This window comes from Maniola hyperantus, chromosome 17 (assembly GCF_902806685.2).
Source record: "Maniola hyperantus chromosome 17, iAphHyp1.2, whole genome shotgun sequence".
NCBI lineage: Eukaryota > Metazoa > Arthropoda > Insecta > Lepidoptera > Nymphalidae > Maniola > Maniola hyperantus.
In genome coordinates, this window is record NC_048552.1 from 3,061,479 (window position 1) to 3,133,567 (window position 72,089).

Consider the following 72,089-nt stretch of genomic DNA (forward strand, 5'->3'; position numbering starts at 1 on the left):
TCATCGAGACCACCGCAGCGAGGCATTGTACCCAAGATGCTGGCAGCATTACCCCTTTGGATGGCCAAACTAATTCTTTGACCAAGGTAGCTGCCAGCTCTCGGGTCCCCGGTTGACTCGATAACTCTTTTCGCAATTTCTTCAAAAAGAGCTCGAGCACCCGGGCCCCACGGCCCGTGGACAGCTCGAATTTCATCTTTGGCAGCACCGCAGTCCCGTCGTGACCACGACCCGTGCTATTGGGTTGAAATATCGACGAATAAAAACATTAAAGTTTAATTGAATAAAAAATATTTTTATTCAATTTCAAACCCCTATTTTACCCCCTTAGGGGTTGAGTTTTCAAAAATTCTTTCTTAGCGGAGGTCTACGTCATAATAGCAATCTGCGTGCCAAGTTTCAGCCCGATCCGTCCAGTAGTTTGAGCTGTGCGTTGATAGATCAATCAGTCAGTCAGTCAGTCACCTTTTCCTTTTATATATTGACACATTGGCATGCATTGGTAGACCTTATCTGGGTCGAATTACCGCCATTACATAAACAGTTTATTGTGCGTATGACCTGACCATGGCTTATGCTAGTTAGCATATAAAAATAATAAAGAGGACGCATTATAATAGATAATATAATAAAATAATGGGCCTGCCGAGGTCGCATGAGCTGTCCAGATCTATGACATATAAACAAAAGAATTGCAAGCAGGTCCATGATTGCAAGGGTCTTGATGACGTGATGTTGTGACAAAGAAGTACAGGAAAGAACCAATTTCGTATGAATGAATTTTGTAAAACTGAGCCTACTAAACCTTGAGTAATTCTGGTGTCATGTCTCAAGTCTGCGATCCAAGGGGGGATTAGAACTTAGAAGCCACTGTGGATTCTAGTGGAGGTTTTGACTGGAACGAAAACAGCCGAAGCCTTAATAAAAATCAGTACCTACTCAGACTTTCCTTAAAGTTAGTAATGTTATCGACAGGTCGAGATTGCAATCGGGGTATGAGGCGGGGGGAACGCCCCGCGCACTCTCTATGTCACCCATGTGCGGGTGTGCGGGGTGCCCCCTCCTACGGTACACCCTAATACTACCATAATATCCCGCACAATTATTGTTTTTCAGAAAATAATTGGGTACCTACCTACTTAACGTCTGATTGGGTGATCCTGAGATCTTGCTCTAATAAATTAAATCAAAAAATATAAGTAATATAATTAATCCTACGATAAAAAATAATTACTGACTTTGATTACTCAAAAAGCCTGTCCAGCAGTAGACGATGAAACTGATTATCATAGAAAAGTGTTTGAATCTTTATAGCATCGATATTTTATACCGTGTGAAGAATTAAATAAATGGCCAGACGATCAAACCGCGATTTACAAGACAAGTATGCATTCTAAAGTGGCTCATGTTGTCATAGATTAAGACGTAGAAATATTATATTGCAAGAAGGTGCTTGAAAAATTTAAAATGTGAATCATACAAATATCTACCTAGGTATCTATAGGTTATAGCTAAAATATAGTTTTATCTTTACTTGTTATTTATTCATGTTTTTTTATTCTAAATAAAATAGAACACTTGTATATGATTCTTGTTATTTAATCAGACTTATAATATTAGATTAGCGAAACTCGAAAAACATGCGCATCTGCTGGACAACAACAAAAGTATATTATATTGCCATCTTCAATTTTTTTATTTTGATTATTTAACTGGTTTTACGGCTCTGGGTTCTAACCTTTTTATTTAGATTTTAGTTACATTATTTCAACATACAACAGAATTAGCACCATTACTAAATAAACAAACAACACAACTACCTAAAATTATTATTTTTTACCCTGTCTGTTTCATTTAGTTACCTATCTAAGTCAATGTTTTAATGTATGGTTTTTTAAATCTACCTTACCTTCACTGAGCCTATCGATAACGTTTTTATGTTTCTTTATGCCCAAATTTCCTAACCTTTCTTAAAGAAGATAATATGTCTAAATGAAAATAAATTAAAGACAACAACAAACGTTTTTATTTTTATTTTACCTACTTCGTTTCTCTAACCCCGCATACAGTATACTATAGTGTTACCTATATGGGCATAGGGCCTGTAGATCTTTTTCTTCTAAAGTACATATTTTAATTTGAGGTAGGGTGTAGGGGTGTTTTATATCTATTTGTGTTTAATAATCTATGGCAAAGCCCGTCGTTTTCGAAGCGGAACACGTCGTATAAAATGCATTCAATTCAAATTCGAGGCATACGGAAGTCGAGTTCATTGTTTCTTCGTCTGTACGACAAGGACGATTTGTAATACGTATTTATATTTATCAAAGTATTTAATGTACAAAAAATAACCTTCTAATAAAGTTTTCTCTATCAATTAGCGAGTCAGTATAAATAATTGTAATTTACGGTTTTTATGTGCAGGGTGGAAAGCGGCAGATCTAGGTTCTCTATTTCTTATTAGCAGTGGCGTGCAAATCATAGAGGCATAAAAGCGCTGCTTACCCAAGAAATAGTTAACTCGGTTGAAATTGCTGAATGCTCATTATTCTTTGACTTGCTTACCTAACTACTACTTACCCTGGCTTTAAACCCTATGCACGCCACTGCTTATTAGATACTTTTAAAGATACAGTATTTTTATCGAGAATATTAGGTATCATTTACCATTCAACTCAGATGTTATGAAACATGTAATAAATAAAAAAGGTGAGCAAAAACGCGTTCAGATGAAAATATAATACGAAAAAAGTATATCTACTTATTTACAATATTACCTACCTATTCAAATGTAATCTCGTTCACTCACGCGATATGTCGCATCCAGGTGTGTCAAAAACATTGAAGTAGGTATGCGGAGTTTTGTACTTTGGAAAAATAAAAATTAATATTCCGTAAAAAATTAATATATAATGTCCCGTAAATTAATATTAAATAAATAAATAAAATAAATAAAAAGAGCCTTTATTGCAGTGTTAAGTATTTACAGGTTTTTCTTATTACTAGGTAAATAATGCATTGAATACTTAAAAATTATTGCATTAAGGATTATTTACATTAACATTTTTTGTTGTTTTTTTATTTTTTCTTTATTTTATGTTCTGCGTGTCCATCGACATAGGCCTCCTCTAAACTTTTCCAAATGGTTCTATTTCTGGCTAACCTTGTCCACATACCACCAACCAAGTTTCTTATGTCATCCTCCCACCTTTTAAATTGTCTCCCCCTTCTTCTCTTTTTGTTTTAATATTACCTACATTTAAATGTTGTTCAGATCCTAAAGAGTACTTTTTCTGCTTGATAACTGATAACTGAATTATTATTGAATAGATAAGATTACAAAATGAAAACACATTGCAAATTATAATGATAGACTAACGAGTTTCTTGTTGGTTCTTTTCGGTAGGAACGGCATTACAAACCAGTGGTAAATTAAACTATCTGACGATTCAAAAGCACTTGTAAAAGTTTACTTGAATAAAAATTTATTCTATTAGAATTATATTCTATAGTACGTAATGTACCTACACCTATATTCTAGAGCCTCCAATAGGAGAAGACAAAGAAAAAGAGACAAAGAACGAAGAAAGACCTTTCCTTTTTATTAATTTATATTTTCGGGATTATTTATCGGGACAAGCCTCCCGGAAAATGCGGGACGAGTGGCAACCCTAATGTAGGTACCAACTTATTACATGAGTCATGTTAACTTAGTCAAGTTGTCATTACTCCTGATTTGTGAAGGCTACATGTTAACGACCTGATGGTCAAGGTTATACCACAGTATAAGGAGAGACACAGTAGTCCGACGCCTTTGTGATCTACTAGCTTATGCTCGCGACTTCGTCCGCGTGGACTATACAAATTTCAAACCCCTATTTCACCCCCTTAGGGGTTGAATTTTCAAAAACCCTTTCTTAGCGGATGCCTACGTCATAATAGCTATTTGCATGCCAAATTTCAGCCCATCGCCTTCGAAACGTATATATCTCAAATCTGTACAATGTTATGTATCCTCCTCGGAAGGGTCATCAGTACCCAAGTTGCAGCCGCCGAATCGGCACTCTTGGGACTATGTAGCCATCCTTCGTCCGCAAGAAACAAGTTGCAGCCGCCGAGTCGGCACTCTTGGGACTATGTAGCCATCCTTCGTCCGCAAGAAACAAGTTGCAGCCGCCGAGTCGGCACTCTTGGGACTATGTAGCCATCCTTCGTCCGCAAGAAACAAGTTGCAGCCGCCGAGTCGGCACTCTTGGGACTATGTAGCCATCCTTCGTCCGCAAGAAACAAGTTGCAGCCGCCGAGTCGGCACTCTTGGGACTATGTAGCCATCCTTCGTCCGCAAGAAACAAGTTGCAGCCGCCGAGTCGGCACTCTTGGGACTATGTAGCCATCCTTCGTCCGCAAGAAACAAGTTGCAGCCGCCGAGTCGGCACTCTTGGGACTATGTAGCCATCCTTCGTCCGCAAGAAACAAGTTGCAGCCGCCGAGTCGGCACTCTTGGGACTATGTAGCCATCCTTCGTCCGCAAGAAACAAGTTGCAGCCGCCGAGTCGGCACTCTTGGGACTATGTAGCCATCCTTCGTCCGCAAGAAACAAGTTGCAGCCGCCGAGTCGGCACTCTTGAGACTTGCCTAATATACCAGTATTACGGTTTACCCTTGGTTTGCAGCCGCCGAGCCGGCACTGCCCTTGGTGTCCTAATACTGGTCACGCGGAACATGTAATAGTCTGTAGTATCGAATATACGCTATTACTATACTCGCAGCGTTTCTTTGGCCGCAGCAGCCCTTCCCCTACGTAACAAGCGCTACACTACTTACTACTTACTAAACGATCTAAGTAGGTAGGTACCTACCTATAGGTACATGATTTGATGACTAGATAAGGTATAAAATTTGCGCGGAACGTAAGGATTAATAACAATAAATATCGGTCAAGTGCGAGTCGCACTCGAACACGAAGGGTTTTGTACCGTCGTACATGAAAAAACACTTTTTAGGGTTCCGTACCTCAAAAGGAAAAACGGAACCCTTATAGGATCACTTTGTTGTCTGTCTGTCTGTCTGTCAAGAAACCTACAGGGTACTTCCCGTTGACCTAGAATCATGAAATTTGGCAGGTAGGTAGATCTTATAGCTGACATTTGGGGAAAAATCTGAAAACCATGAATTTAGGGTTAGATCACACAAAAAAAAATTAAATTGTGGTCATGAACTAATAATTAGTATTTTCAATTTTCGAAGTAAGTAACTATATCAAATGGGGTATGATATGAAAGGTCTTCGCATTCTAACCTGTGCATTCTAAAGCAGATTTTTATTTATTTTTATGCATCATAGTTTTTGAATTATCGTGCAAAATGTCGAAAAAATACGACTGTAGTACGGAACCCTCAATGCGCGAGCCTGACTCGCACTTAGCCGGTTTTTAATTTATTGAAATTATCACAGCGGTTAATTTTTAGTGCCTACCTATATGTTGTTATAGCGGCAATAGAAATACACATTTTGTGAAAATTTCAACACTCTATCTATTACGGCTCACGTCACGATATACAACATGCTGACAGACTGACGGACGGCTGGACAGATGGACAGCGGAGTCTAAGGGTCCCGATAGCACCCTTCGGGTACGGGATTCTAAAAACTCAAACACCTATCAAACGGTATTTATCTTTATCTGACAACAGAAACAGACTACCGTCTTGTAGTCATAAAGTTTTTACTACCCAATACCTACTGATTGTGGTGATAATTTATTAACTTTTTACGATTATTTAAGTAGGTACCTAACTGCTATACTCTATTAACGGATAGAAGTTAGTATAGCGCTCTCTCTGTTACGTAAACCGATACAAATGATCGAGACAAAAATCTCAGTAGGCGCTAACCATTTTGAGTCACCAACCAATCACAAACATGTTTTCAAAAAACATTCGAAATTCAATTAGGTACGGTCGCTTAGTATAACGTGTTTGTCAATTCCCTTCGATGTCATTATAAACGGATTCCACTGTATTTAACCATTTTGGCATTAATAACCATTTTGAGTCAAATCACATGTTGGTAACTCAAAAGGGTTAACTCCCACTGAATTTTTTGTCTCTATCACCTTTTTTACGAGACCACGTAACAGAGAAAGTGCTATTCTAACTTCTTCTGTGGATATCATCGACATAACCACATCACTGGTGGATATAGAGTAGGTATAGCTTTTTGCGTCGTATAGGTACATACCTACTCAATAATAATATTATATACGAGAGAACGAGTTTTCGACTCTTGATTAATAAAAGGCAGAGAAAATATTTTAAAATCACTTTATTTAGCTTACAATAAATAATATAACTACCACAGCCCATAGCTATCACATAATGTAAAATAAGTGGTGGTGGTGGTAAGTTAACTGCATCTTAAATGAAGCATTAAAAACAACAACTGCACTAGTTTGCAAAGTTACAATTTTCGGGATAGAAGCTCTTCTTACCTACAGATTGACAAGTATGATTGCGTCAATTGTTTCACTAGTATAATACTGTCAATACTCAATAGGGCAGGATGACCAGTGCCAGGCCAAAACTCAGCTATTAGTTAGCAGCCATAGACAGAAGCAGGGCCGTCTTTACCCGGGGATTCAAGGGGTGCGGTGCACCCGGGCGCAGAGTCCTAGGGGGCGCAACGCAACCGCCATAAATTTTAATAGGTACCTACCAGACTGACACCACGCGAGTGGAGCCGCGGGCACAGCCAGTGGCGTAACAATAGGGTGACAAGCCGGGCGAAATGGCCCAACGTACCAAGGGAGTACGTACCAAGGGAGGGGCCGAAATCACGGGGCCCAGGGGGTGCATCTTAGTGCCTATATTTAATTTTTAGGGTGCCTTAGGGGGCGCAGGCTAACTTTCCCACCCCGGCGCCGAATATGCTTAAGCCGGCCCTGGACAGAAGAATTCGTCTGACTGTGCATTTTACAGTCTTGATATACACTAGTGGTGTCAAATACTGTTAAACTTACATAATATAATATCAATAATTGTTATTAAAATTTATTGATAAATAAACACGTTAAAAATATAACACTGACTAAAAAAAAAAAAAAAACACGATACCTACCCCACTTGATTTCATCTTACTTTGAAAATTGAAAACACTACTTTCATGAATACATTTCAATTTATTTTTGGTGATGTAACCAAACGAGTCGCAGGGAGCCGCTGGATTCAGGCGCCGCAAGACCGTGACGTGTGGAGTGGAAGTCACTTCAAGAGACTTATGTCCAGCAGTGGACGTCTATCGGTTGATGATGATGATGATGATGATGATGACGTGACCAGAAATTACGGTTTTCAAATTTTCCCCCTTGCGTGTGCTATAAAACCTAGGTACCTACCTACCTGATAAATTCATGATTCAAGGTCCATGGGAAGTACCCTGTAGGTTTCTTGACAGACAGACAGACAGACGGACGGACGGACGCACAGACAGACGGACGGATGGACGCACAGACAGACGGACGGACGGACGCACAGACAGACGGACGGACGGACGCACAGACAGACAGACGGACGGACAGACAACGAAGTGAGCAAAATAAACTACACCATCAAATTACCCGAAAAAATAAACTAGCAAAAAGTCTATGAACGCGCACTATCGTTAATCGAACAGTATCGGTAATAAACAGAAATAACAAAAATTTCGACTATTGTATTATTTATGTATCAAATCAAAGCATCAACAAAAATAACAAAATTATTTAACTTATTTATTAACACTTCGTAGGTATTCGATGGGAACAACAAAATCATTTGATATGCTAAATTTATCATCATATCGATGTGGTCCTATTTAACATTAGTTGACTTGCTATTTTTAACCATATTCAATGCATCGGTATTTTTAGCGCATGACGTAATCGGTCGCAATCGGTAGGTATAATGTCGTCGCGCGCGCGTTTTGCACCGCGCGCCCCCTTCGAAATTTAATTTCCTGGAATCTTCGCGCTACCTACTTAAGTACCTACTGCAGCTACTTAGAACGTAGGTATAGGTCCTAACTATAATAATTTGTATTTTTTGATTTAATAATATTTTTTTATTTAAAATTGTTAAGTTTTAGTATCGCAGTTAATCAACAAACTTTAATATGTGTTAAATTAACAGGTTAATAAATAAATTGGTCACCTCTAATATACACGTGATGATGTCACGTGATAATCTTAATGCTAGCAATAATTTAAATATATTTATTAAAAAAATCCATTTTATGATTGCATTCCAAATCATTCCTTTTGCTTCATACATTACAGACGTAGAGCGTAGCGAAACCAATAATTAATCTATGATACAGACTAAATAAATAAATCAATTATTAATGAATGTGTTTCTAAAAGAGAAGTATTTTTGATGTATTTTGTATCCGAAATTAGTTTCCAATATGCGTTCATTGTTCAAATTGTTCATTTAAATTTATTCAAAATTATATTGAAAATGCTAGGTACCATATAACTTAAACTAGCCTATCTAATTACTGTACAAATCATGCCCGCGCAGAATGGTGCCAAGATGGTACTGGCTGTATAATTCACGTGCTGGACAGCCAGGCTGATCCTTTGCGCAAAAAATGAGCCACCCCTTATGCCACCAGATGAGGCTATTAAATCGGCTTTTAAAGGTTATATAAGTAGGTTCACAAATTTTGACTCATTTTCTGTAAACCGTAGTTAATGCCTTACACCTCAAATCGATTGGCATTTCTGACCCGAGGAATAATAGCCTGTGGTGGTATCTCTTCATCAATTATAAAGTTAGTGCCATCTCCCTGAGCTCTGATTTTTCCACAATAATACGCTGAGACGGCAGTAACTGACAACGCTACGAAAGATCCAACGGCAACTAACGTTATAGTTAGTGGATTCCAGAAATTATTTTGTTGTTGTGTTGAGGAATCCGAATCTTTAATAGTCGTTGAGCTGTCATCTGCTTCTGACTCAGTGGACACAGTAGTAGGTGTTGAGCTTCCGCTTGGATCAGTCTCGGTGGTCACAGTAGTAGGTGTTGAGCTTCCGCTTGGATCAGTCTCGGTGGTCACAGTAGTAGGTGTTGAGCTTCCGCTTGGATCAGTCTCGGTGGTCACAGTAGTAGGTGTTGAGCTTCCGCTTGGATCAGTCTCGGTGGTCACAGTAGTAGGTGTTGAGCTTCCGCTTGGATCAGTCTCGGTGGTCACAGTAGTAGGTGTTGGGCTTCCGCTCGGATCAGACTCGGTGGTCACAGTAGTAGGTGTTGAGCTTCCGCTCGGATCAGTCTCGGTGGTCACAGTAGTAGGTGTTGGGCTTCCGCTTGGATCAGTCTCGGTGGTCACAGTAGTAGGTGTTGAGCTTCCGCTTGGATCAGTCTCGGTGGTCACAGTAGTAGGTGTTGAGCTTCCGCTTGGATCAGTCTCGGTGGTCACAGTAGTAGGTGTTGGGCTTCCGCTTGGATCAGACTCGGTGGTCACAGTAGTAGGTGTTGAGCTTCCGCTCGGATCAGTCTCGGTGGTCACAGTAGTAGGTGTTGAGCTTCCGCTCGGATCAGTCTCGGTGGTCACAGTAGTAGGTGTTGAGCTTCCGCTCGGATCAGTCTCGGTGGTCACTGTAGTAGGTGTTGAGCTTCCGCTTGGATCAGTCTCGGTGGTCACAGTAGTAGGTGTTGGGCTTCCGCTCGGATCAGTCTCGGTGGTCACAGTAGTAGGTGTTGAGCTTCCGCTTGGATCAGTCTCGGTGGTCACAGTAGTAGGTGTTGAGCTTCCGCTTGGATCAGTCTCGGTGGTCACAGTAGTAGGTGTTGAGCTTCCGCTTGGATCAGTCTCGGTGGTCACAGTAGTAGGTGTTGGGCTTCCGCTCGGATCAGACTCGGTGGTCACAGTAGTAGGTGTTGGGCTTCCGCTCGGATCAGACTCGGTGGTCACAGTAGTAGGTGTTGAGCTTCCGCTCGGATCAGTCTCGGTGGTCACAGTAGTAGGTGTTGAGCTTCCGCTCGGATCAGTCTCGGTGGTCACAGTAGTAGGTGTTGAGCTTCCGCTTGGATCAGTCTCGGTGGTCACAGTAGTAGGTGTTGAGCTTCCGCTTGGATCAGTCTCGGTGGTCACAGTAGTAGGTGTTGAGCTTCCGCTTGGATCAGTCTCGGTGGTCACAGTAGTAGGTGTTGAGCTTCCGCTTGGATCAGTCTCGGTGGTCACAGTAGTAGGTGTTGGGCTTCCGCTCGGATCAGACTCGGTGGTCACAGTAGTAGGTGTTGAGCTTCCGCTCGGATCAGTCTCGGTGGTCACAGTAGTAGGTGTTGAGCTTCCGCTCGGATCAGTCTCGGTGGTCACTGTAGTAGGTGTTGAGCTTCCGCTTGGATCAGTCTCGGTGGTCACAGTAGTAGGTGTTGAGCTTCCGCTTGGATCAGACTCGGTGGTCACAGTAGTAGGTGTTGGGCTTCCGCTCGGATCAGACTCGGTGGTCACAGTAGTAGGTGTTGAGCTTCCGCTCGGATCAGTCTCGGTGGTCACAGTAGTAGGTGTTGAGCTTCCGCTGGGATCAGTCTCGGTGGTCACAGTAGTAGGTGTTGAGCTTCCGCTTGGATCAGTCTCGGTGGTCACAGTAGTAGGTGTTGAGCTTCCGCTTGGATCAGTCTCGGTGGTCACAGTAGTAGGTGTTGGGCTTCCGCTCGGATCAGACTCGGTGGTCACAGTAGTAGGTGTTGGGCTTCCGCTCGGATCAGACTCGGTGGTCACAGTAGTAGGTGTTGAGCTTCCGCTCGGATCAGTCTCGGTGGTCACAGTAGTAGGTGTTGAGCTTCCGCTCGGATCAGTCTCGGTGGTCACAGTAGTAGGTGTTGAGCTTCCGCTCGGATCAGTCTCGGTGGTCACAGTAGTAGGTGTTGAGCTTCCGCTTGGATCAGTCTCGGTGGTCACAGTAGTAGGTGTTGAGCTTCCGCTTGGATCAGTCTCGGTGGTCACAGTAGTAGGTGTTGAGCTTCCGCTTGGATCAGTCTCGGTGGTCACAGTAGTAGGTGTTGAGCTTCCGCTTGGATCAGTCTCGGTGGTCACAGTAGTAGGTGTTGAGCTTCCGCTTGGATCAGTCTCGGTGGTCACAGTAGTAGGTGTTGAGCTTCCGCTTGGATCAGTCTCGGTGGTCAGAGTAGTAGGTGTTGAGCTTCCGCTTGGATCAGTCTCGGTGGTCACAGTAGTAGGTGTTGAGCTTCCGCTTGGATCAGTCTCGGTGGTCACAGTAGTAGGTGTTGAGCTTCCGCTTGGATCAGTCTCGGTGGTCACAGTAGTAGGTGTTGAGCTTCCGCTTGGATCAGTCTCGGTGGTCACAGTAGTAGGTGTTGAGCTTCCGCTTGGATCAGTCTCGGTGGTCACAGTAGTAGGTGTTGAGCTTCCGCTTGGATCAGTCTCGGTGGTCACAGTAGTAGGTGTTGAGCTTCCGCTTGGATCAGTCTCGGTGGTCACAGTAGTAGGTGTTGGGCTTCCGCTCGGATCAGACTCGGTGGTCACAGTAGTAGGTGTTGAGCTTCCGCTCGGATCAGTCTCGGTGGTCACAGTAGTAGGTGTTGAGCTTCCGCTCGGATCAGTCTCAGTGGTCACAGTAGTAGGTGTTGAGCTTCCGCTCGGATCAGTCTCGGTGGTCACAGTAGTAGGTGTTGAGCTTCCGCTCGGATCAGTCTCGGTGGTCACAGTAGTAGGTGTTGAGCTTCCGCTCGGATCAGTCTCGGTGGTCACAGTAGTAGGTGTTGAGCTTCCGCTCGGATCAGTCTCGGTGGTCACAGTAGTAGGTGTTGAGCTTCCGCTCGGATCAGTCTCGGTGGTCACAGTAGTAGGTGTTGAGCTTCCGCTTGGATCAGTCTCGGTGGTCACAGTAGTAGGTGTTGAGCTTCCGCTTGGATCAGTCTCGGTGGTCACAGTAGTAGGTGTTGAGCTTCCGCTTGGATCAGTCTCGGTGGTCACAGTAGTAGGTGTTGAGCTTCCGCTTGGATCAGTCTCGGTGGTCACAGTAGTAGGTGTTGAGCTTCCGCTTGGATCAGTCTCGGTGGTCACAGTAGTAGGTGTTGAGCTTCCGCTTGGATCAGTCTCGGTGGTCACAGTAGTAGGTGTTGAGCTTCCGCTTGGATCAGTCTCGGTGGTCACAGTAGTAGGTGTTGAGCTTCCGCTTGGATCAGTCTCGGTGGTCACAGTAGTAGGTGTTGAGCTTCCGCTTGGATCAGTCTCGGTGGTCACAGTAGTAGGTGTTGAGCTTCCGCTTGGATCAGTCTCGGTGGTCACAGTAGTAGGTGTTGAGCTTCCGCTTGGATCAGTCTCGATGGTCACAGTAGTAGGTGTTGAGCTTCCGCTCGGATCAGTCTCGGTGGTCACAGTAGTAGGTGTTGAGCTTCCGCTTGGATCAGTCTCGGTGGTCACAGTAGTAGGTGTTGAGCTTCCGCTTGGATCAGTCTCGGTGGTCACAGTAGTAGGTGTTGGGCTTCCGCTTGGATCAGTCTCGGTGGTCACAGTAGTAGGTGTTGAGCTTCCGCTTGGATCAGTCTCGGTGGTCACAGTAGTAGGTGTTGAGCTTCCGCTTGGATCAGTCTCGGTGGTCACAGTAGTAGGTGTTGAGCTTCCGCTTGGATCAGTCTCGGTGGTCACAGTAGTAGGTGTTGCGCTTCCGCTTGTATCAGTCTCGGTGGTCACAGTAGTAGGTGTTGGGCTTCCGCTCGGATCAGACTCGGTGGTCACAGTAGTAGGTGTCGGGCTTCCGCTTGGATCAGTCTCGGTGGTCACAGTAGTAGGTGTTGAGCTTCCGCTTGGATCAGTCTCGGTGGTCACAGTAGTAGGTGTTGAGCTTCCGCTTGGATCAGTCTCGGTGGTCACAGTAGTAGGTGTTGAGCTTCCGCTTGGATCAGTCTCGGTGGTCACAGTAGTAGGTGTTGAGCTTCCGCTTGGATCAGTCTCGGTGGTCACAGTAGTAGGTGTTGAGCTTCCGCTTGGATCAGTCTCGGTGGTCACAGTAGTAGGTGTTGGGCTTCCGCTCGGATCAGACTCGGTGGTCACAGTAGTAGGTGTCGGGCTTCCGCTTGGCTCCGCTTCCGCTTTATTGCTTGGGCTTCCATATATCCCTGATTCAGAGGGGTTTGATGGTTGAGTCGTATCCTCAGATGCATCTATCGATCTTCTTAATCGGGTTTTCAAATAATTTCTACTTATTTGTGATTTTAGGTGTATGTTTTTTGATTCCGACTTTGACGATTTACGAGTTGGCAGCATTGATATCATAAGTGGCAATTGATTTGGTGATAGAGCATTAATTCTTTTTCTAGTTTGAACATATCCAGCGTATTGCAAAGTGTCTACAAGAATCATTTCTTCTTTCACGATACTACCTTTGAGATTTAACTGGAAAATAAATAAAAGGTGTTTAGGTTGAATGTTAGGTATAAAAGATTAGATGTGGAAGTATTGAAACCTATTTTTTAAATATTTTTGTCGTGTAGGTACATAGCTAGCTTAACATAATATTTTTAACTCATACCCGATGAGATTCAAATTATCGACGCATAGGCATTAAAAGTTTTGTTATACTCCTGATTAAGATCAAACTAATAGGAACTTAGTTTTAATTTCATATCTTTGGTAGATTTATTTGCAACAATTTTTTGGGTCTCTAGCTCTAAATATGTTTGCAGTGCGGTTGTCGCAGATGTAAACATTTTATATTCCTTGATATTTAATCTAGATTTTATATCAAACAGGGTGCTACTTAATTGTCCTCTTCCATCTTAGATTGCATTATCATCGTTACGATTGTCGTGAAATTTTCGATAAATATACACATATTAACCGTCTGTTTTTTCACAAATGATTTTAAACATATATTTGAGGTTTCTAAAAAAAGTTCTCACACTTACATAGCCGATGGTATCATGTTTTATATCCAGTAAAATTGTATTCCATCCTTCAGTATAATTTTTCCTTAACCTGTTTAATTCGTAATTTACTATAGGAACATTATTTTCATTAAACACAGTCACTGTTAGGCCACTATCATTTGAAAACAATTCCAAGTACACGTTTAGTTTTATGGCACCATGAGAGAAATGTATTGGATATGACGTAGCGCAACTCCTGGATGTAGCTTGGATGCATCTTGTATTGTTTTTGTTGAAAGGTTCAACCCCCAGTTGTTCGTACTCAGTCAAAATCCACGGGAAATCACCATCACAATATTTGTAGTCTTTATAAAAATTTATGTCGAAAGTATAAGTTTTTTTCAGATTATTTACTTCTTCAGATGAGACAAGGACGCAAAGCGCCAAAAACAACGTTTTAAACCACATTTCATTATAACTATTTTGAACCTAACTTGATTAGTTTTCTAGTAGCCCTTTTAATACTGTGCACATTATCACTAGCACTTAACAACTGAATTACTTACTGATAAATGATAAAATAACGCAACATTCGATTTTGTATTGAACAGTAAACGTTTGTATATCGGGAAGCTATTAAGAGAAATATAATTTGTATCAGTAGCCTGAATCACACAATAATGTTAATGCATGATACTTAAAAAGGACCGATTTTGACAAATTTAGTCCAGCAGCCATCGACTGTTTTTTTAGTGATCAAAATCAGGCTGAATCTTCGTGAGTAGATTCGGTTAAACAAAACGTTATTTATAAAACGCCCAAGTTTTCCTCTGTGAAAATTTTCTCTGTGAAACAGGCGCCGGCTGCTGGACCAATTAGTGGACCTTTGTATTGAGAGTAGGTAACATTAATAAGTACACCTAATGACCCGACTTTATCTGGTAGTATCTTGACTTTTTAAAGCTCAATAACTAAAGACTCATAATATCCAACCTATATGATTGATTTGTGGTCTCTAATACTATGATACAATGTGCCGTTTCTAGGTCTGGGGTGAAAAAAAAGATAGAGGGCCAAAAACTATTATAGTTGTCTTATGAGGTTCCTTTTCTGTCAAATCTTTCTCTACGGAGCTAAGGTGTCCTAGAGTCTAGAAAACAAGATATTTTCTTTTTAATTTATAGACTTGCGCTTGGCTGCAATTAGACCTGCTGGCAAGTGATGATGCAGCCTAATATGGAGGCTCTTGCCTAAAAGATACCTATTCCCTCTTGATTTGATGACTGATAAGTTGATGCCTACGTTTGAAGTTTCTCTACGTGATTAAATCAGAAATGAGGAGATCCGTAGGAGAACTAGAGTAACCGACATAGCTCAACGGGTTGCGAAGCTGAAGTGGCAATGGGCAGGGCACATAGTTACCGACAAGTACAACCGATAGACTTTGGGGTCCTTAGGTGCTGGAATGGCGACCTCGCACCGGAAGACGCAGCGTTGGAAGACCCCCCACTAGGTGGACGGACGACATCAGACGAGTCGCAGGGAGCCGCTGGATTCAGGCGGCGCAAGACCGTGGCGTGTGGAAGTCCCTACAAGACACCTATGTCAAGCAGTGGACGTCTATTGGTTGATGATGATGATGATGATGATGATGATGATGATGATGATGATGATGATGAAGTTGATGCCTTACATAAATATGTTGTGCTGGAAAGACGAAATAAACAAGAGGGCCGTCAGATCCAGTAATTTTATAATGAAAAATCTGAAGATAAAAGAAAGTATTCATAACACGGTGGTAATTAATTGAAGCCTCAATAGCTCAAACGGTAAAGGAGTGGACTGAAAACCGAAAGGTCGACGGTTCAAACCCCGCCCGTTGCACTATTGTCGTACCTACTCCTAGCACAAGCCTGACGCTTAGTTGGAGAGGAAAGGGGAATATTAGTCATTTAACATGGCTAATATTCTTTATAGAAAACAAAAAAAAAATGTTAAAGGTTTGGTCATATTTAACTTTAACGTTAGCTTAATCACCTAATATGCAACTGGGCCTTAGATATTGAGAACTTGGCGTGAAACTAATTGGGAAGTTGTGTACTATTGATTATTCATTGCATAGATATCTGTTAGTACTTTTGCTTTATCTTTGGTTCATTGTGATATCAATAAATAGATTAGATAAACACTTAGTTAAAATAGGTTAATGTCATCGGTAATTTTTGCAAAATATTATGCCACTCCTAGTTTTTAGTTTGGTTTTTGAGCTCAATAAAACGTGTTTGGGAGATTCCCTAAAAACTTTGATCATCATCATCAACCAATAGAATAGAATATATTTTTATTTAAGGGGATGATATTAAGTAATATTTTATCAAGCAATATTTTGCTTGTGAATAAAAATAATTCCTGATCCAGTGGCATTTGAGGAGCACAATCTGTTAATAGTTCCCGCTCAGTACTTACGCAATTTTTATTTAAGTAAACTTTTATAAGTACTTTCGAATCGTCAAAATAATTTACCACTGGTTCGGAATGCCGTTCTTGCTTTATTCAAGTGTTCAATTTAAAATAATGTTATTGTCTATTGAAAATACTGTACACGTATAATTGCAGTGCTGGACATCGGTTTCTTTAAAGGACTTCCACATGTCATGGTCTTGTGCCGCCTGAGTTCAGCGGCTCCCTGCGACTCGTTTGATGGCGTCGGTCCACCTAGTCTATCAACGCTGTGCTTTGCAGGGCGAGGTTACATTCCAGCACCTTGGACTCTAAAGGATTTTAAGAAATTCAACTAAATTAAAGTGGGTGTGTGTGAGCTAGTTAGGTAGCTGGTGGGAGGCTTCGGCCGTGGCTAGTTACCACCCTACCAGCAAAGCCGTGCCGCAAAGCGATTTAGCGTTCCGGTGCGATGCCGTGTAGAAACCAAAGGGGTATTGTGTTTAATAAAAACTGCCATATTCCTTCCAGGTCAACCCGCTTCCATCTTAGACTGTATCATCACTTACCACCAGGTGAGATCGCAGTCAAGGGCTCAGCTAACTTGTACATAATAATAAAAAATCTACTAAAAAGTTCGTAACGCCATCTACTATTGTTTGATTGAACTTATATGACTTTTCCATTATCTCCTATATCATACTTTTATCAATGCTATTTGTTTTGATACTGAGGCTGATTTTACTTGAAGTAAATTTAGTTCTTGACGATAGATGGCAGTGTTCGCATATCTATCTAATCTATCTACTTACCTACCCTCTGTAGACGTAACAGTTACAGATGATTATTTTGTACTTAGTAAGTACTAGCTGATGCCCGCGACGCCGTCTGTATAGTTTTACGGTATTAAAAATCCTGTTATCTGGGGTAAAAAGTAGCTTATGTCACTCTCTGGTCTTTAACTATATTCATGCAAAAAACACGTCAATCTGTTGCTTCGTTGCGACGTGATTGAAAGACTAATCAATAAATCTACAAAACCAATAAACCAACAAACAACACACTTTCGCATTTAGGTATGATAATATGGGTCATCAACCGATACACATCCACAGCTGGACATAGGTCTCTTGTAGGGACTTCCACACGCCACAGTCTTGCGCCGCCTGAATCCAGCTACTCCCTCGTCTGATATCGTTCGTCCACCTAATGAGGGGTCTTCCAACGTTGCGTCTTCCGGTGCGAGGTCGCCGTTCCAGCACCTTGAGACTCCGACGTCTATCGGTTTTACGAAATATGTGTAGTGATTTCCAATTCCCATAGCATTCACCCCGGTCTCCAATCCACGGGACTTACCGTGCGTCGCTCGTTGATTCAAATAAAATGGTAGACAGGAGTCAATAATGACCTGGCGAACATAGCGGTGCGGTGTTTAATCCACTGCTGGACATAGGCCTATTTAAAAGCGCGCCATCAGACACGGTCCTTCGCCTTCCTTGTCCACCCGCTTTCCGCTAAGACTAGAGGTCGTCCTAACATTGCTTACCTTACGTGGTTTCCACTCCAGAACACATCTGCTCCATCGGCCGTCGGTTCTGCGACAGACATGACCTGCCCCACCAGCCTATTGCCATTTCAGTTCAGCTTGCTAATCCTTTGAGTTATGTCGGTCGCTTTTGTTCTTCTGTGAATTTCTTCGTTCCGGATTTTAGCCGTGACATAGCCTTGCTCCATAGCGAGTTGAGCGACTTTTAATTTGTGGACGAGGTCAACTGTCACTGTCTACGTTTCAGCTCCATACGACCATATAGGTAAAACACACTCATTCAAAACTATAGTCTTAAGGCTTTCTTACGACTTTGTGGTATGAAATTTCAAAGGAGAAGCAAAAACTGAATGAAAACTCTAGAACTTCTTAATTTATCTGTATACCTACCTATATAAAATTCAAAGTCCTGACTGACTGACTGACTTAATTATATCGACGCACAGCCTAAACTGCTGCTAGAGACATGAAATATAGAGGGTGTGTTCTTTGAAGAGTGGGTATCCATTAAGAAACGATTTTTCGAAATTCCCCCCCTAAGTGGGTTAAATAGGAGTTTGAAATTTATGTAGTCCACGCGGACGAAGTCGCAAGCATAAGCTAGTAACCTCTATAAGTTATAACAGTAGATTGTAGAGTGGCATAAAAAATCAGGTTCGTATTAAAACACCAAAGAATAAATCAAAAATAATTCGATTTTAAATAAGTGTAATTTGGTGTTTTATGGAATATAATTATTCCATAAAACGTCTCTATAATTATTATTTGCTAGCTATAAAATAAATCAAATATACTCATTTCATTTCATTGCATTTTAATTGACGTCATCGGAAATTTATTCCAGCTACCGCATTACACTATATAATCATTATATTATTCATTAATTAGCGATGTAATCTGACTATCAAATATGTGTTATCTGTCTCCATATCAAATAATCTTCAATTTTCATCAGACAGTACCTGCCTAGCTCCTTGGTTACCTAGTACCTACCTACCTACCCAAAGACGCCTGCGAAGTTGTCAACGCCACTAGAGAATAATATATACTCGTATGATGCGGTAATATTTTAATCTGTATATATAAAATTCAAAGTCCTGACTGACTGACTGACTTATATGTCAACGCCCAGCCTAAACCACTGGTACTAGAGACATGAAATTTTTAGAATCTGTTCTCTGTAAAAAGTAGGTATCCACCAAGAAAGGATTTTTCGAAATTCCACCCCTAAGTGGGTCGAATGGGGGTTTGAAATTTATGTAGTCCACGAGGACGAAGTCGCGAACATAATTTAGTTTATTATAGGGCGCGCAAAATAGTCCAATCTTTAGCAGTCTATGTATGTTTGTATTTATGTGTGTTCCACCGTGGTGCCTAAGCTACTGAGCCGATTTTTATGTATGAGGTGTCAGTCAGTGTTATTATAGCCCGAGTGACATAGGCCACATTTTAAATGAACAAAATCAATACGGCGGATGTTGCACCACAAAAAAGTGGGGGTCCTAAAACTTTTTTTTTGCCATCATATCGATTGGAGTGTCAAATGAAAGTGGAGAAAATTTTGAGTTCATAAATATAAACATCAAAATATGGCGAACGACAAGAAAATAATTTTGCTTAGGGGTTGAATTTTCATAAACCCTTTCTTAACGGATGTCGATATTATAAATTATGTAGCTAGCCAAATTTTAACCCGACCCGTTCACTAGTTTGAGCTGTGCGTTGAGCTTTGATAGATCAGTCAGTTAGCCAGTCCTCTTTTCCTGGAATATATTTACTTAGTGTCCATCCCTTCATCTGTCCGTCTGTTATCTTTATTTTTCGCATCTCCGAAACGATCTTGACGAACTCTGGCACAGAAGTAGCTTGCATTTCATCAAAGGATACTTTTACCCACGAAAATCAAAGTTCGCATGGGATTTTCAAAAGCCTAAACCCAGGCGGACGAAGTATGGCTGTACCTAGGCATACGTTAGGGCTTTCTATTTGTTTTGACTCGGCTCAGACAGGGGTGGCTCTTCCAACATCAATGGCTCCAATGGCTCAGACTTAAGAATGAGTGAGACAAAAATTTATATCTCCCCACATAATTCTGTCTCATTTAACTCGTCAAAGTGCTCTCAATAGATTTGAGCTTCAGACCCCAAAATAACTTTTCAATATTCAAGCACATTCTAAGTGTAAAAAAAATATCCGGTTATAAAATGTTCTGCCTCCCAAATCTCGGCGGCTAGACTCTAGTGGTAGGTTAAGAGTAGGTATTAAATAAAATGTGTTATAACTTAATACTACTAATAAATAATTTGTTTTGTTTACATAACATGTAATAGGATTAAAGAGGCCTGCAGCAGTGTCCTTTACCTTGTCGTTATCATGTTTTGGATTAACTGGATTAACATAAGAATTCACGAAGACAAATTAATTCGGTAATGTCTAGGTATATTGTAATATTTATATATGATTTCCTGGAATCTTGTGATTAAAAACCGGCCATGTGCGAGTCAGACTCATGCACTGAGGGGTGAATACAATCGTATTTTATCGACATTTTGCACGATAAATCAAAAACTATTAAGTATGCCTAAAAATAAATATCTGTTTTAGAATGTACAAGTAAAGCCCTTTCATATTATGATACTTCACTTGTACACACATAGTAATCTTACATTGATAGTTGAAAATAGCAATATTTGTTCATGAACACATTTTAATTTTTTTTTGTGATGTAACCATAAATTCACGGTTTTCAGATTTTTCCCTCATGTCTGCTATAATACCTACCTTCCTGCCAAATTTTATGATTCTAGGTCCACAGGAAGTACCCTATATAGGTGTCTTAACAGACAGACAGACAATAAAGTGATCCTATAAGGGTTTCCCTTTTTTCCTTTTGAGGTACGGAACCCTAAAAAATAGACCAAGTGTAAGTCCGACTCGGTGTCGTCGAATAATCGGGGAACATACGTAACGAAAAAGATTCCGACGAATTGAGAACCTCCTCCTTTTTTGAAGTCCGTTAAAAAGACAGAAAACAGGCCAATGATGATAAAATCTTTATTGTTATTATTAAATTTGATGAATTCTTTGTCAGTGTTTATCTTGCGTCCAATATTCAAATCTAATCAATATAATAATAAGATTGTTAATCGATAGGCAATAATCATCTCGGATAAAATCAATTTTTATTTTGAAAATATAGCCATCTTCAAAATATTTATACTTACTCAATTATATTTATTAATTAAGTATTATGACCACAGAATTATACAAAATGAGTTTAAGCACTGATATCAGTTTTGATACAATACGCTTCGTGTTCTGGTTTGTGTGAAATATTATATGCCCAAACCAATAATAATTGATGGTCCAAACCAAATAAACAGGGAAGTCCCAATTATTGCAAAATGTTTGTTGCGATTTGTCAATAAACTTTTTTTTTCAATTCGGAATGAATTAATCGGATATTAATTAGGAATAGCGTAATGTTTAGCTCAACATCATCATCTAAATCGCTGGACTTTCCTAGGGCTGTCTGTGTTTTTGTGATTATTCTATTGGCCGTGCTATCGCAATAGCAGATGAGCTGCTACTGCTATATTATAATTTGTAAAGTCAATGAAGCTATGAGTTTTCTATTGAAGAAATAATATTGCCGTGGTTTCCTATAGATAGGTACTGATTTTTAAAAAACGAAGCGGTGGCAGCAAAATTGCAATCGTTATATGACTAGCTAGGTACCTACCAATAGAATAATCACATGGTCCTAGGAAACCTGAGTCCTGAGCTTCCACTATATAAATCTTTAGCATTGATGAGCATAAGCTAGTTATAATTAAAATAATAAGTTTTAGTAACGTATAATAATGTTATGTATTTTATACAAAACTTATACCTAATGCTTACTAAAAGTGTAACTAAAATGTAATGAGTATTTTGTCCTCTAAAGTATACCTAGATAATTCTAATATTATTTCACTACACTAACTTATCATTTATTACTTCAGTGTTTTTACAATATCTATGTACATTGTACATATAAAAGGCTCATCTATATATATAAAAGGAAAAGGTGACTGACTGACTGACTGACTGGCTGACTGAATGACTGACTGACTGACTGATCTATCAACGCACAGCTCAAACTACTGGACGGATCGGGCTGAAATTTGGCATGCAGATAGCTATTATGACGTAGGCATCCGCTAAGAAAGGATTTTTGAAAATTCAACTCCTAAGGGGGTGAAATAGGGTTTTGAAATTTTGTAGTCCACGCGGACGAAGTCGCGAGCATAAGCTAGTAATATATAAAGGAAAAGCTGACTGACTGATCTATCAACGCACAGCTCATACTACTGGACGGATCGGACTGAAATTTGGCATGCAGATAGCTATTATGACGTAAGCATCCGTTTAGAAAGGATTTTTGAAAATTCAACCCCTAAGGGGTGAGATAGGGGTTTGAAATTTGTGTAGTCCACGCGGATGAAGTCGTGCGCTAAAGCGAGTATTTTATATACTTAAAGACTAAAATTTTAAAAGTACTTAAATTATTATAAACTAATCATACCTTCTATTTTAGCGAACTACATACTAAAATAAATACTTACGCTGAATAGTTATAATTTAAGCAGATCATTCTATTTTAATAATAGACGCTAACCTATTGATTGTACTTGAATCAGTCCAAACTTTTGAGACCCTTGGTATTGTAAAAGTTTTAGGAGGCTCTTCAAAATAAGGCAGAATTATTTGTGACTCCCTCGGACTACTTCTTTTACCAATATAATACCAGATTACGGCAGTAATAACTACAAATATTAATATTAAAATTATCAACATAGTTATTGTATATGCGTTCCAGAATCTATACCTAGGTGTAAGAGGGGGAGCTTTTGTGGTCATTTCTGGATTCGTTTCATCAGTATTCTCCTCGGTAGTTGGTGTATAGGTTTGTTCAGTGGTGCCTAGGCTAATATCTTCAGCAGTTGAAATTGATTCATTTTGTCCAACTGTAGTAGTTTCTGGATATACAGTGATCTGTGTTACATCTTTTGCAGAAGTAGAATACGTTGAAGTTGTATCTGAGCTTGAACTAGAATCAGTTGTAGTCGTATATGACGTCATTCCCGTTGTAGACTCGGTATTCTCTTCCGAAAAATTTGTTGGGTTACTTGAATCAGTAGTAACAGTCTCAGTATTAGTTGTTAATTCTGGCGTTACTTTAGTTGTAGGAGTTTCTAGAGTAATGGGGTGTTTAGTACTTTCGGAAAATAAAGTGGTATCGATGCTTTCTGAAGTAGTCGTGGTACGATCTGTTTCTATTTCAGGAATATTTGATACTGTAGTAGGATTTGAATTTGTTACTGGTTCTGTTGAAGTTGTAGACTCGGTATTCTCTTCCGGAAAATTTGTTTGATTACTTGAATCAGTAGTAACAGTATCAGGATTAGTTGTTGATTCTGGCGTTGCTTTCGTTGTAGGGGTTTCGAGAGTAATGGGGGTTTTAGTACTTTCAGAAGATAAAGTAGTATCGATGCTTTCTGAAGTAGTCATGGTTTGATCTGAGCTTCTGGTAGTAGTTGTATCTATTTCAGGAATATTTGATACTGTAGTAGGATTTGAATTTGTTACTGGTTCTGTTGAAGTTGTAGACTTGGTGTTCTCTTCCGGAAAATTCGTTTGATTACTTGAATCAGTAGTAACAGTCTCAGGATTAGTTGTTGATTCTGGCGTTACTTTAGTTGTAGGTGTTTCTAGAGTAATGGGGTGTTCAGTACTTTCAGAAGATAAAGTAGTATCGATGCTTTCTGAAGTAGTCGTGGTTTGATCTGAGCTTATAGTAGTAGTTGTATCTATTTCAGGAATATTTGATACTGTAGTAGGATTTGAATTTGTTACTGGTTCTGTTGAAATTGGTGGTCCTATTGTAGATTGAGGAGTAGTAGATTCTGTCGTTAAAGTAATGGGATCAATAGTTACTGTACTGGATTCTACAGAGGAAGTAGATTCTGATGTAGCTGTAGTATCTGTAGGTAAAGTCTTGTCCGTAGTTTCAGGGTCTCCCGTTTGCGTTGTCATAACAGGATCAGTTTGAGTTTCTTGTGTTGAATAATCAGTACCTCCAGATTTAGTAGTTGAAACTGAATCCGTTTCATGAGATTGTTCTGATGTGGTAGTTGTGGAGTTAATTTCTGGAGTAATTGTAGTTGTTACTGTCGTATAAGGTGATGAAGACTCTGTGGTCTCCTTTTCCGTTGAAATCTCATCAGTATGTGTTGTCTTCGTTGTTGTGGTAACTTTTTCGTAGATAATACACTCTTTTTCGTCGAAATTAGGTGATATGTATCGAAACGAGTCAACTAATACTATTGAATCACGCGCAGCCATTCCAAGCAGGGTAATCTGTGAATTAAAAACAGTAGTTTCCATAAAGTAAATTTCTTCTGATAATAAAGATATTTGGGATAGTCTCCGGAACTAATGAACTGATTCTGAAAATTCCGAAAGTTATGCGAACGAAGTCACGGCAAAAAGATAGTTGCAGCCATTTGAAACGAAAAAGACATGTTTTTAAACAAAACATTAAACAAATTTCTCTAAAATCCTACACCTTAATCAACGCAAAGGTTTCATGTGTTTATCGTTTCAACCACATCGAGCAATAACGATTAATCTTAAGGTCAATCATACATTTTATCATCGTTGTTTCATGATTTGAAAACGCAACATAATATTGTAAAGGTTATTTATAAGGTAATTATTGTTTGTTATCCAATCGAAATAGAAGCAGTCCGTATGGAATCTGATTTGGATTTGAATGTTTAGGTATGTTTTATAGTCATCATAGATTTAAACTTATTTTAACAGAACGATTAATGATCAATTTCACGTTTGTAATCTGGCTCATAATATATGAGAAGTTCTAGAATATTTGCATGGTCTTGATAGATTTAATATAGATACAAATTTTGTTGGAATGTTTTTCAAAAAAATTGGCCAGTCAAAAACATACGTGGAGTTTTCTGCAGAAAGTACCGTGGAAGATGACTCCTGCGAATTCAGTTTAATCAAAGATGATGAATTTATTGTGATTATAAACAGAATGAAGGTTATAATTGGTTCATTAAATTTTTGGTGTTACTAATTATTTTAATTTTAATCAAACTCTCGCTTACTCACGATTTAATCCAGATCTTGGTGAATTCAAAAATGTTAATCCTTAAAATTTCAACCATACTGTTTTTTAAAGAGCAACGCAATATATATTTCTTGTGTAATAGAATAAAATAACTAGTCTACAGATTTGTGAATCATTTTGCTCCGTATTTATAGTATAGTTAGGTGCAGAATAGCACAGATAATGGTATTTTCTAATTCTTTTTACTCCTATGTTTTAGGTTTCATAATTAGTTAAATTAATTATAATTATTAAAAAACTTAAAATATGCTTTATTGCTCTTGTAAGCTACTTTGTACATTTACTTTGATCTATGAGGTAAATATAACGACATACGTGTATGCGTACGCTGCTTTTTAGGGTTCCGTACCGTACCGTAAAGGAAAAACGGAACCCTTATAGGATCTCTTTGTTGTCTGTCTGTCTGTCTGTCTGTCTGTCAAGAAACCTACAGGGTACTTCCCGTTGACCTAGAATCATGAAATTTGGCAGGTAGGTAGATCTTACAGCTGACATTTGGGGAAAAATCTGAAAACTGTGAATTTAGGGTTAGATTACACAAAAAAAAATTAAATTGTGGTCATGAACTAATAATTAGTATTTTCAATTTTCGAAGTAAGTAACTATATCAAATGGGGTATCATATGAAAGGTCTTCACCTGTGCATTCTAAAACAGATTTTTATTTATTTTTATGCATCATAGTTTATGAATTATCGTGCAAAATGTCGAAAAAATACGACTGTAGTACGGAACCCTCATTGCGCGAGCCTGACTCGCACTTGGCCGGTTTTTTGTTTGAATTTTAAAAATTAAACTAAGAAAACTTACATAGCCATTAAATGTTCCAAAACCGGTTAAGTTTAACCTGACAGTTTTCCATCCACTGACGAAATTGTCATCCATGGCGTAAACCCAAGCATTTCCAACTACTGCATCCTGTCCCATAGGGACTATTTGGTTCGCAAGAATCGTCACTTGATCTGTATCCAAAGAAGGTTCCATAAACAGATTAACTTCTAATACACCCGCTGCAGCCATTCCAAACGTAAAAGATGACGCACAACTCAAGGTATCACTTGGATATACAAACTTCGCTGAGCCCAGATCAGGGCTATCTATTGACAGGTCTTCATAGTTCCCAATATTCCACATATTCGTACCTGGGCACACACCGATTTCATTACTGAACGAACTGTTAAAATCCTTCTCAAAATCGAAAGTAACACAATCCTTACAAATAGCACTAGAACAGAACAACAAAATTAATAGAACACGATAGTCCGTCATTTTTAATCGTATCTATATCATTAGCGAATGTAATAGTTCAAGTGACACCTCTAATTGCTATGATAAATGCCGAATTTCTATGATTGTCAACATATTTATAACGCTGGATTCATACTGTGCGATTGGGGAGCGATAATGAAACAAAATATTGCACTGTGTATCTCTTTTCGTGAGATATAGATAGAATTGAGCTCTGCATTTTAATTAAGCCAATTATCATCATTATCTCGACTGTATAATCCAACGTTAAAAATAATGAAATGAATTATCTTATTTTTATTCCATACTTTCGGATTGAGCTATGCACTTCTATCTAGCACAACCCAAATAAAATAAAATGAAATTAAATAGAGAAAAGAAGAGGGCGGGTCACTTGCAAAGAGACAGATATGACAAATGAAACAAAATTGTTACAAACTGGTATCCACGAGATGGAAAAAGGATCAGAGGCATACCGTGCAGACGATGGGAAGATGAAATAAACATCGATGGAAATATAAGACCGCGGGACCAAACAGGAGCTAGAGGAGGCCTTTGCCAACAGGCAAGGGCCGAGACATGGGATATAATTTAAAAAATAAAATCTCAAAAATAACTAAATTTAAAGCCCATAATAAATATTTAAAAATAATACATTATAATTTATATTGCGACCCAATTAAGTATCACATAAACCAATGCCATACTCCTTTATAAACGTACGCATATGTTTCCAATAGTTAAGATTTTTGATAGGCGGTGAAATATTATGGATGCAGCTGTCTTATAGAATTTATAGTAACTGTAATAATTAAATGAATTAAGATCCTTTTCCAACAGTGTCGGATCCTTATCTTTTTAATTTTGTGATCTGTTCTATGTTAAAGGAGTGCGATGAGAAAAAACATTTAATATTTTAAAATTATTGTCCGAGCCGTAGGATTTTATTAATTATCTTATCATGTGTCCTGTGGATCTAGAGCTTACATTACATAAGTATTATTTTATCTTATGTTTGGAAGGCAACAAAATATTAAGATTGAGTTTGAGTTTGTTGTGGACTCTTCTCAGACTTGGGCGCGTTTGGAACCCTCGTAGCTTTTGTTTTAAGTTTGCATAATAATTATTGTAATTTATCCGCTATATCTTAGAAATCCAACATCTGACCATCAAAAAGTTATTAATTACCTATTTTGAATAAATCATTTGACTTTGACTTAAGCTAAGTAATTTATTTAAGGTACATCTTAATTAAAATATTTATATTTCCATATAAATTGAGTATTTAAATTATTTAAATAAACTATTAATAAACTTAAATCTAAAAAAAACAATATTAAATTAAAACTAAAATAAATTAAATTAAATCTAAAACCTCATCGAGACCACCGCAGCGAGGCATTGTACCCAAGATGCTGGCAGCATTACCCCTTTGGATGGCCAAACTAATTCTTTGACCAAGGTAGCTGCCAGCTCTCGGGTCCCCGGTTGACTCGATAACTCTTTTCGCAATTTCTTCAAAAAGAGCTCGAGCCCCCGGGCCCCACGGCCCCAAGGTCTCCACACCAAAAGGCACGAATACGAAGCTCCCATCGAGGTTTTCATATTTGCGCCTCTTGGCCTGTTCGGCGCTGATGGCCGCTGCACCCGCCATAGAGGAGGTCGCCTGAATGTGGGATGCAGCTAAAGTGTCTACACAAGTTGCATCCCAAATAAGCGACCTGCCCATCTTCCACGGTACGAGCGTCATACCATCAGGTCTCTTGCCATCGCTACGTGCCAAACCAATAGGTTCTAGTACAGCTGGCACATGGGCGGTGGCAAGGGACCTCCGGATGATGTCGTTAAGGGTACTATGGCGGGAGAAGCGTCCAGCGCTTCTCGAACAGGAGAGCCCATGGTGGCCGAAGGCGTCAACGCAGTCACCGCAGTGGAAACGGTGAGGCTGGTTTATTGTGGCGCCAAGCTTAAGACCAATGAGAACAGAAAGTGTCGTATGGTCTAACATAGTGCCCAGGTTGGCAGAGGGAAGAGCATGTAGCCAGTAGCCGGACTCTTTTGCAGAGACAGCGAGAAGACGAGCACGGTCTTTTTTAGAATTTGCGTTTGCTAGTAAAGTGTCAAATGTCGTTTTGCAAATAATGTCGTCCCACTGTCTCTGGGAAGAAAGGTACTAATCATTATTATAACCTATTGTCTTGATTAGCAGGTTTCGAGGTGATACTTAAGAACCTACTTTTCTTTTAGATAGAATTTAGGCGTATAATACATGCACTCGTCGTCATCTTCATTGACCCATCTAAGCATGTAACAGAATTTAAATTAAATCATACTTTTTTAATTTTAAAAGTAAAATAGGCTTATAAAAAACGTCAGGGTCAGGGAAACGTTTCAATATAATCTATCAAACTGCACAAATTCCTACGCCTTCTTCATCCATACATTTCTCGTCGATTTCTTGAGGTTATCCATTCTATCTTCTAGATGTTTTCCTATACTGCGCTTACTAGTAGGCGGTCCTCACTGAACACAATCATCTGTCACATCGGCTGTCGATTCTATAACAGGCATGACCAGTGGCATTTCAACTTGCTAATCCTTTGAGCCATGTCGGTCATTAAATTAATATACTTCATTATCATCATGATCAGCCCATCGCCGACTCACTACAGAGCACGGGTCTCTCATAGTGAGAAGGGTTTTGGCCATAGTCTACCTCGCTGGGCATGTGCGGATTGGTAGACTTCACACACCTTTGAGAACATTATGGAGCACTCTCAGGTATGCAGTTTTCCTCACGATGTTTTCCTTCACCGTTAAAGCAAGTGATATTTAATTATTTAAAACACACATAGCTCCGAACAGTTAGAGGTGCGTGCCAGGGATCGAACCCCCGACCTCCGATTAGAAGGCGGACGTCCTACCCACTAGGCCATCACAGGTTATTAACATGGGTTATTTTAATTCATTTTCAAAGATCATTTGCAATTTATTAATCTTGTGGATGAAGATTTGGTTGGACTTCAAAAAAGGAGGAGGTTCTCAATTCGTCGGAATCTTTTTTTTTTGTCAGTAGGTACCTACCTACAGGTTTTGGGAAATGTGCAGTGTTTATATGATACTAGCCCACGACGTTGTCCGCGTGGAATTAGGTTCTTAAAAATTTCCCGTGGCAACTCTTTGATTTTCCGAGATAAAAAGTAGCCTATGTCACTCTGCAGGTCTTTATCTATACCCATGGAAAAAATCACGTCAACCCGTTGCACCGTTGCGACGTGATTGAAGGACAAACCAACAAACAAACACACTTTCGCATTTACAATAACGGTACTTACTACTGATATTCTGCTAGCGAAAATTTTCGTTAAATTCTCTTCGTAAATCTTCGTAAGTATAGAATGGTTCTGAGGTAATCACCATAAACTTAAAAAATGTGAGCATTCTGATTGCGGCTTTACATTTTTGCTGATATAACTACAATAACATCACAATTATCGAGGATTACTGATTGGTTACAAAAGTTTATGGGTGGAGTCAAAACAAAGTACAAGTTATCCTAATATATAGAATACTGCCTACAGAGATAGTTGCGGCTCAGAACATATAATAGTTTGCGGTTGACTACAACCAAAGACAATGTAAAAGTTATTGTCTTTGATTTCACCAAGAGGAGATGCCGTAGAGGTTAAGATTAAGAAATTATTTAGGGATTGTTAGACCTTTTAGTGTTTTAATTTAGAAAAAATAAAGGCATTTTGTGTTACAAATCAAGATAGTAAAATAGAAATTTCAAAATGTTTCATTTTTAATTTTTAGTTCAGTCTCCTTTTACTAATCCTAAGCTCGTCGAGCAAAGGTCGCTACTGTACGATTCCACTTTCTTATTTTCTTAAATGTTTGTATTCAGCGCCATGTGTTGTGGTGTACGAATAAAGGAAAAATATTAAATGAAAGAAAATATTTTTTGAATAGAAGATTTTGACACAAATGGTAGTAGTGTGGTAGCACGGAGTATGAATGAAACGGCTGCTCACATATTTACAAGATATAATTCAGGATAAACACAATTAATTTAAAACACAAACTGGTTGTCTCCGACCAGACGAAATCAAGAAAGCTGGAGCTTGGTGCTCGACAGTGATGTGTCGGTCTTGGTATCTGAGGAGCGAATGTGGCCCCTGGATTTCGCCCAGGGCCGCAGGATTTTCGAATCGCTCCGTATTCAAATTTCCGTTCTAAGTGGCAGCTGCGATGTGAAATGTCTTCTTTACAGCTGCCAGTCTTAGAAGAGGCCGCATGCCTCTACATCACCCCCCTACGGAGTAAGAAAGGAGAGAAAAGAAAAAAATTTAATAAATTATTTGCTAAGCGGCTTGATAGGGAACGAGGAAGCGAACCTTACGCCCGGAACGCGTGGTGTCAGAAGGTTGAGATGGTTGAGAAGGTTGAGAAGGGTGAGAAAATTGAGCAGGCAAATCAACTTGAGGGGGTTGAAAGATATAAGCCGGTTTTAAACGATCAATGGTTACTGCCATTGGTTTGCCTTTCACCTCAATTTTAAAATTTTTTTCACCACGTTCTAACACTCTGTATGGACCAGTGTATGGCTGTTCCAGTGACTTCTTTGCTGTTCCTCGACGCAAGAAAACGTAATCAGCGGAGGATAAATCCTTCGGAATGTAAAAAACTGGTTTACAACGTCTCGACGAAGGAGTCGGAGATAACTTTGACATATGATTGCGAAGCCTATCAGCAAAGTACGCCGGGTCAGAAACATGATCGTTATTAGGTGGGTTGAAAAATTCACCCGGTAATCGTAAAGGTTCTCCGTAGACCAGCTCCGCACTGGATAATCCAAGGTCTTCCTTCCATGCGCTCCTAATACCTAGGAGTACTAATGGTAATACCTCGGTCCATTGTGCGTTGGCATGGCACATAATGGCCGCCTTGAGCTGTCGATGCAGCCGCTCTACCATACCGTTGCACTGAGGATGATACGATGTCGTCATCCGATGCTGTGCGCCGGTCAACTCGACGATCTTCATGAAGAGATGCGAGCTGAATTGAGAACCACGGTCAGTAATTATGGTAGTTGGACACCCTAGTCTCGCTACCCAGCCAGCTAAGAAAACGCTAGCACATGTTTCTGCGGTAATGTCTGGCATTGGAAATACCTCAGGCCATCGTGTAAAACGGTCAATGACTGTGAGGCAGTACTTAAAACCAGAGGAATAAGGTAAGGGACCTATTATATCTAAATGAATTACAGCAAAACGTTCAGATGGTGGAGTAAAGGTTGATAATGGGGCAGATGTATGCCGAGTAATCTTCGAACGTTGACAAGCCTGGCAAGCTCGTGCCCACATCCGACAGTCCTTCTGTATGGATGGCCATACATAACGGTCCATGACTAGGCGAGCAGTTGCTCGAACACCTGGATGACTGAGGTTGTGAAGTTTCTCAAAAATGCTCCTCCTAAACTGTGGAGTAACGTAAGGACGGGGTTTTCCCGTAGAAACATCACATACCAGTTTAATATTTGTACCAGGTACCGTTATGTAGTCTAAATTCATGGACGTTTCCTTGCGCAGGCTTTTCAATTCTTCATCGGAAGCTTGTGACTGCGCGAGTGCAGCGACAGTAGGGCTTTGTTTAGGATACATTAAGGATGAGGTTTTCTATGGGTTTTCTTTTAGGTGTAGTACGTGACATGTCGAGATGGCAGTACTTTGTGTAAGCACAGATAAATTTCGCATATTACTCATACCAAAATAAAATACCTTTTGTCAGAACGGCTATTATAAGAATTGATTTAGAAATAAGTACCTACCTACCTATCACACATTAATAATTATTATAGAGATTTATAATACAAATATGTTTGGTTAGTTTATTTATTAGCGTCAATGTAGCAGGCCACCATTTTCAATAAGAATCGATTAAGATGGTTATCCTAGGTAGTTTTTGTCAAAACCTTAAATTTTTTTTCGAGGGTTCTATAATGCTAAAGTTGTGATAATATTATTTTCTAATTTAAATGTTACATTAAAACTTAAAGCTATCCTTATCTAACTACTATACAAAATAATAATGCCCGCGTGGAATGGTGCCAAGAATAATTTGGCCCCTAAGACACGGGATTTCCTAGTTTAGGGGTCAGGATTCCAGAGAAATGAACTGTGTTAATTAATAAATAAATATAATTAAATTATTATTATTAATACTGGCTGCATTTCCACGCTGGACAGCCAAGGTGATCCGTTGCGCAAAAAATGAGCCAGCCCTTCTGGTCACCATATGAGGCTATTAATCGCGGTGAAATGTCTGGAAATCAGGAAATTTTCTATTTCCTCAATTCCAATTGGAGTTCGTACCGGCAACCCGGCGACTTATTGTTGCGTTGCACCAAAGCGCGCAAGGTTGCGCGTTGAAAAAAAAAAAGAGGTCAACAATATTATTAGATAATTCGAATGTTATCGTCAAATCTTTGAAGATCATGGCCGTATCTTAACATTAGGAGCTATAGATATCACATCAAAGTCGATTACCTCCCAGATTACAATCAATCTGATGAGATACTCGAACAATTGATATGTTATCAATGTGATAATTATGATCACAATCTTAAGTGGCCAATACCGTCACATTCGTTCAAACACAATGATTGATCATCAAGCGGTTTTCTTTTTTATAACTAACAGCAGTTGAACTAGTTTTGCTTGAATTTTTGCACACCTTTTAAGACACGTGTAAGTCCTATGTGCTTTTTCAGTCTGGATGTAATAATGACCTAATAAGAAAGGTATATTACCCTTTTGATTAATTATTACTAACAGAAGCCGTGTACTTAGATTGTTCATTTAAATCGACAATGCAATGAACTGATTGCACTTAGGTAGCGGTATGATGAAAAAAATTCCCAAAAAGTACAGTGAATATAAATAAGTCGTGTACAGTATAATATTAAATGCACCTAAGCGGTTTTAAATGAAAAAGTTGATGGTTAAAAAATGTAGATAGACTTTAGAGTGGTATTTGGAGTGCACTCCATATTACTTTTATCGAAGGAAGTTTGAAAGCGGTTCTATAGTGCAAGTACCCTGCCCATTGCCATTTCCTGTCATTACAGAAATGTGTATACTTAGGTTATATCCTTACCTTTTGTATTTATAGCAACTTTGTCGGTTTCTTATGATTCAATCTTAGTTGTAAAATATAAATTGCTGGGATTTATTGTCATCATTGAATATTACTATCGACTGTAAACTAATCTTTATTTTAGGTTATAAACTACGAAGTCACAAATATCATACAAAATTACTTCCTGATCTATTGCGGAGCGAGACCAATAAATTAATCTATGATTGACACAGTGCCGAAATGGCTACTTCCTGATCCATTGACATAGTTCGAAAATGGCTTGGCTTATCGAGTAGGTATAATTTTTGAAGACTAGTCTTTGACCTCTGTGTTTGATGCTCGATGACATCGAAATCTTTTTGCGTGTATAAATTCTGTCTGCCATTCAGCATATACGAAGGTGAGGAAGCATCCTTCATCATGGATATGAATCACGTTGTCTGATGATGAGAAACGAGGACCGGAGTTCAAACCTACTACTCACTGTGATGAACTAATCAAAAAGGACTTTTTTAATAAAATAAGGCACTGGTGGCGTAGACAACTATATTTCTTTAAAAAAAAAAGATTCTGACGAATTGAGAGCCTCTTCCTGTTGTAAAGTTGGTTAAAAATGGGGGCAAAGTCGCAGTTAGGTTAAAAGCAGGCCTTGTATAAATATAATATCAATGCCATCTACATTTACTATCACGAACTAAGTAGGTAGTAAAGTATTAAGTTATCGATACAAATGATAACTTTCAATGATCGATTATTCAACTTCGTTATAGATTCAACGAGAAAGTGTAGATGGCACTTGGGATATTATTATAAACTGAAAGTTTTTGTCGACTTATTTTCTCTAAATAATTATTGTGTTTTTGGCTATCAGTATGCCGTTAGGTAGTTTTAACATAGGGTTATAGAGACTCAGTTTGTTTCGTCAATATCCCAAGGATTTCATTCATCATTTTTGAATTTTTGTTAAGCAGCACGAAAAATTCTTTATAGACAATTTTACTGTACCTACTCCTCTTAATTTACATTTAGGTATAACATTTGTGTAATATTATTCAATTGGTAGGTAATTAAAGCAATGTACTGAGAGGATTCAAGATCGAAAGATAAAATTCTTAGGAGTATTTATCATTTCTTGACGTCCCAAAATATAATTTCTACTGATTAGAGGTATTTTATCAGATATCAGAAATATAAAAATTCTTGGTTTATCGCTAAAACCTTCGCTTACTCATTAAAATCAATCAATTATCATATAATGCGTAAAAAATGTCTTCGCACGCGCCATTTTAACGTTATGTGTCAAATTTCATGTCGAAAGTACGATTTTAGTAGGTACTTATTTTAAAGGTGAACCGTATTTTGACATGATAGTTGACCAATAGAGTTAAAATGGCGTGTGAGAATTCATTTTATACGGACTATATATTTTCTATAGAAACAATTTTGGATATTCTTAACTTTGCAGTGAGTATGATAATAATAACAAATGCATAGATTTGGGATTAGTAAGTGATTTTACAAAATCCAAATATAATCCAAGTCGTAACAACAAGCAATAAAAATAACGGGATACAAACACCACAACTGACGATTAAAAAACATGACGCAATTGCGGCAAAATAAAAGATACCAGTTCTAATCTCATTGCCTTTCGTTAGTTTTTTGTGGAATATAAAATTATAAAAATAAGATCATCGTTTGATATGACACATATCATTTATCACTAAATATGAATAATTATTACGGAAAAGAACATAATATTAATATAATACAAATTACTATCAATAGGTACTTATAAATAACGATAACCTTACAAAATTTTATTTCCTACTGATAGATGGCCTTAATATCTAACTTTATAAATAAGATCTATTTACATATTATTTACAAATAGTTGTCATCATTACTAAATAATAGTAGCTTACAGCATATTTATTATTCAAAACTATGGTTATTTTGAATTTATATTTAAGTGTAATTTAAACACAATAGTTCAAAACAAAATATAATCAATATAGCGTTACTTTACGTCATTTAAATATTTTTAATCATCTATATTATATAAGGCATCCATATAATAAAAAACTTGAGATTATAGATTATCTATAACATCAAAAGATTTATTTCTAATTATATTTATACGTTACTTTTAAATGAGATGCATAATATTATGTTACATTAGATAGATAGACTTACAAGTTTTACACAGGATTTCGTCTGCTTAATCTCATAGGATTTGGAATTGCTTTGCTAACTCTAGGCATAACGAAAGGTTTTGGTAGATTATCGAAATCAACGACATCTGCTTTCCTACGACTTTTCCCTAATCTGTAGAACGCGTAGGCAATTAATATTAAAGCTATTAACGATAGAGCAACCACCATTGTTATTGTAAATGGGTTCCAGAACGTGTAATAAGGTTCTTCAGTAGGTGGATTAACAGTTGTATTCGGTGAATTTGATGTTGTTTCACTAAATTCAGTTGTTGTTTCAGGATTAAGTGTTGTAGTATCCATTTCATTTGTCATTGAAGTTGATGATTCTGTACTAGTTGTTGCTTTGGTGGTAGTTGTAGTTGGCTCTTCGGTGGTAGTTGTAGTTGGCTCTTTAGTGATAGTTGTAGTAGTTGCTTCGGTGGTAGTTGTAGTTGGCTCTTCGGTAGTAGTTGTAGTAGTTGCTTCGGTGGTAGTTGTAGTTGGCTCTTTAGTGATAGTTGTAGTAGTTGCTTCGGTGGTAGTTGTAGTTGGTTCTTCGGTGGTAGTTGTAGCAGTTGCTTCGGTGGTAGTTGTAGTTGGCTCTTCGGTGGTAGTTGTAGTAGTTGCTTCGGTGGTAGTTGTAGTTGGCTCTTCAGTGGTAGTTGTAGTAGTTGCTTCGGTGGTAGTTGTAGTTGGTTCTTCGGTGGTAGTTGTAGTAGTTGCTTCGGTAGTTGTTGTAGTTGGCTCTTCGGTGGTAGTTGTAGTAGTTGCTTCGGTGGTAGTTATAGTTGGCTCTTCGGTGGTAGTTGTAGTAGTTGCTTCGGTGGTGGTTGTAGTTGGCTCTTCGGTGGTAGTTGTAGTTGGCTCTTCGGTGGTAGTTGTAGTAGTTGCTTCGGTGGTAGTTGTAGTTGGCTCTTCAGTGGTAGTTGTAGTTGGCTCTTCGGTGGTAGTTGTAGTAGTTGCTTCGGTGGTAGTTGTAGTTGGCTCTTCAGTGGTAGTTGTAGTAGTTGCTTCGGTGGTAGTTGTAGTTGGTTCTTCGGTGGTAGATGTAGTAGTTGCTTCGGTAGTTGTTGTAGTTGGCTCTTCGGTGGTAGTTGTAGTAGTTGCTTCGGTGGTAGTTATAGTTGGCTCTTCGGTGGTAGTTGTAGTAGTTGCTTCGGTGGTAGTTGTAGTCGGTTCCTCGGTGGTAGTTGTAGTAGTTACTATTGTGGGGATTGGAGCGCCAGTGATAATTGGTGCTTCAGTTGTAGTTGTCATTTCAGTGGTTGTTGTAGTAGTTGCTTCGGTGGTAGTTGTAGTCGGCTCTTTGGTGGTAGTTGTAGTAGTTGTAGTCGGCTCTTCGGTGGTAGTTGTAGTAGTTGCTTCGGTGGTAGTTGTAGTCGGCTCTTCGCTGGTAGTTGTAGTAGTTGCTTCGCTGGTAGTTGTAGTCGGCTCTTCGGTGGTAGTTGTCGTAATTGCTTCGGTGGTAGTTGTCGTAGTTGCTTCGGTAGTAGTTGTAGTTGGCTCTTCGGTGGTGGTTGTAGTTGGCTCTTCGGTAGTAGTTGTAGTAGTTGCTTCGGTGGTAGTTGTAGTAGGCTCTTCGGTGGTAGTTGTGGTAGTTGCTTCGGTAGTAGTTGTAGTCGGCTCTTTGGTGGTAGTTGTAGTAGTTGCTTCGGTGGTAGTTGTAGTTGGCTCTTCGGTGGTAGTTGTAGTAGTTGCTTCGGTGGTAGTTGTAGTTGGTTCTTCGGTGGTAGTTGTAGTAGTTGCTTCGGTGGTAGTTGTAGTTGGCTCTTCGGTGGTAGTTGTAGTAGTTGCTTCGGTGGTAGTTGTAGTTGGCTCTTCGGTGGTAGTTGTAGTAGTTGCTTCGGTGGTAGTTGTAGTTGGCTCTTCGGTGGTAGTTGTAGTAGTTGCTTCGGTGGTAGTTGTAGTTGGCTCTTCGGTGGTAGTTGTAGTAGTTGCTTCGGTGGTAGTTGTAGTTGGCTCTTCGGTGGTAGTTGTAGTAGTTGCTTCGGTGGTAGTTGTAGTTGGTTCTTCGGTGGTAGTTGTAGTAGTTGCTTCGGTGGTAGTTGTAGTTGGCTCTTCGGTGGTAGTTGTAGTAGTTGCTTCGGTGGTAGTTGTAGTTGGCTCTTCGGTGGTAGTTGTAGTAGTTGTTTCGGTGGTAGTTGTAGTCGGTTCTTCGGTTGTAGTTGTAGTAGTTACTATTGTGGGGATTGGAGCGCCAGTGATAATTGGTGCTTCAGTTGTAGTTGTCATTTCAGTGGTTGTTGTAGTAGTTGCTTCGGTGGTAGTTGTAGTTGGCTCTTCGGTGGTAGTTGTAGTAGTTGCTTCGGTGGTAGTTGTAGTTGGCTCTTCAGTGGTAGTTGTAGTAGTTGCTTCGGTGGTAGTTGTAGTCGGCTCTTCGGTGGTAGTTGTAGTTGTTGCTTCAGTGGTAGTTGTAGTTGGCTCTTCGGTGGTAGTTGTAGTAGTTGCATCGGTGGTAGTTGTAGTTGTTGCTTCGGTGGTAGTTGTAGTTGGCTCTTCGGTGGTAGATGTAGTAGTTGCTTCGGTGGTAGTTGTAGTAGTTGCTTCGGTGGTAGTTGTAGTTGTTGCTTCGGTGGTAGTTGTAGTCGGCTCTTCGGTGGTAGTTGTAGTTGTTGCTTCGGTGGTAGTTGTAGTTGGCTCTTCAGTGGTAGTTGTTGTTTTTTCCTCTTTATATATCACACATAATTCCTTGTCGAATGATGGTGCAATATAACGAAACGAGTCTATTAATATTACTGAATCTTCTGCCGCCCGTCCTATAAACGCTACCTGAAATAAATAATTTTTTTATTTTATTACAATGATATAATGAAAACAAAATTATTGAATTTTTGTCAAATCACAAATATCGTAATAATTAACTAGCGATCCACCCCGGCATCGCACGGATGCAATTTAGACTTTTATTTTATCGTAGCAAGAAATATGCACGACCTTTGTTAACAACGCGACGGGTACTGAATTTATATACCTACGTCCTACATATATAAAAGCGAAATACCACACACTCACTGACAGACTAATCACGAAACCTCAGGAACTATAAAGCCTACAAACTTGAAATTTGAAAGGTAGGTTCTTTCTAGGACGTAGGTGTCAGCTAAGAAACGGTTTTGAAAAGTTGAATATGAAGTATGAAAGTCCCCCCGAGTAAAGGGTGGTTAAATTATATAGGGGGAAAAGTTTTCATAGAAAAGTTGTAAATATTGTTATTATAACTTGAAATCTGAAACGTAGGTTCTTTCTAGAAGGTAGGTATCAGATCAGAAAGGATCTAACAAAATTTCTAAATGTTATATGAAAATCCTGTTTTTGAAGTTAGGGATACGAAAATTGGCATTTAGCTAAGTATTTTGGGTGCCGTGCCACTGATTGCGTATGTAAGTGAGGCCTTTTGCAGCCGGAAAATTTCTGCTCTCATAAGAAACCAGAAATTTTACGCGGTCGAAGTAGCGGGCAACTGCTTGTTGTTAATAACAGAATAGGTTACATTTCGGTAAAAAAACTTTGGTAGGTACCTAAACTGATCATTTATCAATAAGAACATTATTTTCACGGGGAAGGTAAATAAATATTCTATAAACATTCATATTTGTCTATGGACTCTACGGAATGGGCAGGCTCCCCGTGCGAAGCCGGGGTCGGTCAACTAGTGTAGGAATAAAAGGATCATTTGTACTCAATAACTTTGAATCTAACTATACATATTATAAAGGAAAAGCTGACTGACTGACTGATCTATCAACGTACAGCTCAAACTACTGGACGGATCGGGCTGGAATTTGGCATGCAAATAGCTATTTTTTTTTTTTTTTTTTTTTTTTTTTTTTTTAGCTAGTTTACAAATAGGTATAGGCATACTATTTTTCGATAGTATTGAATGGTCAAGTAATCAAGAATAGTCTACTTTGGCCGCTTATTTGATAGATTTTGAACTCTTGAAGGACCCAGACATTGTAACTGCGACCCTATTTACTAAACATAGAAGAGACCTTTCAATATAATTAGTGAAATATGTAGGAATAAGTTAAAAAATACCTACCTTGAATATTATTTTGAGATGGATTTATGTTCTGTTCAAAAGGCCTAAAATGGATGTTGATACTGTCATCTATACTATTATCTTCTTCTTCTAAATATATAAAAGGAAAAGGTGACTGACTGACTGACTGACTGACTGACTGAATGACTGACTGACTGACTGACTGATCTATCAACGCACAGCTTAAACTACTGGACGGATCGGGCTGAAATTTGGCATGCAGATAGCTATTATGACGTAGGCATCCGCTAAGAAAGGATTTTTGAAAATTCAACCCCTAAGGGGGTGAAATAGGGGTTTGAAATTTGTGTAGTCCACGCGAACGAAGTCGCGAGCATAAGCTAGTACTGTTATAATATAAAGAGGTATTGTCGTTAAGTTTGTTTGTAGGGGGTAATCTTTGGAACTACTGAACCGATTTTAAAAATTCTTTCACCAGTAGAAAGCTACATTATTCCTGAGTGAGATAGGCTATACGGGATCTTTAAAAACCTAAATCTACGCGGGCGAAGCCGCGGGGATCAGCTAGTCTATAATACAAGTTAATAGCAAGGGAACCGTAGGTTTTTCTGTAAGATACTTATATCTTACAAAAAAACTTAATTAGTAACATATTGTAAGAAGTACGTTATAACTTATACCTAACATGGAGATGTTACATGTACTTATGTTTTTTATACCATTCAGTTTAATTATTTAAACGGTCATTAAACAATAACTTCACTTACGTAGGCTTCAAATGAACCAGATCCAAGTATGGTTAAACTTAAGGTTTGCCAACCCGGCACAAAGTCGGGAAATAAGGGACTGATAACATAAGTTCCAACCGTAGTGTCGGACCCTCCAGGGACGTGCAAGAAAGCTATGACCGACACTTGATCAGCTGTTGGATCCGCTGATACCATATATACATTCACTTCCAGTGTTCCCCCTGTTGTCATTGTGAACTTAAACGATGACATGCAGCTAAACGTTGTCTGCGGTGTGACAAAACTGGTACTGTTCGGATGGGGACTCTCAATATTCAGTGACGAATATTGCTTGATATTCCACATGGAGTTGCCAATGCACACCCCAACAGTGTTAGTGAAGTTTTCATCGAAGTCACTTTCGAAATCCACAGTGACACAATCCTCACATAGCACACTGTTGCAAACGAGCAGCAACAAGATACAAAAACGGTGCATAACTAAAGCAGACTTTGGTCACACTCCCTAAATGTTGTGATTAATACTAAATCTCTACTTTTTTAGCTTCATTATTATATCATAACTATTGGGCATTATCGTGGATAAGATACCGTTCTCTGAACCTGAATAGCCAATCGATAAAACGAAATGTATCCGAATTTCCAATTAAACAATCTAAAGATTACATGTGGATTTTTTTAATTATTTACTAGTGCAAAATGGCGGTGTCAATGCAAGCAGTCAATGAGTATTTTACACGTTACAATTAATGTTGTAAGATTAGTACTTACATTAAATTACTTAAAATTTTTGTGTATTAGTGCAATGTACTTACCTACATCAAAATTAGTCATTATGGCAATCCCTCTGATGAATATAAATGCATTAGATGGATAGGGTGAATTGCTTGCAGAGCTAAATCTATATATATAAAAGGAAAAGGTGACTGACTGACTGACTGAATGACTGACTGACTGACTGACTGACTGACTGACTGACTGATCTATCAATGCACAGCTCAAACTACTGGACGGATCGGGCTGAAATTTGGCATGCAGATAGCTATTATGACGTAGGCATCCGCTAAGAAAGGATTTTTGAAAATTCAACTCCTAAGGGGGTGAAATAGGGTTTTGAAATTTTGTAGTCCACGTGGACGAAGTCGCGAGCATAAGCTAGTACAATAAAGCGCTTGTGCACTCATCCGTGATTTCACGGATCCGTCAAAAAATACGAATCGAATGTACGTAGGTACATATTTGTATGGCAGCCACTTCGAAGAATCACGGATACGAACCGAATATGGAGGAGTGCACAAACGGCCTAATTGTCTTAGATCGACCAAGTGGCCTAGGATCGGATTAAGTTGGCAATGTTGGATAGGATAACAGACTTTACCAAGTAGGAAATCGAAAGTCAGAGATCACAGATGCAGTAAAAATTGGAAATTAGAAAATTGAGTTAGTTGCGAGTAGAATCATGAGTTTTACACTAAAGTTTTTGGAGAAGTACTAAATTAAGAACTGAATTCATGAATCATGCTTATGACATCAAAATTCGTCAATTCGGCAAAATAGAAAAGGATGTCTTTATCACTTATAGCAGCAATAATAATTTTGAATTTTATTGTTATAGGACGCAAAATATATATTACATTCACAATGAAAGTGAGATAACCTTAATAATTAGAGTATTCAGATTAAAGAAATTAAAGAATTTGAGAACTTTTTATAAAATATTGGAATTGAAAACTTTTATTTTTATGAATTACATACAAAAACAAGTCTACATTTCATATTTTAATTTAATTTTAATGTCTAAACTTGAACACAGCAAACTTTTTAATGTTTAATTTTTTATTTATTTTGGCACAATATGTTGTGATACCAAATTATTAATAAGTTATCAAATAATATATTAAATAATGTGTGAGTGTGTATATATGTATAGATATAACAATTTGTAGTTGTCCTAATAAAGAAATACAACTATAAGTATTGTTTTATAAACATTTTAGGAAAGAGGAGTAAGTAGGTAGGTAGGTATATAATATTATTGATTATTTTTTAAGTAATATTTAAGATTTTTTGTTTATTTATGGTAAATAAAATCAATGGGCCTTACTTAAAATCTTATATAACTAAAAACTAACAATATAAAACAGTGCATATAATCTGTGATTGTTATAATAATATAAAATTATCTATTATAATTAAGATAGCAGCTATCATAGAAAATAGCGAAGTACAATGTACATATATTTAAACAGGATATTAGATTATAAAATATAATATATAGAAGATTCCAGCTGCACTATCCTGATCCTGTGTTTATCCCGAATTAGGCCGGCATCTTCTCTATTTATAATAGAAACCACTCACGATAGTCTAAAATAGGATATCAGCTAGGATTTAGAATGTAATAATTCAAAATAAGTACTTAAAATTTCTTTGGATATCTATACATATAAAAGGAAAAGGTGAGTGACTGACTGATATATCTATCAACGCACAACTCAAAGTATTAGACGGATCGGGCTGAGATTTAACATGTAGATAGCTATTATGTCGTAGACATCCGCTAAGAAAGGAATTTTGAAAATTCAATCCCTAAAGGGGTAAAACAGGTGTTTGAAATTTGTGTAGTCCACGCGCACGAAGTCATTAGCATAAGCTAGTCAGATCATAAAAAAAAATTACATCCCTAGGCTTGTATTTAGGGTTCCGTACCCGAAGGGTGCCAACGGTACCCTATTACTAGGCCTTCGCTGTTCGTACGTCCGTCCTTCCGTACGTCCACATGTTCGTCTGTCTGTCCGTTCGTCTGTCTGTCAGCGTGCTGTATCTCGTGAACCGTAATAGGTAGGCAGAGAGTTGAAATTTTCCCTGAATATGTATTTTAAGTTCAATACTGAACTACCTACCATTGAACCACATGTTATTGTGTGACCTAACTGCCAAGGGCTTACTTGAAATGCATCAACAAAGGCGCAATTTGACGCGTAGGTACCTGTAATACCGACTTCCCACGGTGCATGATATTGCGGACCAACGCGGAGCAGCCCGCACCGACAACGCACCACGGGAAGAGTATCGTCTGTGGTAGCGCAGACACGTCGTCGTCATCAGAGCCTTTTGCGCGGTGCGTAGGTGTCCGTGGTCGTCGGCCGTGCGTGATAATTCGCAGAATCTCGCACCGTGGGAAGCCGGTATATCTATTTAATTTTTTATCTAATAGGATATCCATGTTTACTTATCATAATATACTAGGTACTTTGGTACAAGGTGATTGGATATTGATGTCGTACATAGTAGGTACTTACCTAATTTTTCTATTTCCGGACGTCGTGTCCGTATTATAAAACCTTGATGGTTCAGAGGATTTTTTTTAAATGTTTACTTTTTAGAGTTTGGGTTTGAATTCCCGACTTTGACTGTTAATCACTCTTAAATACCCATATTATTTTAAAACGAAAGTCTGTTTGTTTGTCCTTCAATTACGTCACAACTCTTTGCATGGATATAGTTAAAGATCTGGAGAGTGTTATAGGCTACTTTTATCCCGGAAAATCAGAGAGTTCCCACGGGATTTTTAAAAAACTAAACCGTAGCCATTGATTGCGATCTCACCTGTTAGTCGTTACATGGTATCCTATCCATGGAAGATAGTTATTGAGAACTTAAAAGTTTAATTAAAATAATGTGTTTGTGCAATAAAGATTTCTAAATAAAATAAATAAAAATCAGCAAACTGCTGATCGCGGAAAAGAACTAGTGAGAACTTCATTGAACTTAAAGGGATTTTTGAACGTTTTAAACAAACTATATTTTGTGGATTATCTCGTGGGAGATACTATGAGCACATCTATTCTAAATTCTAAAAATATAAAAGGAAAAGGTGACTGACTGATCTATCAACGCAGAGCTCAAACTACTGGATGGATGGAGCTGACACACATACAGATATTTATTATGACTTAGGCATCCGCTAAGAAACGATTTTTGAAAATCAACCCCTAAGGGGGTGAAATAGGGGGTTGAAATTTGTGTAGTCGCGGGTATCGTATCGTTATACCGTTCGAGGCATTATTTTCTTGGTAGGTATGGTAGATACACATCGTTCTAACCTTAGCTTACCGGTATGTTACGGATACGTTTAAAATATAATGAAAAATCTACCTGTAGGTAAGCGTACTGTATTGGGGCAATTGCCCCATTGGTTATTTTGCCTGGATATTGCCTGCAGTGTTGATTCGGCGTGAATTTACATTCGGATGGCGTTAGCTATCTATCATGTCTATTGGAGTATGATAAATTGGAGCGCTATGTATATAAATAGTTAGTTACCATACGTTTACTTTCGATCCCAATCCTCTTTCAAATCCAAAACAAATTGTATATTCTAAACTAGCTAATGCCCGCGACTTCGTCCGCATGGAATTAGGTTTATAAAAATCCCGCAGGAACTCTTTGATTTTCCGGGATAAAAGTAGCCTATGTCACTCTCCAGGTCTGTATCTATACCCATGCAAAAAATCACGTCAATCCGTTGCATCATTGCGACGTGGTTGAAGGACAAACTAACAAACCAATAAACCAACAAACAAACACACTTTCGCATTTATGATAAGGGTGCTGATAGGGTGATAGGTACCATTGTATACTTTTTGATTGCCAATAATTATATTATTATTGAATTTGTAAGATAATGGTGATATAAATGAATAACGTAAACTTAAAACTAAAGCTACGAGGATCCAAACGTACCTATGGGTATTTTTAGGGTTCCGCACCTCAAAAGGAAAAACGGAACCCTTATAGGATCACTTTGTTGTCTGTCTGTCCGTCTGTCTGTCAAGAAACCTACAGGGTACTTCCCGTTGACCTAGAATCATGAAATTTGGCAGGTAGGTGGGTCTTATAGCTGGCTTTAGGGGAAAAATCTGAAAACCGTGAATTTGTAGTCACATCACAAAAAAATTGTGGTCGTAAACTAATAATTAGTATTTTCAATTTTCGAAGTAAGATAACTATATCAAGTGGGGTATCATATAAAAGGGCTTCACTTGTACATTCTAAAACAGATTTTTATTTATTTTTAGGTATAATAGTTTTTGAATTATCGTGCAGAATGTCGAAAAATAAGACTGCAGTACGGAACCCTCATTGCGCGAGCCTGACTCGCACTTGGCCGGTTTTTTTATCATCACCATTCTACGATATCTCTAAAACTTATTAGGACTATCAAAGTATCAAAGCTGCTAAGGCCTATTATATTATTATACTCCTATATCCGATCCGTCTCTTGTATTGAAACAATAACAGACATATTTTTGATTGATAAAAATATTAATAATATTTGCATCCATATCGACGAAACTGGAATACCTACTGGCCACGATGAAACATTTTGATTTCTAAGATAAATTAAAAAGATTTACAATTTCGATTACTTATATCGGTAAAGACAATTTTGTAGCGAATTTTAATTTCCGGTCTAAAAAGCTGCTACAATAATTTCATTAAAACCTATGTCCAATGAGGAAGTTTTAGGGCAACGTTCGATAAAATTTTCGTAGATGGCGCTAAATTACTAACACCACTAAAATCGAAAAATAATACATATACCTATCTATAAATGATCTATGCTTTAGGTCAAGTCAATCCTTACGTTTCTTCCCCGATGCAAAATTAATTAATTACTTCTATTATAGTTCACAGATTTTGTGGCGAAGAAACATAAGGAAAACTGCAGTGCACGCCAGCTGTTACTCTTCATCTATGTCATTGATTGACACGACCTAAACATTAAAGCATAGATCATTTATCTAGGTATTATTTTTCGTTTTTAGTGGTGTTAGTAATTTAGCGCCATCTATGAAAATTTTATCGAACGTTGGCTAGAAACTTCCTCATTTCATGAAGATCTTTTAAAACTCCAATCACGCAACTTCGTCCGCGTATAGGTTTTTAAAAGGCCCCGTTGAAACTTTTTCATGTGCACTGCACTAGACTAAAGCCATTACGCACTTGCCTATGCGCACAAAGTCAAATACCAATATCTCAGTATTGTTTTCAATTATATTTTTTTACATCATGTTTACTGTAAAACTACTAAAAAATATATTTTTATGTGTTTCTATGATTTTATCTTATTTTTTTTAAATATACAAAGGCTCAGCCGCAGATGGAACAACCCCTTTGGTGCAAATAGTTTGCATCCCGAAGATATACATAAGCTTCTTTAGCAGGTAAATTAAAAAGTTCCCACGGAATTAAAATAAAAACCGTCTATGTAGACAAATATTTAAAATACGAACTCCTACTAGTAATGTTTTTCTTTTTTAATCATCGAAATCCTCCGATTTGTGTCAGAGTTCTTTTTTTGGGTACATTTTGTTAGTCTCTTACATTATTTATTTACAGTTTGTTTTTCTATATTAACTATATTATACCTATAAATTTTTATCAAAGTATATACATTTATTCTTATAATAAGCATACAACTATAGATCTATATTTACAAGTATAATAAATATTAAAATATTTACAGTTTTACTTAGTTTTATTTTTCTTTATAGTACATTTCGCTATTTTGGTGCAGTATTCTAAAAATGCTTTTTGGCACTTTTGTCTCTTAGCAGTATTTCCAGCTACTAGTAATGTTAAACTTAATTTATTCTTTTCAGCTCTTTTGATTTCTACCTCGGATTTTTATTTGAAAATCAAAGGCCTACGTTGCGCATAGCTTAAGTTATTGAAATTGAAATTTTCAATCAAAAATAAAATTAGTCGACACAAAAAGCCGAACTGAATTTCTCGCGTCGAATCACACGAAAAAGCGGCAACAGACCAATTTGTAAAAAGAGCTTCGAAAAGCTTTGACAATTGCACAAGTAAATGTAAATTTATCTCTAGCCATTAACACCCCATTCAGTTAGGAAAAATACTCCCAAATCCGCGGAGTTTCGGCAATGGGACAAACTGAATTATTTCCCCTTGATGTTTCTTTCATCCGATGTTGTTTCTAGGGTTCCGTACACGAAGGGTGTAGTAAGATGTTGTCTATGTAATTGATAGATAATGTCTATGGTGCTTACTCTCTGAGCTCCTGATCTTTGGTGTTAATTAGGTCACATTATTATTATTATTATTTATTTATTTATTATTTAATTAGAACGGCCATAAAGCCAATTACACTAATTAAACTACGAGTAGGTACAAACTAACATAAAACATACATACAAAAATTGTTAAAATTATAAATTTTAAAAAGCAAAATTATAAATTTTCAGAAAAGTGCAAAATCTGACCCATGAGGTCAGCCCATTTGTCAGCAAATATGTCACAGCGAGGGGACTCCTTCAGCAGCGCGTTGAGCGCAGCCAAAGTGCCCGGTATGGGTGACCTGGAGCGCGCTACCGTGCGACTAAACTAAACTACTAACTAAACGTGCGACGAAATTTGGAGCGGTGGCGGAGATAGCTGTAATTAGAGGGTGCATAAACGCAGCAGAGCTTGTTGTGTAGTTCAGAGCAGTCGATCACACCCCTAAGAATCTTGCAAATTGTACCAATTTGGTCGCAGTCTCTTCGGGTTTTGAGCGAGTGGAAACCCAAGTGCCCTTGGAGAAATTTTGTGGGATACATAAATGGGTAATACCCGTGCAATTTTTTATGTCTTCATATCACTGAAGGAGGCCGCGGAGTGGGAACGAGAGCTGCACGCTGACGCCCACCCGCTCCGCAGACAGGGGAGGAGAAGGAGACAGTATGCTCACCTTCTCCTGCCCTAGGCATTGGGAGTAAACTTGTGCCGGTCCAACGCCAGGACGTCTTAGTCGCATCCGATATCCGGGATCCTGAGACGTCTTATACTTGACTCCGCGTCCGGCACCGCTGGGTTTTTTAGTGGGTATGCTGAAGGCGGTTAAAAAAAACCGCGAGTGAGTCCCACATACCCGCCCTTGTGCGGCATGCCTAATAGCATTTTTATCAGCGGAAAAAAAAGGTCACATTATGTCTTGAATGTTATAAAAGAAAATCTAAAATACGTTGCATACGAATGGTTCCCTTGAATGGAACCCTTCGTATGCAACATCCGAAAATTTCAAAATGGCTGCCACTCAAACAAATAAATAAAGCACATAGGTAATCATGTACGATGCTGTACTTTCTTTATTTGAATGGCACCCATTTTTGTTTTTTGCTGTCGTAGCAGCTATATAAATACACACTCGGTGACCACCTATCACCTCTTTAGGGTTCATGAGTTACAGGCCGCTGACAGATAGACAGACGGATGGACAGACAGACGGACGGATGGACAGATGGAAAGACAGACGGACTGAAATACAGCGGAAGCTTAGTAGTTGTCACCATACGATGATTCGTATACAGAACCCTAACAATGAATGAATGACGTATTTATCATTGATTGGTCTATTTTGACAGCAGACCACTGAACTTTAAACTCTGAATTAGAGATCATCAGGAGTGGAGTCAGCACCTAAATATATAAATACCTAAATGGTAAATGTTCGGGAAGAGGTTTCAATGAAAAATTTCGCAATTTTCTTTATTTATCGTAACAGAACATTGTGTATTGTTGTTTGCTCTTCTCGAATGTAGTAGTCTGAGAGTAGGTAAACGGTTAGTTCAATAGGTTTTGCCAGTTAATACAAAGGTACGTACAAAACCGCACTATTCATACTAATATTATAAATGCGAAAGTGTGTCTGTTTGTTTGTCTGCTAGCTTTTCACGGCTTAAAAGTTCACCGATTTTGATGAAATTTGGTACGTAGTTAGCTTACATCTTGGGAAAGGACATAGGCTACTTTTTATCCCAGAAAATCAAAGAGTTCCCACTTCCCACGACATGTTTTAAAAACCTAAATCCACGCGGACGAAGTCGCGGGCATCACCATCATAGTAGGTACAACATAATTTACTGGACTTAACAAAAATGAAGTTTCTTGAACCGCCTGTAAAAATAAAATAGCAATGGGATGACCGTCTCTGCTATAGGAAGCCGGTTTGCGGTCTTACCGGTCTTGCCGGTCTAATTCAGATGACTGTATGTTCAGCTAAATAACTGACATCAGTAATAAGAGGATAAAACTTGAAACGATAAAGGATGATTTTGTAGTGCTCACATTTAAGTATTAATAAAATATCAGGCGCTTTGAATTTTTTTTGCAAATGATTTTTAAGGATCCGTACCTTATTACTAAGACACCGTTTTCCCTCCGCCTGTCTGTCTGTCAGCGGACTGTATCTCGTGAACCATAATTGGTAGAGAATCGAAATTTTCACAGAATATGTACCTATTTATATTGCCGCTATAAGAACAATAATCAGTACCCTTATTATAAATGCGAAAGTGTGTTTGTTTGTTGGTTAGCTGGTTTGTTGGTTTGTTGGTTTGTCCTTCAATCACGTCGCAACCGAGAAACGGATTTTCGTGATTTTTTGCATGGGTATAGTCAAAGACCTGGAGAGTGACATGGGCTACTTTTTATTCCGTGAAATGAGAAATCAAAGAGATCCCACAGGATATTAAAAAAACCTAAATCCACGCGTACGAAGTCGCGGGCATCACCTAGTTAACAATAAAACATTCAAAATGGCCGCACCTATGTTAAAGTAAGGTATATCTTATGTTCTATTTTCATTGACTTAAATCGCCTCCGACATCTTCACAATATTAAATCGGTAGGTATACCTAGAACATTATGAAGAAGTGAACCATCTCTCAGTGTATAAGTTCTATCATAGATTAATTGCATAGGTGGAGTGTTTATTTGTTTGACGTAACTGAATGAAAAAGTATTGGATCGGGAATACCAATATTTTCAATTTTAAAAAACGCATCAGGAATCTATTATGATCTCAATTGGGGGTATCTAAATATATAAAAGGAAAAGGTGACTGACTAACTGACTGACTGACTCGCTGAACTATCAACGCACAACTCAAACTATTGGACGGATCGGACTGAATTCTAGAAACTACGTCAATTTCTGGGATGCAAGCTACCTTTGTACCAAATCTCATATAAATCGGTTTAACAGAAATGCCATTAAGAATCCCGTGAAATGATTTTCCGGGATAAAAAGTAGCCTATGTCCTTCCCTGGGACGTAAGCTAACTCTGTACCAAATTTCATCAAAATTGTTTAAACTGTTGGGCCGTGAAAAGCTAGCAGACAGACAGTCTGCTAGACAGACAGACAGCCACACTTTCGCATTTATAATATTAACTAGCTTATGCTCACGACTTCCGCGACTGTCCGCGTGGACTACATAAAATTCAAATCCCTATTTCAACCCCTTAAAGGTTGAATTTTCAAAAATCCTTTCTTAGCAAATACCTACGTCATAATAGCTATCCGCATGCCGAATTTCAGCCCGATCCGTCCAGTAGTTTGAGCTGTGCGTTGATAGATCAGTCAGTCAGTCAATCCTTTTATATATGGATTTGGAATATGGATTAATAGAGTTTAATTACTGTACGATTGTCGAAAATAAACGTTCTAACTGTTATGAACAAACACTCTGTAACTGGTGACGTCATATCACGTAAATCAGTTGGGAGACAGGTTATTGCCTGTCGCAGTTAACACGACCGTTTGGAAAGCCGTATGAATTTATAGGTTAAGGACCATCGAGCCAAAAACACATTTAGGTAATTCCCTTTAGCAAACGTTGCATGCTATGGGAATTACCTGAATGTGTTTTATCTGATAACTTAAATTGTCTTGTCCTTGATGCCTACTTTAAGTTTTACAACAACCAACCTCTCTCCGGAGCAAAAGTGAGCGCTATAAGTGGGAGGTCCCAGGTTCAATTCTTGGCATATTTTAAACTTTACGATTACTCGGAAAGAGGAGTAAGTATAACGCGTAAAATTTAACTCCTCACGCGCCATTTTAATTTTTTGTGTCAAATTTCACGTCATAAGTAAGATTTTAATCCTTATTTTACTAGATAGTACTGATGATTACTGATATGATACCACAAAAAAAAAACCATAATATATATTTTGTATAAGTTTACGATACCTATATTGCAAATAAAACAACTGACTGATGCTAGAAGTCAACAAACGTTGTGTAAGTAGGCCACTAAGAGTCAATGCCACGTCGTAGGTGGGGCATTGACCCGAGTTTTGCACGCTATACATTGCGGGTTTGAAAAATACTAAATCACTAAAACCACAAATTGAGGCAAATGGTTATTGGTGTTGGATTGTGTTTAGGTAGAATAAGAATAACGCTAAGTTTTTGCCAGCGTTCTGGTTACACCTTGTATACCTACATAGAGGCTCATTATATTCCAAGAACAGATAGTGAATGAATCCAGTATATTCCTCGACATTGCTTGACAGCTTCAAAATTTCCCCGTCACTTGCAAACTGGGCGTAAATCAATGTTGTATTCCAGGCTCCTGTGCAAATTAATTGAGGACTTAAGGTGACGCAGGACGCTCTACCGAAATTGGCAGCGCACGTGGGTAACATGTTTGGTTTTAATTAATATAATTCTTAGTTTTGTGCATTGTATGAGAAAGTTGAGAGGCACGATGATTTTCACTGAAATCAAGCGCGCGAAAAGGGTTTAGGAAAAGTATTTTTGAGAAAAAACTGCTGAATTTATGTTTGCAAAGTAAAATTGTTTCAACTAATGAATAATTAAACTACGTCTAATGATAAATTGTTTTAGAATTTTCATATACCTAATCTTATTTATTTACACCCAAAGTTGTCATTAATTTAGTGTTAAAATAGGAATCTTTTGAGCCTCGTAACTTTTAAATCAATATTTTTTTCAATATTTTATATATCAATAAACCTAGATAATGACGAGATAAATCGATATAATTCTTATTTTTGTGCGTACAGTATCGAATATTGTTGTAATTTCCCTCCTACGTTTGTATTAAGGAAGCACTGAACTGAGTCCCCTTAAATGCATATTCAGGAATATGTTGCATTTCAATTTTGAACCTTAAGCCTGGATCTTAAGGTTGGTACTTGGTAGTATAATTATCTTTGCTTTACTAAGGAAAATTATATTTGTAATAAGTAACATCTCAAATAATTGATAGTTCAATTTTGCGTCATTTTGTTGTACGAGGACTTTGGTGGATTCATTGCGTTATAATAGGTAAATTAACGTTTATTTCAGATATTTCTCATAAATTATTAGTAACAACAGCTAAGAGTAACAATCACGTAAAGATTAGATTAAACAAGAAATGTGACAGAGCTTTTCTGCAATAAGCTTACGTTACATTAATTTTGTAAGAACTTTTTAATAAAAAGTAGGTATTTACTTACGTCTTTGAGATCAAGTTCGACATGTTAAGACAAATGAAAGTTACTATTTCCAGCGAAAGATTCGGGTCTGTCATTTAGATAAAATCTATTTAGACCGACCTAGGTCCTAGACCGATCTTTGCTAGTAAGATAATAAACTTTGTAGGTATTATGTATATTGGTGCTTATTCAGTTTACAGTTACATACGATCTCTGAACTTAATTTATAGGTTTCAAATTAGCACCTATCATCATTTCCACAATGTTCTTTGGGAAAAAAGATGGTAATATACCTGTTATATCTAAATTGTGTAAATCTGATATAGTGCCATACTAATTTAGTTGAAAACGGAATTTTGAAAATTCCACTCTAACAAAGCCGGGGATGGGTCAAATAATTTGAATACAAAATAAATAAAAAAGAGGTCAATTTTTTATATCATCCATTAAGCTTCTCCAAGCTTGAAATTAAATCGGTCGTGTGATTTACATTTTAATATGGTGAGGGGCTCCTGCTAAACAAATTTATAGCGCCGAAGGAGCAACATTATCCGTTCATTGGATCGCACCTCCATCGAGATGAGCTAACCTTAGATTTTATGCTGATCAAATTAGCTCCGGCGCTCTTTCGCTTAATGTTTACGGACTTTGCAGGGTAAAGTGCGTTTAGTAAATGGAGATTGCGTAGATTTTTAAAAGTACTTTTTACCAATCGAATTTTGCAACACGGTGCTTAATATGATTTTCATTGTATAAATACATTATTAGATAAGTATATACATGGATACATTTAAAAAATCATGTAATATTATAATACGTTATCTCTTTTGCAATGTTAGAAGTTGTTTGAAGTAATCTAAATATAATAGTATATATCTGGGGTGATAAGGTAACTGACTGACTGATCTATCAACGCACAGCTCAAACTACGGGACGGATCGGGCTGCAATTTAGCATACAGATAGCTATTATGACGTAGGCATCCGATAAGAATGAGTTTTTGAAAATTCAAACCCTAAGGGGGTGAAATAGGGGTCTGAAATTTGTGTAGTCCACGCGGACGAAGTCGCGAGCATAATGCTAGTTGCGATTATAATTTACTTATTTAGTAATAGATAGTCGCTGTTATAGATGCAGTGTGGGGCGTGCATGCAAGAATAAAGAAATGATTTCGTAGCCATTATTAGTTTCGTAGAACTAACACGGCTCGTAGTAAAATAAATGTAACGTACATTGGACGTAGTAGAGGAGGCGTAGTAAGCTACAAAAATTTGTAGCAAAGACTACAGTAGGAGATTATGACCCAAAAGTGTAATTCAGACTTTTGTTATGAACAGATTTGGTTCAAAAATGTCTGAGTAGATTATTATTTTGGTGTCGTTTTCCAAGAATAAATATATAAATATGCAATTAGCATCTCAAAAGTCACATATTGACCAAAAAGTGCGGAGTATTATATTTTGTTTTAGTCAAACATTAAATAGGTATAGGTGGTACACTGGAAAAATAATGTACCTCAGGCAGGTCCACAAACAACATCATACAAGTCGCTTGGAGCTGCTGGATTGGGGCAGTGTAGAAATATAGCCGTGGGAGCCCTTAAAAGAAATCTATATCCAGCAGTAGATCCCCATTGTTTGACGACGATTACGATGGAAATAGCAGTAACAGGGTACCAACGATTTTACAATATCATTATGTATATTTAGGTAGATGTCTACAGATTTACTTACCTACTTCATGAAAACAGTAGTGAGAGAAATTTTCCCCATTTCCTTTATTTATTGCTACAGAACAACCTGATATTGTTGGCTCTGTGCGAACATAGCTCTTTCATTGATTAATTACATTGGCGGGGTGTTTATTTGTTATTTGACGGAGTTGAATGAAAAAGTATTGGAATACTTTTTTTCAATGAAAAAGTGCACTGAAGTGTTAGCTTGGAATTGAATTGAAACAAATGTTTGTGAATGTTATAATGTTGGCTAGTAAATGGATACAATTTCGTTTGCGTTTTAGCTTTTACGGTTTTGTATTTGTGATACTATCGATATTGTTATTTCGATTGAAATTTTCTGGTTTTCATTTTGTAGTTTGTAGTTACGGTATAAATTACTTTTATATTTTATATTGTATATTTTATTGTATAACTTTGACAATAATTATTATAAGTGTAAGTATTTCAGAAACTGTAAATAGATGGGTGTAGAGATTAATAGATATGTATTAGTGAAGAGATAAATAGATATGTTTGTCTGAAGCTTATTTTAAACTACAGGGTATACATTATATTATAGTCCAACCAATACAGTGGTAGATGCAGCTGACGATTCAAAAATACTTGTATAAGTTTAATTGAATAATTTTATTTATTTATTTATTTATATTTATATTTATTTATTGGTGTTCCCAACATTCGAATTTTAGGAACGCCAATATTGAACAGAGTGTAACGTAATTTATATCCCGTAGTTTGAAATACGCGTTATATGTGAGAAAGCAGTTAAAATATTGCAAGGATACCTATTTGACTAGATGTACATCTATACTAATATTATACATGTGAAAGGTTTCTCTATCTGTTACCTTTTAACGGTCCATCTGCCTAACAGATTTAAAAAAAATTTGGTGCAGAGATAGGTCATGTCGGTAGCAGACATAGGCTACCTTTTACCCGGGAAAATCAAAGAGTTCCTACAGAGCTTTCTTGTTTTCTAGAAGGCATTGTCAAGTGGAAGCCTATCTTCGAACTTTAAAAATATAATATTATCTGTTTCGTTTCGTACAATAATACGTTATACCGTCATAATCAACAAATGAATTATAAAGAGGCAGAATATATTATAATAGATAAGCTGAAATTAATATTATGTAAAAATTTCATAGTAACTTCTAAAATCTTATATTATATCTCTTATACTTATCTCATTGTATTATTGTATTATAATTATCTCTTATTATACTATAATTTTCTTCATTATTTTCTAGATGCTCAAACATAATAATATGTTACAGGCTAATATGTTACATATTTAAAAATAATTTTGTTCATTTGTCTATTAAGTAAAAAGCTTCTTTACGCACATTTTCAAAATAAGACGTAATTTAATTTATCAGACAATTCTGAGGACGCGAGCTTTTCTCTTCATAACAATAGGAGGCTCTTAAACAATTTGATAAGGGATTAGATAAGATAAGAAACAAAAGGGCACGCTATTTGTAAAGACATAAAGGAGAAGTATAACAAGAGTGAAGTAAAAATAAATTCGTTTAAAGCGTATTTCACTTTATTTTTACTCAAAAATTTGGTACGAATGTTGGGAACGCCAATATTGTCCGGACTATAATATGATTTATATCCCGTAGTGGGAAATAAGTTTTAGATAGTAATAATTGTGCTTCTGATTATTTGGAAAATACGTCGATAGAAACTATCAAAAGAAAAGATATTTTCTTTTGAATTATGTATATCCTACATAAGTTCTATCTTTAGGGAAGTATTCGTGGTATAGTTTATTGAGCGGTAAACAGTATAGCAGCATAAGGAGCAAAACATCTTCTATTTTTATTTTATATGTTTTTAATCCAGTAATATTTTCCTGGTGATTTTTTTAAGACGGTCGAAAAAATGTAATTTAATATTGTTAAAATCAATGCATTACAAATTTCTTGACTATTATAGTACCATGTATGCCTTACCTAAGAGCCATACATTCTTTCTTTATCTATAGGTATTCTATACTCATAAAAGGAGAAATTGGAATAACCGACATGTCAACGTTCAGCTTTATCGCTGGGTCTAGAAACTTAAAATATTGATCTCTGTACGTCGTGGCTCTGAGATATTCTAATGTGGTCCTAAAAACCGGCCAAATGCGAGTCAGACTCACGCACCGATGATGGTTCCGTACTACAGCAGTGAAACGGTAAGAATAACTTTTGTTAACGAACTACAAAACTAACGTTTTTTCAATTGATAAACTTCGGAGATAAGGGGAGAGGTACGGTATTTTTTGCGACATTTTGCATGATAAATCAAAAGCTATTATAATAATATAAAAAGTCTGTTTAGAATATACAAATAAAGCCCTTTCATAATATGATACCCCGAAAATCAAAAATTGCAAATACGAATTATTAGTTCATGAACACATTTTAATTTGTTTTGTCTGATTCACGGTTTTCGGATTTTTCTTTTGCTATAAAACTTACCCACCTGCCAAATTTCACGATTTTAGGTCAACGGGAAGTATCCTGTAGGTTTTTGACAGATACGACAAACAGACGGACAGACAACAAAGTGATCCTATAAGTGTTCCTTTTTTCCTTTTAAGGTACGGAACCCTGAAAATCTAAATACATGTGACGAAGTCAAAGGAAAATGTTGGTAAGTTTAATAATAAGAAACCATCTCTCAGAAGTTTCCTCGATATATCTGATGTGTCGAGATTTCTAAGAATTTATGTGACAAAATATAGATGATAGAATTTCTATCATCCACGTTTGTGTGACGCATGTTTTGCAACATCGCCTCGTAATTTTCTTGTACAATGTTTTGCGTAATAACACTGATAAAAGCTGTATTGTATATTGTAAACCGATGTTCTATTACATTTTTCATTACGTAAGTCTCACCGTTAAACAAAATGATATGTAATTGCTTAAAGTAAGTACCAAACTTCAAAAAGTTAGAGGATGCCGGGATCCAACCCAAAATGCCCGAGTTAGACCTGCATTTTAAGTTTTAACTACTAGGCTATCGCCGCTTTTAATTGCTTTGTTATCTGTAAAACTTTTTTTCTCTTTATTTAGACTATGTCTATATTTAGACTATGTCTTTATTTAGACTATGTCGCAAGGCACAAAATTATCAAAATATTACCCTCTAATCTTAAAATAGTTTATAACTAGCTTATTATAATAACTTGGCCTGATCACTCGCAGGGAATGAAAGAAAAGTTAAAATTAAAAATATTTGAATTAGAATCCAAAATATTGCACACACTTAACCTAAATGATTCATTCCGAACACACTTCAGCAACACATGGTACCTATAGGTATATCTTAAATTACTCCACATGTAGAGCAATTGGGAGAATCTGATTTTTAATAAATTGATCATGGCATCAAAATTATTAATTTAAGTATATAAAAATAGACTATAATTTTGCCCGATTAGAACTTTGTTAACTATCAAATTACTCAAGAGTACGCCTAAGTACATTAAATTATTAAGTTCAAACATTTGAGTTACGATTAGTAATTTATTGAAGCGATTAATATTTTTAACTAATTCCGACATAATATAATAACTTACCTTGTTATAAAACATCCCTCATTTCATGACAGACACGTATCGCGTTTCTGCTGCTTACTTTGAAGTTATGAAAATATTAAGCGTATACCAACAAAGCATTTATATGTATCGCAATACGGTTCATTTTCGGTTGGCTGCAATTTCGTAATGGAGTTTTGGTAAAGGAGCCAAATTGAAAAAAGTTAAACAAGTGTAGATACTTTGTTGCATAGAGGCTGACAGATGATGGATTCAATAAAAGTTAGTGAGTACCTACACGTATATTTTTACTTGATGGATTAAGTAGAATCAAAAATTACTAACTAAACGAAAAACGAAATAATTTTTATTTTTACAATTCAATAGAATACAAAAAATCTATTTGCTGAACTAACACATAATAAATACAATTAAAAAGAACGCCTTAAAATCTAACAACAAAAGTGTCTATAATATGTCGTACCAGAGATAATATATTAACTTGTTAATAAATTGTTTTCTGACGTCTGTGAAAATAAAATAGCAATGTGTACACTAATACTTTTGCTAATATATTCTTCTAGGCTTCATATTATTATTTCCTCCGTAAAAGCTCTCTTTCAATAGTAAAATATTTCATAATAACTTGTTTTACCTACACGGAATAGCCTGTATAATAAGGCTGAAGTCTGAACGAGTAGGCTAGTATCACCTTTGTACCTCGCTGACAATGTGCGTGTGTGTACCGAGCACCACAGAACACCTACTTGTTGTGCACTGTGCAACCATACTACCCTACCATTAATTTATTTTGTTCCTACCGGCATGTGATTGTTCTGTGTATTCGTCTCACCCGTAGGTACAGTCCGACAAGCCTCTCTTGGCACTTGAATGACATTGACAGGGGGGCGCTGTTGGAGAACAAAGGCTTAGAATATTCAAACAAGAACAAAGGGGACACTTGGCGGCAAGGTTAATTCCGATTTTCGCCACGCGCCAAGGTAGCCTTGTCGCACTGTATATTATTTCATAACTAGCTGATGCCCGCGACTTCGTCCGCGTGGAATTATGTTTTTAAAATCCCGTGGGAACTCCGATTTTCTTAAAAGTAGCCTATGTCACTCTCGAGGTCTTTATCTATAGGTACCCATGCAAAAAATCACGTCAATCCAATGAAACGTTGCGACGTCATTGAAGGACAAACCAAAAAACCAACAAACCGACAAACCAAAAAACCAACAAACTAACAAACAAACACACACACTTTCTCATTTATAATAAGGGTACTGTTGTGCTTAATGTTTATATTATAAGAGGAATGTAGAGCGCTCACAAAAGTCGCCAAGATTTAAGGGTGTTAAGTAATGTATATACCTATATTAGTTATGCAGGTAAAATAAATAAAATTCAAAATACCAGATCTGAACTAAGTGGAAGTGAGGATAATTCAATGTGTCATAGAATTAATCTGCCTTTATGGAGTTCTAAGAATGCACCTCCAAAGATTAAAGTTACTGTCCAAGCTTTGGAAGTTACCGTCAACTTGCAGCTAGGATGTTGCAACCAATTTTCGACTTTTGACAAGAAGTGTCTTCCACCGTGTAGTACGGTACAAAAAATGTAGACATTTATTTTACACTAGCTGACCCTGCGAACTTCGTTCCGCCTAACAGTCGATTCAAATTTTTAAATTTTTTTTAAAATATCAATTCACTATCAGAAATTCTAAAATCCCCACGATTTAGGACTTAGGATTTAGGATTTAGTACTTTGCAGCATCAGGATTGAGGAGTTAGGATCCGAAGTTCAATGATGTAGCCGATGCTTGGTACCTAAAATAATTTTGCATCATCCGCAGTTCCTGAAACATTATAGTTTAGGAGTGCTGTACCCTACATCATCAGGGTTGAGGAGTTGAGACTTGAAGTCTGAGAATAAAGTCGTTGCTTGGTACCTACAATATGAATTCACTATGAACACTTCCTGAATCTTGATAACTCAGGCGGGCAGTAACCCTGCAGCATCAGGATTAAGGAGGTGAATCCAGAATTTTTTATGTGACCACAACGAAAACTTTTTTTGTTGATTTAAAAAAATATTGCAAATCGGTCCAGAAACCTCGAAAAAATCGATGTAGAAAAAAGAACCACCTCATTTTTGACAGTCGGTTAAAAACCGATTACCTTGAAATATTTACGGAACAATCTTTAAAATATCCCCTTTCTAACAAAAAAAGAATAAATGAAATCGGACTACGCGTTAATGAATTACAACTCAGTATACATTTTAACTTTCATCCCCTCTCCTACGGGAACCATGCTGAATTTCGGGATAAAAAGTATCCTATATTCTTCCTCATAGTATGACCTCAAATCGTAACAAGTTTCATTGGAATCCATTCAGTAGTTTCAGCGTGATGCGCGACCGTGATACAGACAGACAGACAGACAGACAGACAGACAGACAGATAGACAGACAGACAGACAAAAATGAAAAAATTACAGTTTTGTGTTCAGTATCGATTATAGAGTGCCCTCGAAAAAAAATTTTCAAAATATCTTCAATGTACAGAATTTGACCTGTTACAGTTTTATTATAAGTATTGATATTGATTATCTTTCTATTTATTTTTTATTTGTACATTAATAATCTTGCTAGTTTTTTTCGGTAGTAACCTGGGCATTCCAAACCGCAGCTGCAGCGGTAGATTCACTTGACGATTCAATAAAAAAATCTTTCTTTTTCAGTATGATTTTGTCGTTTCGAGTTGTTTAGTAAATTTTATAGATTATATCATTTTATTCTTCTTTAGTTGTATCAAAAATACTATTGTGAGCATTGACTTATATATTACTTCGTATGGACAGGGTTATTGGACAAACAAAATGGCACCGACTCATTGGTGATTATGCACCAATGCAACCTCAGTGACATCTTAATTACAAACGGATCGTTCATTAGTATCTAAGAGGTGGCGCTGATTTATTTGGTTCCTAAACCGTGAAAAATTTTGTTCGCTTGACCATGTCTTGTCATTTATATCGATGATTGTGAGTTTTGACTTCTATCTAAAGTGAATGCAGATAGTTATCCTACCTACATGAAAAAATATGATCACTCAACTTAGGTATTTTAACATAGACCTACAAATACTCGATTCTAACTAAAGTTATTTAATCAGTACCTAACTGCCTATTTGGAAGAAGTTGGATTGTAGTAAAATGACGACGACATTGACGACCTCCCTGGCGCAGTGGTGAGCGCTGTGGTCTTAATAGTGGGAGGTCCCGGGTTCGATTCCTGGCAGAAATTTAGAATTTTATAATTTCTTAATTTCTGGTCTGGTCTGGTGGGAGGCTTCGGCTGTGGCTTGTTACCACCCTACCGGCAAAGCCGTGCCGCCAAGCGATTTAGCGTTCCAGTACGATGCCGTGTAGAAACCAAAGGGGTATGGGTTTAACAAAAACTGCCATACCCCTTCCAGGTTAGCCCGCTATCATCTTAGACTGCATCATCACTTACCACCAGGTGAGATTGCAGTCATGGGCTAACTTGTATCTGAATAAAAAAAAATTACCTTCATATTTTGTGAAACGAGGTATGTTTCTTTGATAAAGCAGCTTTAGCAGTTAAATATAATAGTGTTAGCGCTTGTCAAGTTTTTTCAGTGTAATCATTCTCAAGGACACTGGAAAGTTCCAAGACTAATCTCTTTCCCTCTAACAAATAAACCTGGAACAGCGGTGGGATAGTTATACTCTGTTTTGTCTTTCTCTGTCATCAGTAATTTGACATTTGAAGGCAAAAGACAAAACAGAGTATAACTATTCCACCGCTATTCCAGGTTTATTTGTTAGAGGGTTTCAGTTTAATGTAATTTTACTTAGGTACCTACCACCAGTGGCGTGCACAGGGTTTGAAGTCAGGGTAGGCACTAGTTAAGTAGGAGCCTGTTGACTGGCAGGTCATAATGAAAAATATGCATTGAGCTATATATTATAACTGGGGTAAGCAGTGCATTTATGCCTCTATGATCTGCACGCCACTGCCTACCACGTAATTGAAGTAATCTAGAGCTACAAAACTAACAGAAATCTTGAAACGATGATCATAAACCAAAATCTTTGTAGGCTTTTAGGCACGTGGCATTCATTTTTATTATTATTTAACGGCGGCGTCGTAAACTAAACTTTCATTAACTTTGCGTATAATGCTTGCGTTTGTTACTGTCATTAGCATAATAATATTATTTGGGTAATCATTTAAGTTTACGTCCCCAAATAAAATTTGATATCGTGTCTAACTGCCGTACTCAGAGTCGCTTAATCGTTACTTAAGTTTAGTTAAAACGAGACAGAGCTATATCTCTCACATAAATCTGTCTCGTTTTAGTAACGATTAGCGACTCTGAGTACGGCAGTTAGTGTCTAAAACCAATGGAGTTCCTTTACAAAACATCATGATGATCATGATGATGATGATGTTTGTAGTTACTACAAACCAGAGCGGTCGTGGTTATCGTCGTGGTTCCGTACCTCAAAAGGAAAAAAGGAATCCTTATAGGATCAGTTCGTTGTCTGTCTGTCTGACGTGTCGGTCAAAAAACCTATAGGGCACTTCCCGTTGACAAGAATCATGAAATTAGGCAGGTAGGTAGGTCTTATAACATACGGGGAAAAAACTGAAAACCGTGTATTTTGGTAACATCATAAAAAAATTAAACTGTGTTCATGAACAAATAATTAGTATTTTCAAATTTCAAAGTAAGATTACTATACCAAGTGGGGTATCATAATATGAAAGGCTTTTATCTGTCTAAAACATAGATTTTATTTATTTTTTATGCATAATAGTTTTTGATTTATCGTGCAAAAAGACGATGAAAATACGACTGTAACACGGAACCCTCGATGCGCGAGTCTGATTCGCACTTGGCCGGTTTTTAAGCTTACTAGAAGGTGGAGCCCACCGCGTATTACAGTCGACGGATTTCAAAACTTATGGTGATGTTATTATCATACGCATAGATTGCAATAATAAAACATTTAAAACCTTACTTAACCCTTACAAAGTCTAAAGTTGGGCCCATAAATACATATATTGCAATAATAAAATATTTAAAATCTTACTAAACCCTTACAAAATCTAAAGTTGGACCCATAAACACATTTTTTTAAAATTCATTATAGGTAAACGCTTGACCACAATCACACCTAATGGAAAGTGATAATGTGGCCTAAAATGGGACGCGTTTACCTAGAAGATGCCTATTCACTCTTGTTTTAAATATACCCGGGTTGTACATAGATTACAATAAGAAAATATTTGAAACCTTACTAAACCCTTATACAACTCTACAGAGTTGAGCCCATTCGAATATATCGTTCAAATTGGTCCGTAGTTTTTAAAGGGAACTTGAGTGTGAGATAAACAAATTAAAGTTTCGTCGAAATAGGTTACTTTATTGCTGGTAGAATAGCGTTCAATGTGAGCAGAGAGCAAGGTAAGAGCAATTAATTTAAAATGCTGATTTTAAGAGAGCTCTTAAAAGGCTCTGTAACTTGCTATCGCGGTAAAATAGAATATGAAAGGAGGAAACTTGAATAATTTCAGCAGATATAATAAAAACCTAATCGTGGTTCTATTTTTAAGTATCTACCTACCTATCAATTACATAGGAGAGTTCCTTTGTCAGCATGGATATAGTTCTTTAAAAATCGCATGTTTGATTTTCCGGGACAAAAAAATGTCTATATAGGTACGACCCGGGATGCAATATAATCTCTATACCAAATTTAGTCAAAATCGGTTAAATATGAGTGAAATTTATTTTTTACTAAAATAACACTTTACACTTACTGGAAATTTTTATTAAAAAATAAATAAATAGTAAGACAATAAGGCGCCATCTGCACAGGCGAGGCAATATTTTCGCCGTGCCACCAAATTTGATACAACTCTTGGGCCAATCTCTACAGGATGATATTATCGCGGTGCTACGACGTGTGACTCTGGACGAGGTACTTCATGAAATTGGCGATACCATTGAGTCTCGCGACGATACCATTGTGTCTCGTGACGATATTGTCGAGTCTCGCGGCGATACCGCCACGTTACGCCACAGTTGAGAGGCGCAACAAGGCGTTGCGGTCACGTCACGCGGCGATCCGTTGCGAGTCGCGACGACACGCTGGCGAAATTATCGTATATACCCTGGAGATTATCCGACGATAGTAGGACGGACTCGTTGCGATTCTCTCGTGGATATGGCGCCTTAATGTACGTTGGTGATTTAGTACCTACGTAATTCGACGATAGTTATACCTACCTAGTCGCTTGGATTGGTAGGTAGTTGTAGGTGATACGTATGCTTCGGTGGTAGTTGTAGTAGGTCGTGTACGTGCTTCGCTGGTAGGGTACCTGCGTACTTTAGTGTTAGTAGTAGCACGTGTTTCGTCATACCGGTAGCTATAGTAAGTGCTTCGGCGATATAGAGTAGTTGCTTCTTTGGTAGCTGTAGTACGTACTTCGACGTTGGTTGTAGTAGTCGCTTTGGTGCTCGGTTTTAGTTTTAGGAGGCGGTTTATTTTATTGATATATAACGCATGAATCTGCGTCCGACGACGGTCCAATATAACGAAACGAGTCTACGTAAGTCATTGTCTCAGTCGAACGACTGAGAGCTATAAATGTAACCTGTAACAAAAATTGTAGGTAAATATATTTTATTTGGATAAAAGTTAGCTCTTGACTGCAATCTCAACTGGTGGTAATTTTACAGGGCATTGTACCGAAACGCTTGGTGGCAAGGCTTTGACAGTGACAGACGAAGTTCGCCGGGGCAGCTAGTAAATTATAAAATTTCAAATCTCCCCTGCCGGGAGAACCCGGGACCTCCCACAGATAAGACTGCTGCCCTCATCACTGCGCCAGGGAGATCGTCAAAAATAAGGTATGCTTAGTTACTATTTTTATTCTCTACTAGCTGATGTCCGCAACTTCGTCCGCGTGGATTTAGGTTTTTAAAAATGTAGAGATAATATTATGTTCAGAACTGTGTGCGCAAACACAGGTGCAATCTCTATTGCCTCACTGACTAGCGTGATCGGACGGAAATTCAACACGACCGGAGAGAGATCAGGCGCAGGACCGACGGATTTACATACTTTCCGAGGCACCGGGTAGTTTACAATCAACTTCTTATCTCCAGGGTAGTACCTAAAAATTTCTTAACAGAAAAATCCAATACCTAACTATTTATCGGCCAGACTAGGGACTCGAACCCAGAACCTTATCTGAAGTATCAAATATGGTGACCACTAAACCAAAGAGGCAGTTGAAACTTAAATTATCGTTTTATTAAACCACACCTCGAAATAAATATTGGATTAACTTACGTAGCCATTGAATCTACCAGATCCATCGAGAATTATGTTTAATGTTTGCCAACCCGGAGCAAAGTCAGATGTCTGATGAGTAAGGGAAACTCCACCGATGAACTCATCGGTTCCTCCAACAACGGACTGAAATACTGAAACATCTAGTTGATTATGTATCGTTGCTGCCATCATATATACGTTCACTTCTAAAGTGCCTCTTGCAGTCATTGTGAACTTGAATGATGATACGCAACTGAAGCTTGCTTGAGGTGTGATAAATCTAGTACTATTTACATGAGGGCTATCGATGGTGGCAGATGAGTATTGCTTGACATCCCATGCAGAAAACTGAGCACACTCAGTATTGTTACTCGTGAAGTAGTCCTCAAAGTTCTTTTCAAAATCGACAGTCACACAATCCTCGGTAGGCGCTTCGGTGGTAGTTGTAGTCAAACTGCTAGTAGTAATTTTATCTTCATATATCACGCAAGAATCCTTGTCAGACGACGGTCCAATGTAACGAAACGAATCTATCCAAATGATTGGATTTAGTGCCCTAGACGCTGCTTGAAACATTACCTGTAACCAAAAATGGCAAATACTTGAGCAAATATACATATATCTGTGTAAGAACCTATTTTAATTAAAGCCATTGACTTTTATATTACTTCGTGTAGACAGGGTTATGGAACAAACAAAATGGCACCGACTCATTGGTGCACAAATGTTAATTATGCATCAATGCGACCTCAGTGACGTCTAGATTTCAAACGGGTCGTTCATTAGTATCTAAGAGGTGGCGCTGATTTATTTAGTTTCTAAACTGTGAAAATTGTTGTTCGCTTGACCACATCTTGTCATTTATATCGATGATTAAAGAGTGATTTATTTCACACCAGCCCTATGAATGGCCGGAGTTCAGGTGGAAAAATCGTAGCAGAAATATGAAGAAATCTAAATATATAAAAGTAAAAGGTGACTGACTGACTGACTGACTGATCTATCAACGCACAGCTCAAACTACTGGACGGATCGAGCTGAAATTTGGCATGCAGATAGCTATTATGACGTAGGCATCTGCTAAGAAAGGAATATATAAAAGTAAAAGGTGACTGACTGACTGACTGACTGATCTATCAACGCACAGCTCAAACTACTGGACGGATCGAGCTGAAATTTGGCATGCAGATAGCTATTATGACGTAGGCATCCGCTAAGAAAGGATTTTTGAAAACTCAACCCCTAAGGGAGTGAAATAGGGGTTTGAAGTTTGTGTAGTCCACGCGGACGAAGTCGCGGGCATAAGCTAGTCTAGCTATATACTAGACAGTGCTACATCTGAATTCGTTATAAAATTTTATAAACTGAAATTAACATTTTTTTCGATTGCTTTTGCTAATACTATTAGCTTATCAATTTTTAATTTTTTTTTCGCTTGGTGTAAAACAGCGTAGAGCGTCGCGGCAAGCTGCGTAAAAAAAAAAATTGTAGACGTGACTGGGCCAGGATAAGGATATAGAAACACTGGCGTGGATATATACACGCGTGGTGGCGCGTACTGTACTTATATCATAAATAATTATTATCGTAAGCTACACCACTATGTATATTTACACTCTTCATAAAACAGAATCCAGCTACATGTTTTGCGCAAAAGGGCTCAAAAGTGCATCCAAAATCTAAATATATAAAACGAAAATGTGACTGACTGACTGACTGACTGATCTATCAACGCACAGCTCAAACTACTGGACGGATCGGGCTGAAATTTGGCATGCAGATAGCTATCATGACGTAGGCATCCGCTAAGAAAGGATTTTTGAAAATTCAATCCCTAAGGCGGTGAAATAGGGGTTTGAAATTTGTGTAGTCCACGCGGACGAAGTCGCGAGCATAGGCTAGTCTATATATTATATAAAAGGAAAAGGTGACTGACTGACTGACTGACTGACTGACTGATCTATTAACGCACAGCTCAAACTACTGGACGGATCACGCTTAAATTCGGCATGCAGATAGCTATTATAACGTAGGCGTCCGCTAAGAAAGGATTCTTCAAAATGCAACCCCTAAAGGGTTAAAATAGGGGTTTGAAGTTTGTATGAAAGTCTGCCAGTTTTGAAGTGTCTATAAAGAAGTTTTGTAGTTAATATTTTTGCAATTAGTAGTATGACATATTTTATTAGATCATATGTTAAAATCTCATAGTTAAAGATCAAACCTAAGGGTGTAAAATAGGGCTTTAAAATTTTTGTGTAGTCCACGCGGACGAAGTCGCGGGCACAAGCTAGTCATAATCTAAAAATCTTGAACTAAAAGGAACAAATTGCCCATGACTACTCATTTTTAATATTTTAACAATTTACTTACAAATCCGTCAAATGTAGCAGGTCCATCGATTATCATGTTTAATGTTTGCCAACCTGGGACAAACTCCGAGCTCATGTTGGTGTGGGAAACGCTACCAATTGTGTTACCATTTCCTCCAACAATTGATTGGAACACTGTAACAATCAGTTGGTCAAGTTCCGATGTTGCTTTCATGTATAGATTCACTTCTAACATGCCCCCTGTAGTCATCGGGAACATGAACGATGATACGCAGCTGAAGCCTTGCTGCGGCACGATAAAACTTGTACTTTCTGGATGAGGACTATCAATATTCACAGATGAGTATTGCTTGATTTCCCATGTGGAGAAACCAGTGCACTCTATATTATTATTGGTAAAGTTATCCTCGAAGTTATTTTCAAAATCTACAGTCACACAATCCTCGGTAGGTGCTTCGGTGGTAGTTGTAGTCGGAGCTTGAGTACTAGATTCATCTTCATATATCACGCAAGAATCTTTGTCAGATGACGGTCCAACGTAACGAAACGAATCTATCCAAATGATGGGATTTGGTGACATAGACATTGCGTGAAACGTTATCTGTAACCAAATGTAGTTTCTTATGGTAAAGGAAAAGTAATAAACACATTGAAACTTACTAGGTTCATAAATATAGTTGAAATAATTGCAATATAACATATTATGAAGTAATTCATGCTAGAAGACCATGCAACATCCATGCCTCATCTTGGCAATCATTTATTCGCGCCATTTGAGTGTCGTGCGGTCAGCGGTGGATGATGCCGATGTATATTACCAATGCAGGCCAATATGTGTGTCGGTTCATTGATTTGACACCACATTCAGTACAGTGCCATAGATGTGACAGGGCCAGGCTTGGGGCCAGGTACACCACACATTATCTATGGCTCTGACGCCGGTAAGTCCACAGAAGTTTAACCATGAAAGGTAGCAAATCGCCGACTATGCATTAATGTAAATAACGGCTCAAATTTAATATTTAAACAATTTACTTACATAGCCCTCAAATCTCTCAGGTCCATCAACTGTTATGTTTAATGTTTGCCAACCCGGGACAAAATCTGAGCTCTCGTTATTGAAGAAAGTTCTACTGAGAGAGATATCGTTTCCTCCGACAATTGAATGAAACACTACAGTAGTCAGTTGGTCAACTTGCGATGTTGACATCATGTATAGATTCACTTCTAACCTGCCTCCTGTAGTCATCGGGAACTTGAACGACGATACGCAGCTAAAGCCTTGCTGCGGCGCGATAAATTTTGCACTTCTTGGATGTGGACTGTCGATATTGACAGATGAATATTGCCTGATATTCCATGCGGAGCGTCCAGTGCACTCTGTATTATTATTGGTAAAGTTATCCTCGAAGTTATTTTCAAAATCGACAGTCACACAATCCTCGGTAGGTGCTTCGGTGGTAGTTGTAGTCGGAGCTTGAGTACTAGATTCATCTTCATATATCACGCAAGAATCATTGTCAGATGACGGTCCAATGTAACGAAACGAGTCTATCCAAATGATTGGATTTGATGACATAGACATTGCGTGAAACGTTATCTGTAACCAATTGTAGTATCTAATGGTAAGGGAAAACTTATAAACACGTAAAAACTTCCTAGGGTCATAAAATATAGTTGAAATAATTGTAACATAGCATATTATGCAGTAATTCATGTTAGAAGACCATACAATATCCAGTCAGACGCCGCGCCGGTAAGTTGACCGAAGTTTAACCATGAAAGATAACAAATCGCCGACTATGCATAAAATAATGTAAATAACGGCTCAGATTTAATATTTAAACAATTTACTTACATATCCCTTAAATCTCTCAGGTCCATCAACTGGTATGTTCAATGTTTGCCAACCCGGGACAAAATCCGAGCTCCCGTTATTTAAGAAAGTTCTATTGAGAGAGATATCGTTTCCTCCGACAATTGATTGAAACACTGAAATAGTTAGTTGGTCAACTAGCGATGTTGACATCATGTATAGGTTCACTTCTAACCTGCCTCCTGACGTCATCGGGAACTTGAACGACGCTACACAGCTCAAGCCTAGCTGCGGCGCGATAAAACTTGCACTTCTTGGATGTGGACTACCGACATCGACAGCCGAGTATTTCTTGACTTCCCATATGAATAGACCATTGCATATTCCATAATTATTCGTGAAGTCATCGTCAAAGTTAGATTCAAAATCCACAATTACACAATCTTCATTATGTGCTTCGGTGGTAGATGTTATGGTCGTAGTAGGTTCAACTGTAGTAATTTTCTCTTCTTCATATATCACGCATGAATCCTTGTCAGAAGACGGTCCAATATAACGAAAAGAGTCTATCAAAATAATCGTATTTGTAGTAAGTTCTAATGATTGAAATGTAACCTGAAAGGAAGCAGTAAATAATTTAATCAGTTCATATTATAAACTGAAAAAATTTGTTCATTTTATTTATCAGCACGATGTTATCTATACAGATGCATAAGTAAAAGTAGATGACTGACTCACATAAAACGTGTCGATAATAATATTCAAATCACTGGGCTTAGAGACTTACAATTTCACATGTAGGTTTTCCTTCTAATTTCAGACCACTAAGAAAGGATTTTCAAAAAATTAACCCTAGTGAAGTTGGAATGTGTCGGATGGATAGTACGTTCCACACACCCGCCAAGCCTTGGCACCATCTGAATCCAGTGGCTCCCTGCAACTCGTTTGATTTAGTCCTTCTACTTTAGTGGGAGGGTCTTCCAACGCTACTGTTGTCGGTGCGAGGTCGCCATTCTAGTATATAGATAAAAGTTACTTACGTAGCCCTCAAAACTGCCATCTCCAGGAATGGTCATGTTTATAGTTTCCCAAGCCGAAACAGAATTTGATGTATGGAAAGCTGTGCAAATAAGAACATCTTCTATTCCAACTGTAGACTGAAATACTCTTACAGTTAGTTGATCAAATGGTGATCCTGATATCATATGTACGTTCACTTCTAATATGCCACCTGCAGTGACCGTAAATTTGGACGATGATGCACAGCTTATGAATGCTTGAGGTGTAATAAATCTGGTACTTTTTACATGAGGACTACCGATATCAACAGATGAGTATTGTTTGACATCCCACGGGAGAAACAAATGGCACACTCCATAATTGCTAGTGACATCCTCGATGCCATTTTCGAAATCCACAGTCACACAATCCTCACAGATCACATTGCTACAAACGAAGATCAAAAATAAACAATAACGATACATTATTAAAAACTATGTCTCTCGCTCGAAGCGTTGTGACTAATAATTAATCGTAAATAATAACAATTATTTTTTAATATCAATTTATCATTATTCTAGTCATACAGGTAGATAAAATTGTGGATAAGATAGCTTTCCTAAGAACCAAATTGCACCCGAACTAAATTTAATTCTTCCATCCGTTATTATTTCCACTTAGGAAAGTATTGTTTTTAGATAATGATAATATGATGGAGGGGGCCTATGCTTGGAGTTACTCTATGCGATCAAATCAGAAATGAGGAGGGCCATAGGACAACCAGAGGAACCGACATAGCTCAGCGGGTGGCGAAATTGAAGTGGTAACGGGCAGGACACATAGTTCGAAAAACCGACAGACGATGGAGTCCCAAGGTGCTGGAATAGCGACCTTGCACCGGAAAGCACAGTGCTTGAAGATCCCCCACTAGGTGGACGGCCGACATCAGGCGAGTGGCAGGGAGCCGCTGGAGTCAAGCGGTGCACGACCGTGGCGTGTAGAAATCTCTACAAGAGACCTATGTCAAGCAGTGATGATGATGATGAATATGATAAATTTTACCATATTATTACAGTCATATGTGAGGATCGATTGGGAAAACTGGGAGAGGCAGCGTTTTGGTTTTAAACAAAGAATTCAAAACGGCACGCACCTCTATCTTTTCGGAGTTATGTGCTTTTTAAGCAATTAAATATCACTTGCTTTGATGGTGAAATAAAACATCCGGAGGAAACCTATATGCCTCATCCGATCCGCACTTGGCCAGCGTGGTGCTAATAGACCTTCTCATTCTTAGAGAAGACACCTGATCAGTAGTGTGCCGGCGATGGTTGAGATGATGATTATCTGCGAGAGTTTTTTTTATTCCGATACAAGTTAGCCCTTGACTGCGATCTGACGTCGTGGTAAGTGATGATGCAGTCTAAGATGGAAACGAGCTAATTTGGAAGGGTTATGGAAGTTTTATTAAACCCGTATCCCTGATCGGTCTACGCGGCAACGTGCCGGATCGCTAGATCGCTTGGCGCCACGGCTTTTGCCGGTAGGGTGGTAACTAGCCACGGCCGAAGCCTCTGACTCTACCAGACCAGAGACAGTTTAGAAAT

The 72,089-nt window shown here is 37.9% G+C and overlaps 4 protein-coding genes across 4 annotated transcripts; all 4 read right to left on the reverse strand.

Moving 5' to 3' along the window:
• Window positions 1-8,197: 8,197 nt before the first annotated feature.
• LOC117990230 (uncharacterized) lies at window positions 8,198-14,408 on the reverse strand. Its single transcript, XM_069504378.1, has 3 exons — window positions 13,908-14,408; window positions 12,964-13,395; window positions 8,198-9,756 (listed from the first exon to the last, which is right to left on the reverse strand). Exons 1-3 carry the CDS (start codon window positions 14,334-14,336, stop codon window positions 8,734-8,736), a joined length of 1,884 nt encoding a protein of 627 aa, XP_069360479.1. The 5' UTR covers window positions 14,337-14,408; the 3' UTR covers window positions 8,198-8,733.
• Window positions 14,409-21,828: 7,420 nt separating this feature from the next.
• LOC117990231 (mucin-22-like) lies at window positions 21,829-26,418 on the reverse strand. Its single transcript, XM_069504379.1, has 3 exons — window positions 25,861-26,418; window positions 22,724-24,255; window positions 21,829-21,871 (listed from the first exon to the last, which is right to left on the reverse strand). Exons 1-3 carry the CDS (start codon window positions 26,317-26,319, stop codon window positions 21,829-21,831), a joined length of 2,034 nt encoding a protein of 677 aa, XP_069360480.1. The 5' UTR covers window positions 26,320-26,418.
• A 9,221-nt stretch (window positions 26,419-35,639) lies between these two features.
• Window positions 35,640-40,862, reverse strand: LOC117990232 (mucin-5AC-like). Its single transcript, XM_034977695.1, has 2 exons — window positions 40,404-40,862; window positions 35,640-38,402 (listed from the first exon to the last, which is right to left on the reverse strand). The coding sequence occupies exons 1-2, from the start codon at window positions 40,860-40,862 to the stop codon at window positions 35,640-35,642; spliced, it is 3,222 nt and encodes a 1,073-aa protein (XP_034833586.1).
• A 24,349-nt stretch (window positions 40,863-65,211) lies between these two features.
• Window positions 65,212-70,989, reverse strand: LOC117990234 (uncharacterized). Its single transcript, XM_034977696.2, has 6 exons — window positions 70,524-70,989; window positions 69,526-70,098; window positions 68,707-69,267; window positions 67,708-68,268; window positions 65,632-65,916; window positions 65,212-65,277 (listed from the first exon to the last, which is right to left on the reverse strand). The coding sequence occupies exons 1-6, from the start codon at window positions 70,965-70,967 to the stop codon at window positions 65,212-65,214; spliced, it is 2,490 nt and encodes an 829-aa protein (XP_034833587.2). The 5' UTR covers window positions 70,968-70,989.
• Window positions 70,990-72,089: the final 1,100 nt, after the last annotated feature.

Excerpts from the sequence above, each read along its gene's own strand:
- LOC117990230 (XM_069504378.1), bottom strand. The coding sequence starts at position 14,336 with ATGTGGTTTAAAACGTTGTTTTTGGCGCTTTGCGTCCTTGTCTCATCT. Across the intron at positions 13,396-13,907 it reads AACATGATACCATCGGCTAT|TTAAATCTCAAAGGTAGTAT; the intron begins GTAAGTGTGAGA and ends TTTATTTTCCAG. Across the intron at positions 9,757-12,963 it reads GAAGCTCAACACCTACTACT|ACTGATCCAAGCGGAAGCTC; the intron begins GTGACCACCGAG and ends GTGACCACCGAG.
- LOC117990231 (XM_069504379.1), bottom strand. The coding sequence starts at position 26,319 with ATGACGGACTATCGTGTTCTATTAATTTTGTTGTTCTGTTCTAGTGCT. Across the intron at positions 24,256-25,860 it reads TTGGAACATTTAATGGCTAT|ATTACCCTGCTTGGAATGGC; the intron begins GTAAGTTTTCTT and ends TTTAATTCACAG. Across the intron at positions 21,872-22,723 it reads GCTCCCCCTCTTACACCTAG|ATATTGTAAAAACACTGAAG; the intron begins GTATAGATTCTG and ends CAATGTACATAG.
- LOC117990232 (XM_034977695.1), bottom strand. The coding sequence starts at position 40,862 with ATGCACCGTTTTTGTATCTTGTTGCTGCTCGTTTGCAACAGTGTGCTA. Across the intron at positions 38,403-40,403 it reads CTGGTTCATTTGAAGCCTAC|GTAGCGTTTATAGGACGGGC; the intron begins GTAAGTGAAGTT and ends TATTTATTTCAG.
- LOC117990234 (XM_034977696.2), bottom strand. The coding sequence starts at position 70,967 with ATGTATCGTTATTGTTTATTTTTGATCTTCGTTTGTAGCAATGTGATC. Across the intron at positions 69,268-69,525 it reads CTGAGAGATTTAAGGGATAT|ATAACGTTTCACGCAATGTC; the intron begins GTAAGTAAATTG and ends AATTGGTTACAG. Across the intron at positions 65,917-67,707 it reads CTGCTACATTTGACGGATTT|GTAATGTTTCAAGCAGCGTC; the intron begins GTAAGTAAATTG and ends TTTTGGTTACAG.